Raw genomic sequence first — 72,089 nt, 5'->3', positions numbered from 1 at the left:
CCACAACCAGCCGTGCAGTGAATGACCAATTTTATCTGGGAGGAGAGGGAGGAGGAGGATCGTCAGCCAGGATACCTGGAGAAACTCCTTTCTCTTTTCAAATAGAGTCACATCATCTTTAACGTCCACCTGACCGGGTACAGGTGGGAGCTTGATTTAGCATCTGAAGGACGGCACCTCCCACAAAGCAAGGAATAAGGAAAATATCAGCAGAGTGAAGCAGTAATGACACATTACTCCACTGGTGTTAAAACTCTTACCTATTTCTCTCTTCAAGGCAGCTTCCCACAGGTGCTGACATCTATACATCTCTCTGTAGGTTTCTATCCATTTTTGTTGGAGATTGGTGCTTTTATTGGCTACACAAACCCACACTGGCTACTTCCTCGCTACTAAAGGGAGGAGATACTAACACTTTATTCCAGTCTTCACTGTAGACACAGTTCAAGGATTCACAAGATAAGAATTCTAGGATGGACCAGGTGAAACAAGCAACTACAAAGGGGTTTGTGAAAGGAACTAGACAGGTTGGGATCTGGGTTTATTACACTCAGAGTCAGAGGCACGAGTCATCATGTTGGAAATTGAATGGGAGATTAATGGTCTACTCTGGCCTGAGCTTATGACCATATTACACTGAAGGCTGTGCCCTAAAAAACATCCCAAACCTCTACTCCTGCCCACTGCCCACTCCCATTCACTAACTGCTCAACGCAAACACGTTTTCTAATCCGTTAACAGATAATGAGTGTCAGCGGCTTGCACAATAATAATAATAATAATCCTTGCATTTGACACAACGCCTCATCACATCTTCGAGACGTCCCAACGCACTTCACAAAACATACTGTAAAGTGAATTGACTGTATATTTTGTGGGAGATACATTGCCACCATGTGGAGGTTAGTGCTGAGACAGCTGCAGCAATACTGAAGCTGACGGGAGGCAGCTGGAGTGTATTGTGATGTTTTTGGTGAGGATGGGTTATGACAGTCCCCCCAAGGACAAGATTCTCGGCAGAGCGGATTCACGAGAGGCTCTGACTATCACAAACTGACCCAAACTGTGTGCGATGTAATGGCAGAGAACAGCTCAATGTGTCCACTGCCATCACTGATGCTCCTCACACCACCACCTGCTCAGCACCAGCAGCCCTGACCTCAGCGATTGCAAAGAGCAATTCTTGGTTTGCCAGCCAGCAATAATCTACATCGTCAGACACATAGCCTTTTGCAAGAACAACAGCAGCAGCAACCGAACTGATTGAATAGGAGACTGGTCTCTATGGAAACACGAGATTGGTCTCTATGGTAACACAGGAAGATGGTCGCTGGGATCACAGGCTTCCGGTCTCTATGTTATAGCGCTATATTCTGGCTTTGAAACAGGAAAGACATCTCAGGACAGGGCTGTACAGAACATGGACCTTCCACCATTCAGCGCCCACTTTCCTGGGTGTCCCATTACCTACTGAGGCTGAGAAGCTCAGTGGACCTCACGTCAAAGCTCTCAGCCTCAGCCCGTGGCTGTGAGAGAGGACACAGGTCTTCAGCCACAGGCAGAAAAACGGGTTAGTTCCCACTCGCTGTTTCTGAGCCGAATGTTACCCATATCTATAAAGCACCCAAAGAGCAAGACTGTTGAGAGGCAGCCCTCTGCTGGGAAGGCACTTGATGAGCTGAATGATTTTGTTTTAATTCTGCATTTAATCAGGGGAAAGGCTGACGGTGCAGGCTATCTCACTGCTGCATTGTCAGAGACGTCCTTCAGCTGACATTAAACATCCTATTTGGGGAAAAGAAGGGAGTTTTTCCCGGAGTCCGAGCTAACAACCCTCCGCATAAATTGGGCTGCTCTGCGAAACCCTATCCCCCGTGAAGGGCACTACATCACTGCAAGTTGTCAGTCACCTCCCGACTGTGAATGGGACTTTGCTGTGTGGAAAGTTCCTGCTGTGTTTGTGTGTGACTGTGGTCAGCGGGAAGCCGTGTGAAGCTTCTGACATTGTGGTCAGTCCAGGCTCCCACAAAGACTCGCGTGGTTAGCTCCTGGGGCTCAGACACAAGCCAGTGACCAGAGCTCACACGTGTCAGTGATTCACAACAAGATTCAGACTCAATGTCAGAACAGCTGTATCTCATCAGCCATTGGTTCTGTCCAATAATTGCCACTTGCAAATGTTTTTCAGGGTGTGGGAGGGGGAGAAAGAGGGGACTTAAACCTCTCTCATTGTTGGTGAGGGCTATCCTCACTCACCACAACCCCCCACCCCACACAAACTCTGTATTTATAGACAAATGTAGCAGCCATTTTGCTGCAAACATATCCCACAAACAGCCATGAAGTAAGCTGCCAGTTTCTCTGGATGATTGTCAACTAGCAACCAAGTTCCAACTTACTGGTAGGTAAACAGAGGTGTGTGTGGAGTAAGGAAACTTGCCTAATGTTTCACTTTACTTGGATATCGACCCAGGTCCTCTCGCTTGTGAGGCGAGTGCTCTAACCACTGCATTGCAGGACACCACAATCCTCATGGGGAATGGGGGGCAGGAAGCAGCTTGGTGCTGGATCAGCAGAGTACAGCTGTTCTCTCCCAGCCCAGTGAGGCACGCAGCCACTCTCTGCTTAAAGTCTGCAATTACTGCTAATTGTTGCTGCTCATGTGTGACACTCGTCAGCTGGTAGAATTACTGGTGTTCCCAAAGGTCAGGGAGAGAACGCAACTTTCTTCTCTCCACGTATGAGCGGGTTTTGTGAGTTAAACCTTGCCGTGCCACTTGTCGGCAGCTCAAGGTCACGGGAGTGAATGTGTCTACACTACTATATAGAATCATAGAGTTATACAGCACAGAAGGAGGCCATTCGGCCCATCGTGTCTGTGCTGGCTCTTTGAAAAGTGCTACCCAAATGAACCCCACTCCCCCGCACTCTCCCCATAGCCCTGCAAACTTGTCTTCCCCAAATAATTATCTACTTCGCTCTTAAAAGTTGTTATCAAATCGGCTTCCACCAGCCTTTCAGGCGATGCATTCCAGATCCCAACAACTCGCTGTGTGAAAAAATTTCTCCTCATCTCCCCTCTGTTTTTTTATCAACTATTTCAAATATATGTAACATATTGATAGAAATACATAAAATGTCTATTTCCTTACAGGCAAAACCAGGTCAAACGAGACAGACTGGCTAGATTAGAGCTAAACCTTATGTGTTCTCCTAATGCTAGATTTGCTATAGCCTCGATAATATCAGAACATTTCAAAGTGCTTCCCTTTCACACGTTCCCAAAAGAGAATTTAGGAGGAACTACTTCTAACAGAGGGTAGTGAGGCTGTGTAACGTGAAGTGATGGTTGAATCAGACAGTGTGGATACATTCAAGAGGAAGCAAGACTTTCACATGAGGGAGAGGGGAAGGGAGTAGAGTGTGGGAGGGAGTAAGGAGTGGGTGGGGGGAGACTTGTGTGGAGTATAAACAGCAGCACGGACTGGCTGGGCTGAATGGCCTGTTTCTGTGCTGTTGAGTGTGTGTGAATGGTTGTAAACCCACTCTTTACACTCACAATCGCTGTTTACAGAGTCCCACTCTGCTGTCTTGTCTCTTCACTGGCTCTCTCCAGTCATTGATGTTCAGCACTCTGACAGCCATTCATTCTGTGTAGCTATTTACTTAGTTATTAAGTTTGAAAAATTCTCGAAGTGGGGTCTCTGACCTTCAATAATTTATCTGAATGGCGTTTATTTCTGTCCAGAAACTCGCTGCTCACACTCCCCCGCCTGAGAGTGATGCTGTTTGTGAAAGCAATCGCAGCTCGGAATCTTTAAATCTTTCCTGCGCATTGTATATAAATATCTTTTACTGTCTTTATCCTACACATTTTTACAGCACCTTCAGAGGGGTGTCATGTCCGTGCCCTTCCTCCCCATCTTCAGATCGCGCCTGAAAACCTTCTTCTTCGACTGTGCCTTTGGTCACCTCCCCCCGGCTCAGCGTGAGGCTCTGCCACTGTCGAGTGCCCTGGGACCCTATCCTGTGTGAGGAGTGCTATATAAATGGTTGTTGTTGCTGCTGGTGCTCACCTCTCTCCCCCTGGAGTTCTCTAATCCCATTCCCGTACACTTTATTATATTATTAGTAATAATAACAATAATTAATTAATCCTTGCACTTGACATAGCGCCTTTCACATCGCCGTCTCAAAGTGCTTCACAGGATATATTGTAAAGTGTAGTGACTACGTCCTTTGTAGGTGAAATCAGCAGCCAATTTGCACACAGCATGAAAGTGAATGGCCAGTTTTATTTGAAGAATTAAAATGCTTATATCTTGTGGCTCCTTTCAATATTATTTCCCTGCAAGAATTTTTCTAATTCCTTTTTAAATGCTGTTCTTGCCACAGTTTTCACAGCTATTGATAGTGAACTGTACATGTTTTTAACAGCCCCCTCGCAAACCAAACCCTGTCTCCTCAGCTCTCTGTGTTTGCGGTGTGCTGAGAACATTCCCTTTGATGTCTTATGGATCCAAAGCTCAGGGATTTGAAGGTCTCTCCATGTACTGTCTGCAGGACTGTCCCCTGGGCCTGATTCAATCTTATTTAATAGATCCTCTCAGTTAGAGCCTGCGTGCTGACAAAGGTCTTCAGCAAATTTATCTTCCATTAAAAGAGGATAATGAAGAAGCCAGAATGAGCAGAGCTGGGCGCTGGGAGATCTCACTGCATTTTTCCCCAGTAGTGGGGGGAGGAGGGGTAGAAGTTCTGGATAGCTCAGTGGTTAGAGCGTTCACCTCGCAAGCGAGAGGTTCCGGGTTTGATTCCTGGGCAGGGTGAAACCTTAGGCAAGTTTCCTTACTCCGAACGCCTTGGTTTACCCAGCAATAAGCAGGTACCCAGTTGTTAGTCGATTGGCAAATTGCTTTCCGGGGGTAATAATCTTTCAAAAAAAAATTGATCACTCAATCCATGACTGCTTGTGAGACACTGCTGTGCGCAATTGGCTGCTGTGTTTTGCCCACAAAATATACAGTCAATTTGCTTTTTAAAAAAAACCCAAGCACTTCACATGACAGCAATCGCTAGGGCCAGGGTTTGAGATGGTTGACCTGCTGAGTGAGTGCTGTCTCTCTGTGGATGTCAAGGCTAGGTCAAGGGTATAATAAATAATATTAAATATTTCAAATCGCTCAGTTATTCATATGAACATGGAGCACAGAGACAACGCAGCCCTTCTCATTAACAGATCTGCTGCATAATTCAAAGAAAAACAAACTCCAGAGGGCAGCTCTAATCCTCTTCTCGTTATTGCTTGAAATCCTTAAATCCCTCTGATCTTTCCCAGGAAGGACTATTTCCAGCCATTTCCCCCAGAGCTAGAAGCTACGACTTTCAACACTTTATATCTCTGATTCAGAAGATTGTAGATTCAAGCCCCACATTGGGGCCTTTGAGCTCACAGTCCAAACTGACACTCCAACACGTAAAACTGAGGCCCTGTTCAGGTGGACGTTAAAAATCTCGTGGCACCATTCAAAAAAAGAGAAGGGTATTTCTCTCTCTCCCTCCTGGTGTCCAGGCCAACAAAAATGCCTCAGATATAGTCAGTCACTCACTTAATTGCTGCTCACTTGTGAGTCTTTGCTGTACAGTATTTTGGAACATCCAGGATTTGGCTGATGATTGAATTCGACTTAACTTCTTAAAAAGAGTTTATGGCAAATCGGCTTCAGAATTAAGGCTATATTTAAGAGTTTGCAAAATTCTGTGTGCTCTGAAATCCTGTTAATGGAGTAATCTAGAGCCAGGTGGAATCCCTACCTCAACAACAACTTGCATTTATATAGCGCCCCTAACGGAGGGTAGCGTCCCAGAGCGCTTTACACTTTGCTAGTGGCGAGTGGAAGGTAGCCTTCACAATGTATAAGTGCAAAAGGAAGGGAGAGTGCGAGTGCAGGTGTGAGATGTGGAATGAATGAGTTAATTGGGAACAAAGGACAGGAGTGTGAGTATGAGTCCCAGATCACCAAACACAAGCTGGCAGTCGGGGAGAGGCACTCCTCATTATTTGCGATTAGCCGGTGAGCCCTTCAGCAAACTTAATGATGGGACCTCAGTTTGGCCTCATTACCTGACAACATGACCGTGGTTAGAGAGGAAGTTAATGCCCCTTCTTGTCAGCCTGGTTCGGGCTGAGCTTCTGAGTCTCATATACTGCCTGATAAGCTGCCGTGTTAATGAAGCCACGGTCTCTCTCTCTCTCTCTCTCCATCCATCTATCTGTGGCCCCTCTGCTGCTGTCCGCCCTGAGCGTTCAGCTCACCCACCCTCCCCGGCTCAGTCACTGTGCAAATCTGGTGGCAACTCTAAAACTTTGGCGAAAAGGCAATCATCAACCGGAAGCTAATTAGTGCTATTTCTTAACAGGATTCCCATTGGGCAAATACATTCTACCTCTGGTGACCAGGATCCAGTCTGGTTCAGAAGCTGTTTCTTTATCCCAGCTGTAGGAAGGCGGCTGCCAGATCAAAACATTTTCCTCAATTTTAAGCGATTTTCACTTCGAAGACAAAATGGTCTTAGAGGCTAAGGCTAGGTGGAATTTCGAATCTCAGGGTCAGACTAATTAATGGTGGAGGAGGAATAGGGGTTTGAGAGGAGATCAAAGAGCTGTTAGGACATGATATTTGAGGCAGAATCCATGTTAGATTTTACAAGGGAAATAGACAGATAGGTGACAACAACAATAACAAACTAATTGACACAGCGCCTTTCACATTGAGTGAACGACACAAGATCCTGGACAGTGAAGAGTTTGCACCCAAGTCGCTGGTTGGGATCAGAGAGGGCAGGGAGGGTAGGAGGGTGACCGAAGGTGTGGTCGAAGAGGATGGTTTTGAGATCTGCCTTGAAGGAGATAAAGTAGGCGGAGAGAGCGAACAGGTCTGTATGGAGATGACAAACCTCAGCCCCTCGCCCAAGGCTGGAGCCAGGGCTCAGAGATAAAAGATTAGTGATTACTGCACTCGTTCGTTCTTGTGCCTTTCTGTGATCTTAAAAAAACGCCAGAAACCAGTTTGATTAGGTTTGCCTTATTTTACATTGACAAATGCAGCGCAGACAGAAACAATCACATTACCATATTCTCTGAATGTTTTAATTTCCATGTCACTGCAGGGTAATGTGTCACCTTTGTGCAAACAATCACCTGGAATTCCATTACCTCACTAACTAGCAATTCCCAGAGGTCAGCTGATTATTCGGTTGGTTAATCACCGATTAATCAGAACAAATCTTGTTATTAATTGTGATTTATTGCATTTATTTTGCCAGTTTAATCAGATGAAGATTAAAAATAGTGAGACTGAGTCACAGATCACACACCCGGACAGGATGGGACAGGGTTTTTAATAGTAGTAATAAATAATAATAATCTTTACATTTGATATAGCGCTTTTTCATGTCTTCGAGATGTCCCAATGTGCTTCACAGAATATACTGTAAAGTGAATTGACTGTATGTTTTGTGGGCAAAACGCAGCAGCCAATTGCGCACAGCAATATTCTATGAAGTAAACAAGTGATTATATCTGCGGTATTGTCGTCCAGGGGGAGAGAAAGTCCGTTCTCATTTCCAATCATGCTGCGGGTTCTTTAACGTCCACCTGAAAATCAGGCAGACGTGAGGAACTTGATTTAAGTGTCTCAGCTGAAAGACATCAGTGTAATAATATCAGTGTAATAACTTGGCCGTGAGATTGACTCCCAATGTGGACCCAAACGTCTGAGCTAACCAACATGTTTATATTGTGGGTTGGGGGCTGGGGGTGGGGATAGGTTCCAGATTCCTGCTTGGCGCAGGAGGCTGAAGGTATGGAATAATGTATTTTTCTCTGCGAGAGGGCGCTGTGTATACAGTACATGGAATTGATTCCCACGGGGATCAGAGAGGCTTGTGATTGATGAGAACGTCTCAGTTCATTGTAATGGAAGAGGCTGCCTTTCACAGAAATGATTCCAGTTAATGTGCTCAGGCCTGGGCTGTTTATTTAAATGATGAATGCGAGGGGGACAATTTAATTAACGGCAGCTAGGCAAAAGACAACACTTCTCATTCTTCAAATCAGAAGAACAGTTCAATCGGTTTCTCAGTTAAGAGATAACGACAAGATCGATGTGTCCCACATCAGCAGCTTTTACTGTTCAATATCTTGGGAGCGGAGATTCTGGGAGTGAGCGCTGTAATAAGATTCCGGACTGTATTCAAGGTAGATTTTGTGCTGTGAAGCTTTTGCCCACAAACACCAGGGATTAGATGAGGAAACACATCCCACAGGAGTCGTTGAGTGAGCAGAAAGAGAGAGAGAGATCCCATCAAATACTGAACTGTACACATCTCCTCAGCATTTGAAATGCAAGGATTATTATTATTATTTCCACGTGTGTAAAGAATCCATTAACTGTGATGTGCATGGCTCAGTCATTGCTTACACAGCAATCCTCCATCTTGGTATAATACCAAAGGGTTTTCACCTCACCCCCTCCCTTGTTCATTCAAGCCCGTCTCGAGACCTTCCTCTTTGGCTGTCCCTTCAGTCACCCTCCAACCCCTATTCTCCCTATCCTCCACCCCTCCTGATCCTAACCCCCATCTCGGGTCCAAATCCTTGACTGGTCAGCACCTTGGGACGTCCTCCTGACGTGAAAGGTGCTGTGTAAATGTACTTTGTTGTTGTTGCCTAAGGTTTCGCCCCACTCTGGAATCAAAGCCAGGTCGTCTTACTTGTGAGGCGAGTGCTCTAACCACTAAGCTACAGGACTCCACTTCATATCATCTTTTTATTTGTTTATCTATCTATTTAGCTATTTATTTGCCAGGACAATTGGCATTCTGCCGGAGGGCCACAATAAATTGAGACTGGCGGTTGATTGTGAGCGGCTCCTTTCAGATTGCATTGCATTTAATTACGTCCCATTGAGAGAGCATTATCCCCGCTCTGGCAACACAGTCCAGGCTCTGTGCCCAGACAGTGACCACCTGCCAGACTGTAGCTCATTCCATCAGCAACGCATCAGCAATAAGATCCTGAAGATCTCACAGGACACTGCACTAGGGTCAGTGTCAGCCTGGTCTGAGTTGGCTCGTCACTTGAGGCATCCCACTGGCTCAGAAGGTTGTGGGTTTGAGCCCCAGGTTGGGACTTCAGCCCCCTGTCCAGGCTGATATTCCAGTGCAGCGCTGTGGGGAGCAATGCTATGTCAGAGGGGTGTGTCGGTTGAGATTGTCTGTGCCTATCCATGTGGATATTATACAGGAATATAGGAGCACGAGGAGGCCATTCAACCCATCGAGCCTGTTCCGCCATTCTGTAAAATCATGGCTGACCTGTACCTCAAATCCAATTACCTGCCCTTGCCCCATATCTCTTGATATCCTTACATAGGCAAGTGATAAGAGCACTCGTCTCACAAGTGAGAGACAACCTGGGTCAATTCCCGGCCAGGGCAAAACATTGGGCATTGAGACGTATCACTCTGTTGAGACGTCTCAAAGTGCTTCACAGAATACACTGTAAAGTGAATTGACAATATATTTTGTTGGTGAAACACAGCAGCCAATTGCACACAACAGCTCGGAAAGCTGGGAATGAATCCAGTACCGGCACGATACGGTGTGTGTGTGTGATTCAGGGCAATAGCAAAGTAAAGACTGAAGCTTTTCAAAGGCTGTGTTCTTTACTGCTCCTCAGGGAATGCTACCAGATTTATATTCTTATGACACTGTGAAGATCTCGTTGCCGGTCAGTGGCTCTCTGTGATGAGCTGTCTTTAAATTGCGTTTCTGAAGCCTTGTGGAGTGGTGACTGATGAAATGGCTCTGATCTGCAGATGTGGCGGTTACATGAGTGTCCCGCTAAGCACAAGCTGGGGTAGAAGATGGGATTAATCCTAATTTGTGCTTGACCAGACAGCAGGGGAATGGATCTAGTCTGTGCTGGAATTGCTGAAGCTCAGGGATCAGTTACAATGAGTTTCTTGGCTCATCTATCAGAAGAGGGAAGGAAAGCGATGTCAAATATATTTTTGTTATTTGAGAAACAAATGGTTATTGTGATCTAAAGAGGTGAAGACCGATATTTACTGCCAGTCTAGGCCTCAGCGTGTCTGATTGAGAAACCAGTGATGGATTCCACAGTCGAGCTTGTCAACGTTCTAATCTTCTCCCCAGAAATGGCCGTGTGCTGTCCTGATAGGCTGCGTTCACACTGATCTTCGCAATCATAGACCACCCCACCACCTGCTCCCTTCCCTGTGAATTTCTCTCCCCTCCCCACAATCTTCTTCTGAAAATGCAGTGAATCACACACATGCGGGGGCACTGTTTTGTATGCATTTGTCACTCCAACAAATTACATTTACACAGCATTTTTCACATTGCTGCGACGTCCCAAGGCACTGGACAGTCAAGGATTTGCGCCTGATCTGGGGCTTGGGATCGGGAGGGTAGAGAAGGTGGGGTTGGGAGTGCGACCAAAAACACGGTCGAAGAGGAAGGTCTTGTGATGGCACAACCGTGGATGGTGTGACGGGTTGGACGGAGGGAACTTCACACTGAGAACGAGGACACGAGCTGGTGATTAATGTCCTGCTCTCAATGTTCATTGACCGTTTCCTTCGCTCTGTGATTCTGGAAGCTGAGACTGAATGGTGGCTGGTGTCAGCGAGTGATCAGAATGTCAGCCACATGTGGATACGATTCTGATTTCACTGATTTGCCAGCCGCGATGGGTGTTTGTGAAGTAAAAATAGTATTTTGAGCTTCAACAAAAGATGCCTGGGTTGTGATCTATATTTAGATGTATGGATGTAAAGTATGGAGGCTGCACAGGCACTGATAAATCCTTTTCATCATCCAAAAGTGCCATAAAGATACGGCCCAGATAAATCTCTTATCTGCTCGGATTACGCACAGCGGCTTAGTTCCGACTCTGGGGAAAAACAAACTAAACAAAGCAGACATCTTAAAGACAGAGGCTTGGGGTGTGGGTGCCTTCAGTGATACACAGTGAGGAGTGATTTGAATACGAGCCCTCGGCAGGTGAAGGGAAACTCTTCCCTCCATTGTCTGACTGGTTAGGAATGTTTTCATGTCACTCGCTGCAAAGCAGAAGCAGGCATTGATGTTACAGTGGTGCATTGGCAGACTAATGAGAAATTAACTGAGATAAGAAGTTGGATTTTATAGCATTTATTGTATTGATGCATATTAAAGAGCTTCACTGGGAATAGAGTTGGAATCAGAAGTTGAGACCTCTCAAAGCGCTTCACAGAATATATGGTAAAGTGAATTGACTGTATTTTTTGGGTGAAATGTTAACACAAGGAACCCATTATCAAACACCCCAAAGTTCACCCTGGTAAAAAGTCTGTTGTTTCTCCCAGAAGGCCTTGGTCAATGAAGAGCAGATGGGGTGTTCTTGTATCAGGAAGCCAGATACTTCGGGTGGTGGTGATGGCCCTTTAAGAGAGATGAACTATTTAGTGTAATGATGGTATTGGGGCCTGCTTCAGGGCTTTAAAGCTTAATCTTCCAGCTTACTGCCAGCCTCCAACAAATGTAAAAGTGGAGCAGTTGCTGGGGTTCAGCCAGGGATGGTGATAATAATCCTGCTTTTGATAAAGCGCCTTATCACGTCTTTGAGATGTCTCACAAGCGCTTCACAGGATCCACTGTAAAGTGAATTGATTGTGTATTTTGTGGGCATAATGAGGTTGTTGGGCTCGGTCTTTGCTCCCGGCCTATATACACACCTTCAGGTAATCTGCCTTCTGTCTGCTTTGCCCTCAGGATATGGGACAGCGCTGATCTGGCCAAATACTCGCTGTGTGTCTAAGCAGCAGCTGGTGTGGTGCAGAGCACACTCTCAGGGTTCAGTCACATGTGAGCCATGACCATGGCCACTTATCCGTCTGTCTGACCTTCACTGCAGCGCTGTGTCACTTGGACACCCCCCAGGCTCTGGCCATTCTCACCACAAAGCTTTCTGAGCAGATCCACAAAGCTCCTATAGGACAAGTCAAATTTAATGCTAAATACCCATCTCAAAGAGCCTGGCAGAATAAGATTGTTTAGAAATGAAGTCAATAACAACAACAACAATAAAATTACATGTTTATAGTGCCTTTCACGTCGGGAGGATGTCCCAAGGAGTTGGACACTCAGTATTTCGGACCCAAGCTGGGGTTTGCGATCAGAGAGGGTGGAGGGCAATTGGGGGAAGGAGGGTGACCAAAGGCACGGTCGAAGAAGAGAGTCTTGAGACGGGTCTTGAAGGAGGCAAGGGAGGAGGCAAGGTGGAGGGACTGCGGGATGAAGTTCCAGAGAGTGGGGCCAGAGTGGCTGAAGGCCCGCCCGCCAATGGTGGGGCAGGCGAGGCGGGGGACGTGATGCAGGCCGGAGCAGTGAACTTTGTAATAGAGGCATCCAGCAACTATGACCCCCATAAACAGCAATGAGACAAACAGTTGATTAATGTGGGGGTGAATTTGAAGAAGGTTAATAATAATAATAATCCTTGCATTTGATATAGCGCCTTATCACGCCTTCGAGACGTCTCAAAGCGCTTCACAGGATATACTGTAAAGTGGATTGACTCCATATTTTGTAGCTGAAACGCAGCAGCCAATTGTGCATAGCCGAGTCCCACAAACAGTCATGGATTGAGTGACACAATTATTTTTTTAAATGTTTTTTTTAAAAGGATTGTTAACCCCAGAAAACATGTGACAACCTTGACAATGAGTTGACGGTTTACTCAAATTGGGTGGGGGCTTGGGGGGTGGGGGGGGTCGGGAGAGGAAGCTACAGGAGAGGGGTGGGTGACAAGTTATTATCACATGAGCTGGTCTGTTTGATTGTAACGCTGCTCAGATTAAGATCAACAATTGTAACAGGCAAGCGAAAGGCAGAATCCCCAGAGAACTCACTCGCAATCAGAAGAGAGCATGGTGGAAGGCATATTGGGCTGATGGCAGCCTGGAAGACATTCTGTCAAGATGAAGATAGCCTTGAAGCACACAGTGTCAGAATGTAGTAAATGCTGAAGAGCCTCCATTGGGATGAAAACAGCCTTGAAGACATTCTGTCAAAATGGAAACAGCCGGGAAGCACTCACTGTCAGAGTGAAGCCATTGCTAAAGATACGCGATTGAGGTGAAGCCTGCCTGGAACCACAAAGTGTCAGAACAGTGCAGCCATGACGTGCAGGGGGTGGGAGCAGAGACAGGCACCTCCAACTAATCACATACGTTTCTGTTACAGAAGAAGAGAGGAAAATCCAAACTGATAACAGGAGCTGCGCTTGGAAATGATATTATTAACTTGGGCGCAGAGGAATACCTCTGTAAGGACAGCGGGGATCAATGTATGAATCCAATGGACTGGAGTATGCACGATTTAATGATAATTAGAAGCTGTAGATTGTGGAACTAGCTCCTCCTGTCAACCAAAGCACGACTGACAAGTCGAACTAGATTGATAAGAAGAATATAATCCTTGCATTTAATACCTTGCCTTTCACAACGACGACAACTTGCATTTATATAGCACAGGGTAGTGTATCAGAGCACTTGACAGTGGCTGAGGGGGGGGGATATGGTTCAATCGGGTTCAATTGTGAAATACTCACAAAATGTGCACCTTAATGTTTCAGAATGAATGTGTCACTGGCACAGAGCGGAAACACTGCGATAAACCCTCCTTCTGCTTTGTCTTCAAACAGTTTTCTCTCCTCAATGCACTGACAACCTGGTGTGTAGAGAGATGGACTCTGGCCTCTCGCCAGTACTTCACCCACTTGGCTCAGTCTTCATCTGGAGCCCAGACAGTGAGAGCCTGCAGAGTCCCCAACCTCACAGGCAAGATCAACCCTGTATGTGATCCCATTTGGCCGTCATGTTTGCCTACAAATACAGCCTACACAGCAATAAAAACAGAAGTCGCTGGGAACACCCAGCAGGTCAGACAGCATCTATGGAGAGAGGAAAATGAGTTAAGCGAAAGTTAATTTTCCCAGCCATTTCTGTTTTTATTTCAGATTTCCAGCTTCTGCAGTATTTTGCCTTTTGAACGCAGCAATGTTCCACTTACAATCAGTGAAGGGAATTGACCAATTTATGTGGGGGTTTCTTATCAGGTTCCTTTTCTTTTCCAATAGGAGTCATGGGATCTTTAATGTCCACCTGAACATGCAGACGGGAGCTCAGTTTTAATGTCCCACAAAATGTTAGTTTAGAGGTAAGAGTGCTACAACTCAGCTGACACATTTGACTGAAGGTCATTGGCTCCAACCAATGAAGTACTAAACTACACAGAACAAGAAGGTCCCAGGTCTGACCCTGGCCTGTATCTCAGTAGGAGGACCCTACAGTTAGCCGTTGGGACAGTACATCATCAATGTAAGGTGAGACCTGAATGGAGTTTGCTCTTGAGTGTGCTGGTGAACATACCCATTGAGTGATAGGCAGATTGAGCCCATCCTTACGGTATACCAATTGGCAAACTGTGTGCTAGCAACCTAGCGACAATGTGCTGTAGGAATGTTAACTAATGATAATATGCTCGGAGCAGAAAGATGCAAGTCTGGAACTCAGTAGATAACAGCGTCTGATCATTCCAACCATTCTGAGCCTAATCAGAGGAGCCGGCAATGTTATTAACAGTTTGAAGGGCAGACAGTTATAAATAAAGTGGTGCTCAACATCACAAGCCTCTCTCTTTGTCCAGTATAGAAAACCAGCGACTGCAAGATAGAGATTTTTTTGAGTGAATTCAAACCCAAACTTCAGATTGGGATTTTATTTTTTTGGGGTGGAGGGCGATCAGGGATAGAGGTGGGGGGAATAGGGCAGGATCAGGGGTGGGGGGGAGTAAGGGGTGGGGTGGGGGGTCCTGAATGCAAATCTGATCACTCCGTCTCGGTAATGGTAAATTCGCCAGTGATATAAGGACATATATTTCCCCTACCTTCCCATTCTGTTAAAAATGGCTCCTGCCAAACAAGCACATTTTACATTTCGCTCACAAAATGCACCATTCACTTTACAGTGTATCCTGTGAAGAGCTTTGAGACGTCGCAAAGAGATGATAAGGCGATATATAAAATACAAAGATTATTATTATTGAGGAAAAGCTCGGAAATGCTTGAAAACCACAGCATCTAGGGAGTGTCTAGCTTAGCGCTCGGTGTGTGTGTGCACATGTGTATTTTAAATGGCAATGCTAACTTTGCTCTCACTGTTTATATGAAATACTTGAGGCAATTCTGTGTGTAACAGCAGCTTGGTGCTTTCTCTGATCTACTGCCTTTGAGGTGTACCACGCACTGAGACACGCACATAAGCCGCAGTTGGAGTCACACGCTTCAGTTGAAGCACACATGTTCAGCTCAACCGAGTCCCAAGCAAAGCACAAGACAGCAGCTGAGATGGGCAGTGCCTGCTGTCAACACTGTTGGCCACATTGCCTGGCGGAGTGACCATCAGTCACAGAGACCTCTCGCAGTCTCTCGATGATCGGCTCTCAGTGACAAACCTGAATGAGAGTTATATTTCTGCTACTGTCTTCCCATATTGAGGACTTTGCTCCAATGCATTGCATTGCTGTAGGTGCCATTCTTGACGTGTTGCATTAAGCCGAGCTCCTGTCTGCCTGTTCAGGTGGATGTTGATAATCCCACATTGCTATTGATAAAGAGAAGGGAGTTTCTCCAGTGAACACTTCCCATCCTCTTTGTAAATATCGCAGAGTGGATCACTTTGTCACCATTGACAGAGAGATCTCAAGGCCAGAGAAAAGTGAGTGATGCTGAGACACGCTCTTCGTGGTGCCTATGAGAGTAATCAGTGCTGAGTGAATGTGACCTGGTAACAGTAACAATAAAAGCTTCTGTCTCAGGCCCGATGGATAACAGAGAGAAGTGGAAGCTAACGCCAGCCCAGCCTTGTGCATTTACCACGCACCAATTACCAAATTATCAACCATATCTGCTTTATTTTGTTCCATGTGGAAAAATCATCGCTAATTCCATAGACTGAGCATGAACGCTTCACTGGCTCTGGAGATTACTCAGCCTGTATCCTGTCAGCCCAATGACATAAATTTATTTCTGTTTAGCATCGAGGCTTAGCACCGCTCCAATGGTGCAGGAGAGCACACTCTGTGCCTGCACACGGGTAAATAGCCTTCGTTCAGTTGCACTGTTCGCAGTCAATATCAGGTACTTCAGCGTAATAACACACTGAGATTCAGGAAAAAAACAACTTGCTTTTTATAGCAGCCCATCACGTCAATGCCTCAAAAGCCTCAGTTATTATTGACAACTGTAGGCATTGTTTTTGCAGTTAAACATAGCAGCCATTTTGCACTCAGCAAGCTCCCACTGATGGCCACAAGGTGAATGATAATATATTCTGTGAAGCACTTTGAGACAGACACCTTCAAGAGAGAAGTAGATAATTATTTGGGGAGGACAAGTTTGGAAGGCTATGGGGAGAGAGAGGGGAGTGGGGTTGATTTGGATAACTCTTTTCAAAGAGCGGCACAGACACGATGGGCCGAATGGCCTCCTTCTGTGCTGTAAAATTCTATGATTTTATGAGACGTCTCACCAACGTGATATTGCGCTACATCAAATGCAAAGATTATTATTGTTATAAAGTGCTCCGAGATGTTATTGTATCTAAAGGGCATGATATCATTGCACATGTTGTTCTTGTTACTCCAATGGGGGTGACATAAATATTGGTTATACTAAAGCATCAGGAAGCCACTGATCAGCAAGATATAGTGTAAACACAGCTTGAAGTCGGCCAAGACCTGGATGGAAGCAGCTGGACAAACACTCAGCTCAGATACAGGATCGTGGTGTCACAGTTACGTTCCTTCACACCCCATTCCTGAGGCCTTTGTCTTCACTTGTAGCCAATAGATCATTGCTGAAATCAAGCTGAACTCCAGCTCTGTAAATACCACAGTCCCATCGCTCTGGCCATCGTACCATCCTCTGAAGGCATCAATCATCCGTGGCGAGGTATTAGCCATTTCATTTCACTTCAAATCATTCTGTTTCTATTTAAGGCTGATGTCCGCTGAGCTCAGATAGGATCCATCTCACTCCAACCAGAGTAATTCTCACGCTCAGCGTTTAGGTCGTCTCGTCCCTTTCTAAGAGATGCCACTCACTGGAGCTGTCCATCGGCCTTCAGCCTCTCTGGTCTGCCTGCACTCTTTGAAACTCCATCCCACAGTCCCTTCGCGTTGCTCCCTTCCCTCTTTCATGGCCCATCTCAAGACCCTCCACTTGGACCGTGCCTTTGGTCACCCTCCTACCCCTACCCTCTCTGTGCACCACCCCTTCTGATCCCAACCTTGGGTCCAAATCCCTGACTGTGGACGCACCTTGGGACATCCTCCCGATGTGAAAGGCGTTGTGTAAATGTCATGTGTTGTTGTTGGGAAGTGGACAAGTGTTTGAAGCGTTCAAACTGCTGAGGTGAAGAGGGGAGTTTGGGTGTTGGCTCCAGTGCAGGAGTCAACATCAGCAAAAACTCCCATCAAAACCAAGTCAATGTTCCGGTTACCAGTTTCCTCTAAGACAGTAAATCACTATCGCAGTAAACCCTGGTTTCTAAGGTAACTGCCATCTATGTACTAATCTCCACATCATCTGTCGCTCCAAGAACTAATCCCTCCGTTGCCATGGGGCCCGGTTGGCGAGGCTGGGAAGTTAGTGGACAGGTCAGTCAACTGTGTTAAACCTCATTCACATCAGATGTCAGAGTTTGGAATCAGTCTTTAATTTCCAGGCAGAGGGCGAAACCTTGGGCAAGTTTCCTTACTCCACACGCCTAATAATAATCCCTCCAAAACAATAATAAATTGTTCATTTTCAAACCACGATTGTTTGTGGGACAGACGCTGCTGTGTGCAATTGGCTGCTGCGTTTCAGCCACAAATATACAGTCAATTCATTTTACTCTATTCTGTGGACTGCCATAGGCAAAGCTGCTACAGTGCACAAGACTGTTCGTCACACACAGTGCCAGTCAGGTGCTGGTGTGAGTTCTGTGCAGTGTGATGGCATCTGTGTTCTGACAACATACAGCTGGAAAAGAGCCTGAGGGGACTCCCAGCCCCTCTGGGCATCTGTGTAACACACAGCAAAGGGCATGGAAGAAATTCAGGAAAATTACACACTGGATTGTAGACCTGAGCTAACAACCCATGGGTATCGAGTGGTTAAACAAATAAATGGCATTGCTGTACTGGTGTGTGAGTGCTGGGGTGCTCCTAGGTTCTGTGGAGACAGTGAGGAGACTTGGTGGAGTGACGGGGACTTGACAATATGCTGGGGGAAGGTTATGGAGAGAAGGTTGTGTCTGAGAGCTTGTTTCATCATCTCTAGCAGAGAGGGATTCCACAGGACTACCCCTCCCCCCCCCCCCCACACTCCGTCTCTAGCCGAAGCCTTAAGATGGAAAGATATCCAATTATGGATTGGAATAAGCCTGAGTGCCAGCGAAGCACTGATTAAAAGCTTTTTCCATGCGGTTGAATTGATGGGCAGAGTGGGTACGGCTTTCTGAGCATTACAGGAACCATTAATTCAGGACAGGGTGAGACGCAGGACACTGTGCTGATGCAGTACGAGGTGTGTGTACACAAAGCAAGCTGTGGCTCACAGTTCAGAACCAAGTGGTGTAAACCTGTCAAACCAACACACAATCAAGTCTGACCTCAACCTCCATTATCACTGCTGTAACACTGCCTAATCCAGCAAACCCTAACCCCACACTCTAACACAACACAGTCAGGCACTTACCTTGGCCTAGTGGCCTCCTGGTTAATATTGCCTTGCCTTTCAGCACCACATTACTTATCCACACTCCCTCTCAGATTAACCCTGTGACCGTTTCACCCACAAAATACACCAGAAATTCACTTTACAGTATATCCTGTGAAGCACTTTGAGACGCACTATATCAAATGCAGGTATTATTATTATTATCATCACACAATGCCTGGTATAGATCTCGCTTCGGAAAGTGTTTGACAGGATGTAGGGCAATTGGTTTATTTCCTGGAACTGGACTGACAATCCATTCACAACCTGGCTCAGTCACTCTCCTCTCACCTCAGGCGGGCAGTAAATTGTGGGCTCAGACATTGAGACTAGGCTGACACTACAGTTCAGTGCTGGCGGGGAGCACTATAATATAGAGGTGCTATTCTTTGAATGAGACGTTGAACCCAATTCCCACGTGGCCCACTCTGCTTAGCATCCCTGACAGTACAGCTTGTCCAGCAAAGACTGTTTGGCGTCAAATTTAGTCTGGAATAATACCCTGCCTACTCTTACCCCAAAACAGATCCTAGTTTCTGTTTCACATCATCATAAATGTCAATAAGTGTATAAGTGCAGTGGTACTAAAGATCAATCAGTGCAATGGGTCCAAGCTTCATCTCTCTTTAACTCTTTGGTCACTAATACACCACAATTGGTATAGAACCAGAGACATTGCAGTACTGAAAGAGGACCATTCAGCCCCGGAGCCTGTGCTGGTGTCAGCTCCGCCACTGGACCTATTCATTCCACACTCTGATTCCCCTGCTCTTTCTCCCGCTTCTGCCCCCCCACCCCCAGTAACTTCACATTATTCCTCTTCTAATGTTTATTCAATATTACGTAATGTTTAGACCACTTGCCTCGCAAGCGATTCAATTCCTGGGCGGGGGGAAACCTTAGGCAAGTTTCCTTACTCCACATGCCTCTGTTTACCTAGCAGTAAGTAGGAATCTGGTTGTAAGTTGATTGGCAGATCATTTTTCAGGGGCAATAATCCCCCATAAAAAAATATGTGGTCACTCGATCTATGACTTTGTGGGACACCGCTGTATGCAATTGGCTGCTGCATTTCACCCACAAAATACATAGTCACTCAAAGTCTTTTGAGACGTCTCAACAACGTGATAAGGCACTGTATGAAATGCAAGAATTCTTATATTATTAAAATATTTCTCCCCCCCTGTGCTGGGGCAAGAGAGGTTACAGTTCAACTTTATTCATGTGGGAATCTATCAATGGTCACTTATGGCAATGCATTTTGTGCTCAAACATCCTCCCCTCTGAGTGAAAACATAACCTTAGTCTGTTTGCTGTGTCTCTGACTTTACAAAGGGTTTGGATTGGGAAGCAGTGCTTGGTGTTGAGGGCAGGAGGGTGAGTGCAGTGTTGGATGGAAACCCTATGTGTTCTAGCTGTCCTGCATGTATCATACTGTAGGAAGTCATGGCTCATTAAACTTACATTGAAAGCAGACTCTTTGATCTCCAGGTTCACAAGCTGACCTTCTGTCTGGTGATGCTCCCAGTACAGAGAACATAGCTGTGCCCTGTCTCTGTAATTGCTGCCAACATAACTGATAGATTCCCACATGAATAAAGTTGAACTGTAACCTCTCCTGCCCCAGCACAGGGGGAAAGTGAATTTATTAACAAGCTTTCTCCTCCTGGCAGGATTCATCGCACCATCTCTGTTTGAGAAGAAAGAACTTGCATTTTCATAGAGCTTTATCACATCGAAACATCTCACAGGTAATTGCAGTCAAGTCTCATGACTACGCGAGGTGAACGATCGTTTAATCTGGCGATTGTCGACCAGTACATTGGGAGAAACGTCCCTCCCTTTCCCAATATCTTCACAGGATATTTACTGTTAATCTGATTTTTCAATGAGATATTAAAGATCCCAAGATCATTGCTCCCCCTGTATTGCACTGGAGTGTCAGCCTCGACTGTGAAGTCAAGTCGCAACATGAATCTTAACAAATAATTGTTATAGCGCCTTATCACGTCTTTGAGCCTTCTCAAAGTGCTTCACAGTATATACTGTAAACTGGATTGACTGTATATTTTTTGGGCGAAACCCACAATCTCTTTAACAAGAAGACAATACTGTATTATTGTACCATCTAAGCCAAGCTGGCACTGTAGACTTCAATTAGATTCCCCCCCAACCCATCTCCTCTACATCTCTTAACTTGAATACTATACCTGAAATTACTGTACCCTGATCTGCTCACTAGCCTCTCAATGACAATGTTTCCTGGAGCTGTTTGCTCAGTCTCTCTGTTATGTGCCTATGGCTAATAATTATTCACTTCTGGAGGGTTTGTGGCTTCAGCAATACGTCGCAGCCCTAACGGATAGTCAGCCTCACTCACACAGGAGAGCAGACGTGAGAGTGAAACAGGCAATTAAAGTGGGAGATGGTGGATTCAAACCCAATGGGGTCAGAGCATCACAGATAGAACTGATTCTTGTTCTGCACTCATTTAAAAAACAAATGTCACTAATTGTCTTTGCAATCACCAATTAACAACAGGCTATAATCACTGCAAATGTTAATCACAGTCACTCTCAGCAAAGTCCCAGGCCTGGAGCAGCCAATGTTACCCATTTAGAAACAGGCTCTGTTTTATAGCTGGAGTAGTTGATTAATGGATCTTGTAATTGTTTTTAATCAGTCAGACACCCGGGTGAAGGATCAAGACCCACAATTCAGGACAACACCAAGGTTGAAAAGAATCAGAAAGTAATATACCCTACGTATACTGATGGCTATGTTATGTGAAACCTGCATAAGTGGTATCATATATGATTTTTGTAAAGTTATGTATAAGTCTGATTTTGTATGACTTACACATAACAGATACATTTTTAAAAAGAAAATTTGGGATTATTATTATTATTATTATTATCATTCTATTAAATCATGGCTGATCTGTACCTCAACTCATTACTGAGAAAGAGGCGTTCAACAGACAAGGAGCTGAGCCAAGGAGGCTGACAATCAGCAGACATGTGTGTAAGGACCATTCCTGAGAATATTATTAGGTCTGCTATTTTGGCACAGGCTGAGAGGCAAAGGATAATAACATTAATGGAGCAGATTTCAGAAGGGTTGGTTTCCAAACCGTAAGTGAGTGAGTGTCTGAGTGAGAGAGTGAGTGTGTGAGTCAGTCAGTCGGTGAGAGAGTGAGTGACTGTGTGCGTGAGGGAGGGAGTGGGGATGATTGAGGAACAATAAATTGGGAAATCACAGCGGACTATGCAGACTCAGCAAAAGTGTAATTTTTCAAGGGCAAATTGAAGTGAGGACTGCAGATGAAATATAGGCTGTGTGCAACTGAAAGGTTAATAGCAAGGCGCAGACATAAATTGTTCAATAAACGGATTAAAGTAATCATAAAGGGAAAGCATTTTTTTCCCTCTCTCTGATTATTTAAAGAGGCACTGTCGTTTTTTGGGGAGTTTGTTAAGTGTGCTCAGTTCTCGGAGAAGTCTGCTCTGAAATCGTTCCCATTTATTATCCCCATAATAAGTAATGTAATAACCCTTAGGTTAGCTAAAAGATGACGCAAAGACACAGGTAACTGCCATCAAGTGTAGCGACTGTGTATTTGTAGGAAACGTGGCAGCCAATTTGTGCACAGCAATGTCTCGCAATGAGGGGTGAAGTGAATGACCGATTTATCTGTTAGCCAGGACACTGAGGGAATCCCCAGGACACAGGCCAGGAAAAACTCACTCCTCTTAATAATAATGATAATAATATCAATCCTTGCATTTGATATAGCGCCTTAGCACTTTGTTGCGACGTCTCAAAGCTCTTCACAGAATTTACTGTCAATAGTTTCATAGGATTTCACTCTCCAACTGGCTTTTGTTGACCTGGTTTGAGAATTACTGACCAGCTGATGATTAGAGATCCATGTTTCTCAATACCAGATAGGATTGGCGATAAATGACCAGAATCAGGGATCAAAGCTGCAGTTTTTCTTCTTTGGATAAACTGATGTTTGTTGCATTAAACAAAATTTTCTCCCACAAAATGTACAGTCAATTTACCTTGCTGTGTATTCTGTGAAGTGCTTTGAGACGTCTCAAAGATGTGTTAAGGCTCTATATCAAATTTAAGGATTATTATTATTAACAAACTATTCTTCTAACCTCCCCTGTCTCTCCCAGGAACAGACCTGAGCTTATGCCCCCTGTTATCTGTGAGTTCAGCTGGAGAACAGGCTTCAGTGATTTCAATGGAGTTGTGACGACCTTCTTTTTGGCCTGAAACTCACCTACCTTCATTCAGGACATTTTTGGCCACACAACAACTTCAATTTATTGCTGCAGTGCAGTGCATTGCACCAAGGGCCGGCTTTCAGATGAGATCAAATGGGATTGGGGTAAATTCTAATGGCAAAATCTGTGAGACCCCCCCTAACACTGGCTGGGAATGTGGCTGGGAGCAGGACACCGGACCAGGGGAAAGGAGGATGGAGCTAAACTGCTGGAATATGGCAGAGAGAGTCATATTCCTGAGATAGTTGATGGCCGGTTGGGTAGCGAGGCTCAGGAGAAACATCTGATTTTAAAAAAGCAAATGCAGATTTTTAAAAAAAAAAACAATTACTGAATGAACGCGGAGATGCAGCAATCAAACCAATAAGCACATTGCCGCATTGTTCCTTTGAACTGTTGGCCTACTTACACCGCCACCTGCTGGTGCAATGTGTGGCCAAGTCCGGGTAACAGCAGCAGCGTGACTTGAAGGAGATGAGAACACGAGCCGTTAGCATCCGCCCCGTGTCCTCTTCTACTGCAGCTGCTCATCACACAGGAACTCTGCGAAGCGTCAACATTACTGTGTACGTGTGTAGGTACAACTGGAACCTGCGTTAGTCACCGAGATACAATATTTTCGCTATTCTTGGACCAAAGGATCATGCGATGTAACTGCGCTCACGTAATCATCGCCTGACCGTACCCTCGAACGTTTTGCACATGAAATATACAGTCAACTCACTTTACAGTATATTCGGTGAAGCACTTTGAGACGTCTCAAAGATGTGATAAGACACTATATCAAATGCAAGGATTATTATTATTAATGCAAAACTACAATCAAATTTCAAGACAACAATTTCATGTCTCGAACAGAATTGAACAGCTCCCACTCAGCCTTACGCTGCAGTAAGTCTCTGTGTTTAATAAATGATTCTTTATTATAAGGGGAGCATCTGCCAAAAAAAAAACACTTGCAAAGCAATTCTTTGAATCAAATTATTTCCTCCCCAAATTAGTATATGTTGGCCAATAAACATTTTCCATATTGATTCGAGTTCTGAGGAAAGCGAAATCAGAGTTTCCTGCTTATAACATAAGGTTTGAGTCCAGCCGAAGTCTAAATCTAGTTAAAGATGAATCATTTCCTGGGGATCTTATATTATTATATATATGTCTTTCTCCCCAACTCCCTGTGCGCGCATTTCTTTACAGATATTAACCACCACCTCTCTTCCAGAACAGAAAGTTAATAAAATAGAATATCAGGTGGTATTTTTATACACAGTATAAGAATAATCAACTTCGAGAAACCAACAGACAGACAGCCCTGATCCAAACATTTCAATGCAGTTAATACGATTTTTAAAATTTTTTAATAAAATGAATGAAAGTTTGTGGAATTGGTAAACCGATATTTGGCATAAACGAAAAATACCATTTCTGGTGTTTTCATTTAAACAGTTATTTTTATGTGAAACAATTAGCTGAAGATGCAAATCGAGATCTGTGCAGACAGAGGAGATTGGGTGAGACCGAGTTTAGATGTTGGAACCTGCATTTAGCATCTTCCATGCATATTAATAATATTAATCCTTGCATTTGATATAGCGCCAGATCACATCTTCGAGGCATCTCAAAGCGCAACACAGGATATACTGTAAAGTGAATTGAATGTGTATTTTCTGGGTGAAACTCATGTCTCAGTGCTGCAATATTTAGCTATGGGTAACACACACAAACCATCTCTCACTGACCCAGCCAGCCCAGCGCATATTACAAGGAGTCCTGCAGCTCAGTGGTTAGAGTGCTCGCCTCACAAGCGAGAGACCTGGGTTTGATTCCCGGCCAGGCAAAACCTTGGGCAAGTTTCCTTACTCCGCATGCCTGATAATGATCCCTCAAGATAAAAAACAATAATAAATTGGTGTCTTCAATCCACGACTGTTTGTGGGACCCTGCTGTGCGCAATTGGCTGCTGTGTTTTGCCCACAAATATATACAGTCAATTAATTCACTTTACAGTATATTCTGTGAAGCGCTTTGAGACGTTGAGAAGACATGAAAAAGTGCTATCTCAAATGCAAGGATTATAAGGCATTTTCCTAACCTTCAGTGTACGTAACCAGCTATTCTCTCTCTCTCTCTGCTCTGATAGGGAATTACTTACTGAGATAGGAGAGCAAATCTCCTCTGGACATAGGGGAATAATAATAATATTTTTAACATAAAAAAGATAGGCTGCATAGCTGGAAGCTGTGGTGAATGTATGTGTGGCTATCCCTTGCTGGGTCAGTGTGGGTTTGGAGAGCAGAGGTTAGTTAGGAGCTGCTGTAGGAGAGCTCAGTTGGTTAGAGTCAATGCAGGATTCAGACGTGGCTGAGTGGTGTGTGCTGGCAGTGCAGTGCCACAGCCTCGCATTGCCAGACAGGGCAGCAATAGGGGAAGACAGAATGCATCAGAAAATGTGCAAACAACCAGGAAAAAAACATCACCGCAGTTCTGGGCAACGCTGAGTGCAAAATGTCTGCTATTTCTTTCCTCTTGAAAGCAATGGTCTGTGCCGGCTCTCAACGATGCCTGTTATAATAGGTCTGGGTGTGGGTGTGGGTGTTAGTGGGGTAAGTGAGCAGGAGATGGGAGGACCTGGGGCTGACAATAGGAGCTGGAAGGACAGACAGCACTAGGACGATGCTGTGTGTGTGAAAAGGGAGAGATTGAGAACCAGTTGGATCCTACTCCACACTCTCTCCATCCCTCCACCACCCCCATCTCTCTCTCCCTCCCTCTCCTCTCTCCCTCCCTCCCTCCCTCCTTCCCCTCTCTCTGCCTCTCTGACCGGACTAAAGCAATAGGATGAAGAGTGGAGAGTCGCGGGGGGCGAGCGGTGGGAGCAATGTGCAGAAACCCGAAAAACAATCCTGTTTTTCCAACATCAAGATTTTCATGTTGTCTGAATGTGCTCTGATGCTGGCGCAGGGCACAGTAGGAGCTTACCTGGTAAGTGCTGTCCTCTCTCTCTCTCTCTCTCTCACACACACAATCCCTCACATAACTGACACCCCACCTCTGCCCTTTACACACAACCCCTCACATACCCGACACCCCACCTCTGCCCCTTTTATCCTTCCCATTATTTTTGACATTAAAAAGTTGATGTCAGGGAGACTTCTCTGCTTTACTGTGTAGGTTAAACAGCGACTGAACTGATATCTGCAATATTATTTGTATGAGTTAACTAGCATTAAGTGGGATTTAAATGGTGATGGCGATGTGATGACATTGTAAATGTTAATAATGGCATGCATATTTTTACACATTAAGCATGTTTTTTTTTCTCTGTGAGTGTGATTTGCATGTGGCTGCAGCATTAATTGATTACCCCCCTTGTAATATCCTAGAGGCCAGCATAATGTAATCGATTATGTAGTGAGATGATACTCTGTGTCAATAGTGTGTTTAATAATGTCATTTGTCGTCAAATTCTATTATTTACCTGTGTGGGTTATTATAGTTCAGGAATTAGTTCAGCTACGCAATCAGAAGCTTTGCACCTTATTACATTTACATTTGTATAATTGATGATGTATTGCAAGTCTAGTTTTATTGCCTTTACGTTAGTGCAATGTTGGGAGGTAAGAGAGGTCCAACTACTATATTGGTTTGTTTCCCATTTCACCCTGTCCAGATAGTGTCAGATTGACAGCATATAATATACATACATACATACATACATACATACATACATACATACATACATACATACATATACACACACAAACAAACAATATACATACATCAGCACTCATACATACGCACTCATACATACACATATGTACTACACATTTATTGTACCACAAAAGAACCAGAATTATAATAGTCAAAAATCTAATGGGCTACTGTTTCTATGGAAACCTACACTGTCTGCCTGGTACCCTCAGCTTACATAAGTGTCATCCCTCAGTTACCAAGTGGCTTCTCAGCTCCTGTGTGTGAGCACACCTCTCCTGCACTCACTCACGCAGTCCTTCACACTGGGGTCTATTGAGAGAACAAACACCTAAACCTTTTAATAGCTTTGACTGGAGCTGTTTTTTTTTATTTATTCACTTATTATTGTCTGCATTCGCTATCAATTTTCCTATTTCTTTCTCCCCCATCTGTCTCCTGTGTGTGTGTGTGTCTCTCATATATACATCTCCATCTCTCCTGCCCCTAACAGACTATCACTGGAGGCCCAGAGGTACATGGAGCAGCAGGTCAGGGGGAGGTGGGAGAGAAGTGGCTCCAAGGCTGTGTAATATGTCCTATGGTTCATGTTCTTCCTGCTCTGTGTAGGTACTGTATATCAAAGTGTATTTACATCTATCTGTATCTCTGTGACATAGTTCCATCTCCATCTGTGCACCTGGTTTAACTTCCTATTTCTGTTTCACACTTTGCTTTACTCTACACAATACTGTTCATTCTAAAATATTTGCTGAGTTTAGAGATTTTTGGGATATGTTGATAATGATCAATATCATTATGGCATAAATATAGTTTAAACCCCAACAATAAAATGACTGTCCAGGGCACTGGATGCCTTCAAGCAGAGGTTGGATGATGTAATAATGGGAAGATGCAAGGTTGTTGTGGTGGAGAGATAAGAGAAAATTGATTTTTTAAATTAAATAATCTTAAATAATAAATAATATTCAATAATAAATCTTAACAGTTGTCCATTTTGTCCATTCCATCCCAAAAATATATCTCTGGGAATTCCATGTGTTGGTGGGATGCAAGGAATTCTCCGTTGGGTTTAGATACTCTTAAGCATGGGGAAGGGTTGCCGCTCGTGTCAGACCAAAAAAAAAGAAGAGAAAATGGGCAAAACATTCATCTCTCTTGTGAACTTGCGATGCTTTGTACACTTCCAAATCATGCACTGTGATGCTGAATACAGTAATAAAGCCGCTTAGACATCAGGAATAATGTTAATACCACTACACTGATTCCCAATCCACTAAATTACTTTATCCAGTGCCTTAACATCTCAAAGCATTTTGCATGATGGCTTACTTTGAAGTGTAGTGCCTGATGTTATGCAGGCAAATGCACCAACTAATCTGTACCAGCAATGTCTCTCACACAGCAATGAGATGAATGACTAATTAACATGCTTTTTGCTAGTTTGGGTGAAGGAGGACTATTGGCAAGGACAGCTGTTAGGTTGTTGGTGTAGCCAAGGCCCAGGGCTGCATCATAGGAGCATTCTCTCTCTCTTCTCTCTCTCGGGTTGTCTCTCAGATAGAGATCCTGGCATTTGAACAGAATGTTACAGCCAAGATCCTAATGCACTGAGTATGATGAGAGGAATGGCGGCAGTGGGAGTGGTACTTCTCTATGTTAAGAGTTACAGAAATGGCCCCAGTTTGGTTACCAGAAAGGAATTTGGAAGCATTTAAGAAATGGCTCAACGCTGCAATGCAAATAGGTAGGAATATAGGAACAGGAGTAGGCCATTCAGCCCCTCCAGCCTGATCTGCCACTCTATAAGATCATGGCTGATCTGTACCTCAACTCCAATTACCTGCCCTTACCCCATATCCCTTGATGCCCTTATCCCCATATCCCTTGATACCCTTACATTTTGCTGCAAAGACTAGGCTGATAGAGGTTGCAGAAAAAAAAACTTAATTGAAGACAATCTGTGCAATTAGTACAGATGATTCATAATAAGGAATGAAAAAAGTAATCACCAGGACTGGCAAGGACTTTTATCTCTTAATTATGAGAGACTGTTTGAACTACTTACTGCTATTGCATAAGATGTTTCATGGTTTAACAAGCTCACTGTAGCTGGTGTACTGATCTGCTGGAATCCTTCTATGTCGTCTCTCCTTCGTTTATACATTAAAGAGGTAGGACATTCTATCAATCACCAAAGCGTAGGTCAGTACTGTCCTGTCCTGTTCAGGAGTTTTTATCTCTGTAGAAGTTTGAATGTTGAACATATAATTTGTTATGGGGTTATATATTATAAATTTAAGAAATTCTTAGATGTGTGTCAGTAATGGTGTTAGCTTCTTCAGGTCTGTGCTGGGGCTCGCTCCCCCACTGGAGCTCTCTACTCTAACCCCATTCCCTGCTCTCTCCCCATCGTGTCTGTGTTGGTGCTCGATCCCCATCGTGTGTGTGCTGGTGCTCGATCCTGCACTAAAATTCTTCACTCGTTGCTCAACTCTTTCTCAGCACAATATGAGTTCTGGAAATGTCCAGAAGTAGCGCTATTTGGGGAACAAATTTAATCACTTTTCTGCAATCTTTGTCAAAATGCTTTCTTGAAATATCTGTCCACATGGCTTCCTACTGAACCAGGTCAATAGGTCACATAGTGCTAGTAGACATAAACCACAGGGTGTCTTTGTAAACTTCGACACAGACCTCTCAGTGCACGTTTAGGATCAATTTACTAATTACACAGACTTTACACCTCATTTAACCTCTCCAAGTCCAAGGAAAAGTGATTACCGAAACAGATGGAAACTGTACTGGTGCTTCTGTGTGAATGTTTATTGCTTAGACAACCAGTCAAGCCATGGGAATCGTTACAGGGGAGAAGAGAGCCCAGTCTAGGCTGACACTCCCTTGCAGGACTGGAAGAGCATTGCATTGTCAGCGGTGCCATCCACTGGGTTGCGTTGAAACAAGGTCCTGTCTGCCTGTTCAGGTGGACGTCTAAAAATCCCACAAAATAACTTGAATAATTGAATAACTTACTGCTAGGTAAACAGAGCCGTATGGAGTAAGGAATCTTGCCCAATGTATTGCCCCGCCCAGGAATCAAACCCAGCTCCTCTCATTTGTGAGGTGAGTGCTCTAACCACAATGTGGGTATAGCTGTGCAGTTATGTGTGAGTGGCTTTCCAAGCTATTCACAAAGGGAATTGGGTTACTAACTTCGCGATTCACTGTTTAAGAGCAACATAGCCAAGTGCGACATGTGGGAGGGAGAGCAGTGATGTTAATAGTGAAGTTCTATCTCGCTGAAGTGTTTTCGAGACAAGCACTAGGCAATGTTACTATGGAGACGAGGACACACCACTGATTTTATTTGAAAACCTCAAACATATCAACACCCTCCAGGCTAACTGGCTGCTGAATGAATTTCTGTCACTACCTCCACAATATTTGCTCATCTTACTGTTATTTGCTAATTCTGTGCTCACTGTGGGTTCTGCACCAACAAGAAGCCATCTTTATTCCTATTTAAGAATATAGTCAGAAAAGATTATTTTTTTCTTGCCTCTTAAAGTCAATTGACTCTGTTTACCTTCTCCAACACACAGTTCTTAAAGCCCAATCATATTTGCCCAAGTGGTCATGGTTCAAGTATGTGTTTTGCCAATCAGTGTTGGTGGACTGTTCAACCTGAGCAGAACATCACATCCAAGCATTATGTCTTCACACTAGGCGTGAAATCACATGTCATTTTAGACTGTATGGACCGTTTGGTCTTAAAATTTAACAAGGTATACAATTTGGGGAAAATTCTTAAAATTCTTAAGTTCAACAACAACAAAAANTTATTTACGCTGAGCCTTTCAAGACAGGAAGATATCCCAAGGCGCTGGACAGTCAGGGATTTGGACCCGAGCTGGGGGTTGAGATCAGGAGGGTAGGGGTAGGAGTGTGACCGAAGGCAAGCTCAAAGAGGAGGGTCTTGAGACGTGCCTTGAAGGAGGTAGGGGAGGGAAGAAGTTGAAGGAACCATGGAATGGAGTTCCAAAGGGTGGGGGCAGAGAGGCTGAAGTCCCACTGCTGATGGTGGGGACTAAATTCAGGCTTCACCTGGAGAAAACTGGCTTCCACATTAAGTGTGAATTGAAGAATTTTCCACAAATCTGCGGGATATTAGATTTTAGCACAAAACAGTCTTTCAGGCAGAATTTCAGGGCTCAGGAATCTGATCCATCAATCAAAGCTGAATTGAAAAAAAACACTTGCGGAAATAAGAGGCTCGTGTGCCTCTGGGTCACCAAATCTCTATTCGTTTGTTTCCCTACCTCTGCTGATGTGATCTGAATTGCTTCAGGGGTGGTAATACAGGAATAACAGTACCACTGGCCTTAATGTGACAGAGTCTCCAAAAAAAATCATTAGTGAATGTTATATACAGAATAATGGACAAGTTAGAGAGTGTTTCATCAGCTGGAACTATCTCCCAACTTTTCCATTTATATTATTATTATCAGATGTCTCATTTTAATTCATGGATTTGAGGTGCACGGTCAATGATGCATCAGTATTCAGTGCAGCAGGTCAAAGACTGTGCATTTCATTAGTCTCACCAGGTTCCCAGCTACTAGATCATGTGACTATTAGTATGAAGAAAGCCAACATGTTAATTAGTGTAATTACTGTTATTCCAAATTAGATACACGTAGAACTAAAGTGACAACCCTAAATTAAAGTCATAATGAAATTTACGTTGTGATAAAGTTCTAGTATGTATCTAGTGTACAAAATGTGATGTCAATTACAATGCCTCATTTGCAAGAGATCACAAGAGGAGTTTGGATGCAGAAGGTTCTTTGGCCAGTTTGGTTCCGTCCTTCAACAGTACCTGCCCCTCAGTCATCCCATCACAGCATCTAGCTATTTCTTAAATAAGTCTAGTGATCCGATCTCAACTACCGTCACTGTTACCCATTCCAGCTGTTAATTACCCTCTGGGTGAAGAAATACTTCCTGGTGGATGTTTCAAACTTATCCTTCACACCCTTGATCCTCAGACCTCTTGTCCTGTCTTGACGTATCTTAAATATAATTCTGGGCTTGCTTTCTCTTTCCAGTTCAGTCTTAAAACATTAAGATTCCAAAAAATTCCACAATATTCTTTAACTCAGCATTAATTTGTAAGTTTTTTTTAAACCATGTTTTAAAATCCGTGTCGGTAGGTTAAGCTTCACCTCAGAGTGTTCGATATAATTAGATATAAGATCATCATGACCAATACAGAGAGCCCTCACTTCTTTGTTAATGATCCTTAAAACTGCTTGAGAGGCTGGAGAGAGTTCTAAGTCAGCAAAACCACAGCGTAAATTGAGGATCATCACCCGAAGCAAGTCTTTATTACACCACAAGTTATTTGACTGTGTCATTATATCTTGCCACTTATATCTGTGAAAGATCCTGTAGCTTAGTAGTTAGAGCACTTGTCTCGCAAGCGAGAGGACCTGGGTTTGATCCCCGGGCAGGGCGAAACTTTGGGCAAGTCTCCTTATTCCACACACCTGTGTTTACCTATCAGTAAGTAGGAATCAGGTTGTTAGTTGATTGGTGGATTACTTTTCTGGGGTAATAATCCCTTTTAAAAAAAGTAATAACGTGGTCCTTCAGTCCATGACTGTTTGTGGGACAGGTTTTGCCCACAAAGTATACGGTCACTTCACTTTACAGCATATTTTGTAAAGAGCTTTGAGACATCTCGAAGACATGATAAGGCGCTATATCAAATGCAAGGATTATTATTATTATCATTATTTGTAAGAGAATTAGATGAATATTTGAGGAAAATATTTAATAAATGTTATGCAGGAAAGAGCAGAGGGTTTGGGATTACAGGAGATAAGTACAGTGCAGGGAGTTGGGGTGGGAGGGGGCAGACAGCACTATCATCAAAAAGATGAGGAAAGAGTAGGGGAATGAGATTAGAACAGACAGGCGTCAATGCAGTAATTAGCAGATATGATGGGCCAGATGGCCTTTGTGCTGTAAATATTCTAATTCTGTAACCTCTAATTATGTTGAGAACAGAATGAACAGAAGTGCGTCAATTTATTTTTCTTTTATTATTTTTCCTTCTTCAAGTCTAAGGTCTTGAAGAAGGTCTTCTTCCAGTGCCTTGGGAAGTGCTCCTGACCTGAAAGTCTCGATATAATGAAATTTTCTTCTTGTAAGGTCAGGGTATCAAGGGAAGTGGGGCAAGGGCGGGTAATTGGATTTGAGATACAGATCAGCAGTGATCTTATAGAATGGCGGAACAGGCTAAAGGCCTACTCCTGTTCCTATGTTCCAATTTACATTCCCAAGCGGTGTACGCAAATCCCAGAAAGATGGTCAGAGTCTCTTCCCAGGGGCTTCTTCCCCTCTTTCAGGAGTACTTGTAATTGTCCTCTATTCTGCTAGAGTAATGACTGTTGTAATAGCTGATGTGTAACTGGAATCCCTCTCCTTCTCCAGGTCAGTGTGTTGACAACCCTGGAGAGAAGATTTAACCTGCAGAGTGCCGATGTGGGTGTCATAGCCAGCAGCTTCGAGATTGGAAACTTGGCTTTGATTTTGTTTGTCAGTTACTTTGGTGCCAAAGGGCACCGGCCACGCCTGATAGGATGCGGAGGCATTGTCATGGCTCTGGGGGCCTTGCTGTCGGCTCTGCCTGAGTTCCTCACCCACCAGTATGAGTATGAGCCTGGTGACTCCCCCTGGGGACTGGATGGCCAAGGGCTGTGTGCCACCAACATCTCTGGAGTCAGTGAGGATGAAGATGGGGAGATCATCTGCAGGAGAACTTCCACCAACATGATGTACCTGCTGCTGATTGGAGCCCAGGTGCTACTGGGCATCGGAGCCACCCCTGTCCAGCCTCTCGGGGTGGCCTACATAGATGATCATGTGCGCAGGAAAGACTCCTCACTGTACATAGGTAAGTTTCAAATACCAGCAGCACAGCTCTCATACCCAGCAGTCCATTGGCGCAGTGGCCCGTGAAGCCTGTGATCAATGCAAGTCGATCTCTTGATATTGCTAACTGAATATTGCAGTTGACACCTTTCAATGAGGACACAACAGGACACAGGTCCCCAATCTGTTTACTTGGTTCTTTCCACCCAAATCCCTCAGCAATGAATGAAATCTATTTGGAATCCATACACTTATGAATGAACCTCTCTTGCTGTATAGGAATGTTCCTATTTGCAACAACTTCCATTTGACCAGTGAGTACAGATGAGGTAAAGTCCTTATTGAATCCCTAATGATCCAATCTGTATGTGTTAAGCTTTTTTTATGCTTCACAATGTCCTTGCTCCAGGTAAGTGAACCTGCGACAAGTAACAAATTACTTATTTGACAATAGTTTCATCACCTCCCTCTTATCATTATAAAGTGCTAAGATGGTATCCTACTTGAAAGGTGCTATATAACTTTATGTGATTTGTCATCATAAAATAGCACAGTGCTGGAAAAGTACAGGGGAATGGGTTATTCCCATTGTTCTTTCATCTTTATGTGCTGTGGTGCTGACAGTAGTTTTGGCATTGACTACAATCACGTTGAAGCTTGGCACAATTGAAGTGCATTCTTCAACTGCACAGCTCTAGAGGCTGAGCAAGGAACAGCACAGAGGCCTCCTTCTGTGCTGTAGAATGTAGTATGGAGCTGTTGTGGTGCTACAGTGCATTGGAGCATTGTTATGTGGGGCTGGGGAGCAGGAGTCACGCTCATACCTGGGAGGCTTGGGATGATAAGTTCCCGAACTGAGCCAGTGTAGGGGTGGCCAGGTGTTTAGCCAGAGGCAGCCAGAGAAAACAAGGCCAACACATGCCCTGGGCTCTCTGTTGAGGGGGGAGGGGAGCTGGCAGCTGCTCATGAAGGCTATGCCTCCGAGCTCTAATGTGCACCTAGTCTTCCGAAGAATTGGGCTTTCAGAACACACTTCAATTGGAGCCTAGGTATCCAATGACTTACTAGATTACTTAATGTCATTGGAGTGCTTTTGTGATCTTTTAAGTCACTATCTATGGAAAAGTAGTGATGCATTTGACCTAGAATTTACAAGTCCTGATGTTTACCGCTGTCTTGCTAACCCATGTCATGTCTTGCCAGGTCGCAGGTATTTTACTGGAGGAATAAGGAGCATCTAATAGCAATCTAGTAAAGACAAGGGGATTGGTTTATGACTGTATGGTACATAATCTAACTTTACATCCTCTGAACATGTTTCTCTCCTTGTGTGTGATTTAACAACACTGTCTTTGTGGTCCTGAGTGAGCTCCAACTTGATTGTAGTCACTGCCAAAGCTCCTGTCAGCACCACAGCACGTAAAGATAAAAGAACAAAAGAAAATCTATTGCTTGCTCAGAATTCTTTCTGAGAATCTGTATCAAACACATTTTTTTTCCAAGTGAACTCATAAGAAATTTAAGTCTGTGGGATTGTTGTACCATCCTGCTTCCTGATCAAAAGAAATGACACACAATACAATTTACCTTTATAATGTAAATGCCTTTCACTTTGGGAGGACTTCACAAAGTACTTAACACTGCTGTCTGTCTGTGCACCCGAGTTGGGTGTGGGAACTGAAGAGGGTGGGTGGGGGGTGGGAGGGGAAAGACCTAAAGCCTGGTCGAAGAGGCACTTCTTCAGACAGACCCTGAACAAGGTGAGTGAGGGGACAAGGTGAAGGGACTTTGGATGGAGCACAATATCCTAAAGCCATTTTATACAGTATATATATTTCATCTGATTTAAGGAACTGCTCCGATCAGGGGCTATTTTGACTTTCTACTTTTCTAAGAAAAAAAATCAATATTTTAAAATACAACCAAGTGAACAAAAAATTACTGTTTCTCGACGTGGCTGATGGACGTTTCAAATCTCCTGTTTTGTGTTTGATCTCGTTTGCAGAGAGCTGCCAGTTTGTTTTAATAATTTGGTCACTCAATCCCCAGCTGCTTGTGGGACACTGCTGTGAGCAATTGGCTGCTGCTTTTTGCCCACAAAATATCCAGTCAATTCACTGTACAGTATATTCTGTGAAGCGCTTTGAGGCGTCTCAAAGATGTGAGAAGGTGCTAATCAAATGCAAGGATTATTAATATTATTACTATGTGTAAGAAACTTGTGAATTCTCCAACCCACAGACTGATGTTTGAAAGCGAACTTAAAAATATAAATCCTTCATTGAAGTCCAATCTTGAGTGGGTTGCTGAACTCTTGACCTCATGTCTACTCGTCAGCCATTGTAATCTGATATCGTAGGATTATATAGCACAGAAGGAGGCCATTCGGCCCATCGTGTCTGTGTTGGCTCTTTGAAAAGAGCTTCCCAAATCAATCCCACTCCCCCGCGCTCTCCCCATAGCCCTGCAAACTTGTCCTCCCCAAATAATTATCTACTTCCTTCTTAAAAGTTGTTATTGAATCGGCTTCTACCACCCTTTCAGGCGATGCATTCCAGTATACAGGCAAGTTGTCCAAATCAATTCACATAGTAATTGCTCCCTTCTGAGCCGGATGTTTTACAGTCTAATCCTTTCTCTGTGATATGGTGACTCTTGCTGGTCACCAGTCACTTCCTACTTCCACCAACTTACCCACTGCTTCATCTTTCATCAGTCACTCGAGGCAGTTTCCAACTGAAGCCATTACATGAGCTGTATGTGTGGCAGTGGCAGCTGGTGACCTGTTTGACAGGTGATGTCCTGCTCCCACAGTGATCTCAACCAATTCACTGGTCAGGCAATGCTCGCTGTGAGAGATGGAATCTCTAGATGAGGCCCTGCCTAGTATCTCTGTCCAGAACACCTCTGCTGGAGTCTGTTTCCCGGTGTAAAAGGAGTCATCAATGCAGAAAACATGACAAGTCGCTCACTTTCTGCTGCAGCGAAGTTTTAATGGCTGTGTCCCACTTCACAAATAAGAATTTTATGCTGTTGTCTTTTCCCCTCGCTATAAATCATGCTAATGTAGCTGCTGGAAAGAAGTGATTGATTGTATGTCAGAGATCCTCTGGAGATCGTGCAGAGGTTTCTAAATTGATTTAACCTTTGGACTCATGACTCCTTGTTCCAACACATTTCCAGTATCATTCATCTGCAGAAAATTAAATTGGGGGAATTTTAATTTTATTTTCCATATACAGTAATATGAATTGAGGAACACAATATATAGATTCATAGAAATTATAGTACAGAAGGGGACAAATTAGCCCATCATATCTGAAATAGATACCATTTGATATTGGTTCTGGTGGATTAATTTTGAAGGTGAGGCTCTTTCCTTAAGATTTATATTTTCTTTCTATCCCTTTGTAATGGTCTCCCAAGCACCACCCATGCAATAGCTAATGATCAACTTCCCCCGGGCTATGAATGTGGTCGGGGGGAGGAGAAGGGGCTGTGACATGGCCTATACAGTTCATCTGCGATTAGACAGGCAACATTGTGGGGACGTAAGTGAAGATTCAAATCCGACTGTCAGGTGAGGCAGCATGTTGCTATTTCATGCGATCTCCATTGGAAGTCATCTAGTGCAGTATTTCTGGGAATGTGAAGTAATGAATGCTTTTCAAATGGCGTGTTTTAATAGAAGTACTTGAGAGAAAGTGTGGGTTTTAACACCAGTGATACATAAAGTCTACTTTGTACAAGTCAATGGCACATAAACAACACTGCTAACTGAACAAAGAATCCAGTCTGAGAATAAACCACTTACAACACAACAGTTTATACATAAGAGTAGAATAAATAAGGAACGTCCAGTAAAGCATCTGTGACCCAGGCAAACTGAGTATGGTTAGTGGTGTAAGGCTAAAATGTGTAAGGTAAAATAGGATTGAAATTGGATATTCTCAGTGATTCTGTCTCTTGCATTTATCACAGTCAAGAAGTACATAAAATTTATAATAATAATTATCATTACATTTGATATAGCGCCTCATCACCTTGCTGAGACGTCTCAAAGCACTTCACAGGATATACTGTAAAGAGTGATTGAACCACAATGAAGAGGTATTGAGAATGCTTTCTCTCAATGGAAAAGTGGAGTCCTGTAGCTCAGTGGTTAGAGTGCTTGCTTTGCAAGCGAGAGACCTGGGTTCGATTCCCGGCAGTGGGTGAAACCTTGGGCAAGTTTCCTTACTCCACACGCCTGATAATAATCCATCAAGAAAAAAAATAATAAATTGGTCATTTCAATCCACGACTGTTTGTGGGACATTGCTGTGTGCAATTGGCTGCCGCATTTTGCTCACAAATATACAGTCAATTCACTGTACAGTATATTCTGTGAAGTGCTTTGAGACGTCGAGAAGACATGAAAAGCGCTATATCAAATGCAAGGATTATTATTATTATTAAATAGGAGTCACAGGCTTTGAGTAAGAAAATCCTACATTTCAGGGTTGGCCCAAAATAACCAACCACACATCTTGTTGCACAACTCGTTCCTGATATCACCAGCACATACACCTTCAAAAGATTAATGAGCAACTTTGATTAGTCTCTGACCTTCAGTGATTTGAAGTACTATATTGACATTATATCCCCATGAATGACATACACTCTATATCTCTCTATCTCTCTCTCTTTCTAAAGTTTCTCTATTGGAAAGTGCATGTCCAGAAATACTGGGCTCTAGAAAAGTGCATGAATAAGCAAACTGCAGTTGTTTTATTAAGTTCGGTTCATTTTGTGTTTAGATTTTGGCAGAATTCCCATAAAAATGTTCACCAGAGGGGTTATGAATATGCAACAGGCAGTTTGGACCAATGACTCTTGTAAGAGGTAAGTGAGACCCTTGGGCCTCACTGTCACTAACCCAGGCTGCATGTAAATGATGGGAGAGCTGCAACAATTACAAATAATTCTCAAAAACCCACTGGAGTCATTTCAAAAACTATATAACCTTCAGCCCTCTGAACTTCCAGAGTCTATTTTCTGAATAAATTGTATTAACAGGCAGCATTTTTAGAGCCATAATATATTTTTAAAAATTCATTACTTCAGCCTCTATGCCCCCACCCTCTTGAACTCCATCCCACAGTCCCTTCGCCTCACTCTCCCTCCCTTGCCTCCTTCAAGCCATCTCAAGACCCTCCTTTTCAACCACCCTCCTACCCCGATCCTTCCTGTCCTCAACCCCTCCTGATCACAACCCCCTGCCCGGATCCAAATCCATGGCTGTCCAGAGCCTCAAGACATCCGTTAAATAAAACTATTCTTCCTTCAAAGGTTTAGTAGAGGGATTCAGATTAAGTATTCACAACACACAGCACAGTTGGTGCTAAAGGATTGACTCAGTGGTGTGGATCCATACATTTGATTAAATGTAACCCCTTAAATCTAAAAAAAAAATTTTTCGACAATGCATCACCCCCATCACTGAATTGGAGCGTCATCTTAGACGATGTGATCCCAAGTCACAATATGCGGCGTGAACCCACAACCTTCTGACTCAGAGGTGAGAGCGCTACCACTCCGCCAGGTTGACACACATTGTGTGGATAGTGAAATGGATATTGCAGTGATTTGGAATAGAAATCTCTCTTTGTTGACTAACGGGGTTTAGTTTGATTTATGAGCCAGGCAAGTTGGTCAACAGAGCCATAGTTTGCAGCATATCTGCCTGACTTCAACAGCTTGGCGGTCTCTTTGGAGCCAGTCGAACCGCAGGAAGACTTTGCTTACTCGCCCGGCAGAGTAGTTTAGATATCGTAGTCATTTTACCAACAAAAAATTGACTGACCTTTTGTATCCTCGCTGCTTCACCAACGAGAAACCACAGTGCAGTGTATAACCTTACCCACTTTGGGACATCCTCCCGACAGGAAAGGTGCACTATAAATGTAATTTTGTTGTTGTTGTTGTTACACTGATGACTTTTATATAGCCTCTCTCTCCCTTCCTTGCCTCCTTCAAGCCCATCTCAAGACCCTCCTAACCTGTTTTGAAGCTGTTTGACTCCTGCTTGTCTCCTACTGGGGTGGTGATTAATATCTCTATTCAGCCATGAATATCTAGTTACTGGAGATGACTGGCGCTGTATCCCAACATTATTCAGAAATTCGCAACAGTTTAGAGAGAAAAAATAAAAGACATGAGATCTGTGTTTTGTTAGATGTCTGTTTGATATAGTTATTTTAGTGTTTGTTGTATGATACACTTCTGTGCCTTCTTAAGAGATCTGTAGGTCAACATAGATCTAAGTGGAGGCTATTTTTCAGTGCTTTGGGACATCCTCCTGACGTGAAAAGCGCTATGCAAATGTAATTTCGTATTGTATTTTGACTTAAACGTTTGTCAAAGATTGATTGATTGAGTTTGGCTTTGAAGAGAATTCTATGTTAAAGCTACTGGAACGGTGTTGTAGTTCTTACTCTGAATTATTTTTTGGTCGTGTTGCATTCTCCAAAGGCCTTGCAGGTCTTAAGGGAAATGATGGTGTTTGTTTATAGCACAGGCTTTTCACACTCACATTACCAACCCATAGATATAAAAGAAACTATTGATCCCCTTTGCGGCCTTTCTTAGTACACACCAGTGGCCAGAGAGAAAGCCAGGTCACTGAGGATAATCCCTGCCTAATCCAATGCTTTTCTCATCAGAAGAAAAGTTCTCGCTATTGACACAGTCATCCTATAGACCCGGCAAATACTCGAGAGTAAAGTTTGATTCTATTCATGTCTGGCCATCATCTCCAATATACTTTCCTTTTGTTAAATGTAATAGGTCAAACATACAGTGACATAATTATTGTTAATGTCTTTAACCTTTCAATTATCTGAGCAGAAATTGGTTTGGTAATGTTGTGACGGATAACAACAATCTGGATGGGGAGTTGAGCCAGAAATAAGGATGCAGGTCTCCTGAATATGTATCTAACTGCAGAAAATATACTCCCTGTAGGAACCCCATGTGAATTTTATCAGATTCAGTCTCAGTTCACTTTGCAGTGGGCTGTTACAGATATAGATGTTGGCATTATTACACCCGCAGATGGCCTATTACTCAGGTGGAAGGTGGTGAATTTATTGGGTTTCAACTAGGTCAACGCTCTTCAGGAGATCAATAACACTAGCAGCTGACGATGCACAGGTAGTAAGTCATACATGATCACTTCAGAATTAACTTTCAGTAAAGCACCAAGATTTATATTGTGATATAAAACCCTCTGAAATTCCTTGGCTTGTCTGCCACATGGTGTGAGTTATTAATCAGGAATATTTATCTAACTTTTTTATTTATCCTTTTTTTTTCTGGATTTTAACATAAGAAGATTGAAGGTAGCTCCTACATTGACTGAATTGATAAAGACAATGGGCAACATGGAATTGTGAGCAACACTGACTTAGGTCCACATTTGATCCAGAAGTCTGTACTAAGTTATCAACACTGGGGGAAGAGGACTAGAACAGCAGTAAGGGGAAAACAAGTAGGATTACTATTCTGCTGTTGAAAAGTGTACGTATGTTTATATTGGGTGAGGACAGGAAAGGTTCAGCTAGGATGCTCCTCTCCTCCTACAGTCAAGTGTCATGTTGACCCTCACTGTGAAAGGTCCAATTAAAGACTGGGTATTTGGAGTGAGATACCAATAGAAAGTCAGTAAATGTGGAGCTATAATAACTCAATAACCCAGCACAACTCAATGGCTTTTGGAGGGTAGAAATAACTTTTTTTTTGAATGTTACCGTCCTATTTTCAAGATACCATAACTCAAATGTTTTCATGGTTTAGTTTTGATAGTTATACAATGCCTAGTAACCACACAACATTCATTGATGTTCTTCATGGGTGAAGCTAGTGTTTTGGGTTCAAAGTGGTGGTAGGCTATTGATTCAAGGGCAGAACCTACTGCTGTCCTTACTGAACTTCTATTCTGTTCACATATCATCTAACTACAGTATCTCTGGGAAATGGAGAAAAAGTGGTGAAATGGATTAAAAGAGAAAGAGCTGTAATAAAATAATAGAACAGGCTTGTTGGGCTGAATGGCCTCCTCCTGTCTCTATGTAAGTGTAGCACACCTACCACAACATTTTCCTTAATAACAGTTGGTATATTGGATGTGAAACATATGGCTGCTCTACATGTCGGTAATCCTGGCCTGTATTCTAGGTCAATTACATACACACATATTCAAAGGAGATAGTGATTGTCTTCGAGATTACAGAGTTGATAATAAGATCTTAAAACCAAACCATAGCCAACAAACACCCAAACAGACCTGTCAACAGGCGTTATCATTGAAAATACATGTGAATACATTTGGCTGATCATATTATTATGATTGCATTTGATAACGTCACGTCAAAACATCTCAAAATACTTATTTTTGTAAAGTATTTTTGTAAAATGTAGTGACTGTGTAATTTTAGGCAAACACAGCAGCCAATAGGCACACAGCAATGTCATGCAAACAGCCATGAATTGAATAACCAATTTTCGTTTAATCTGGGAGAATTTTGGTCGATGGGAAAAACTCCATATTATTTTACTCAGCGTCATGAGATCATTGATGTCCACCTGAACAAGCAGACAGGAACTCATCTTAACATCTCATCTGACACCTCCGACAACGCACCATTCCCCCAGGACTGTACTGGACTCATTGTAATAGCGGTTAAAAATACATGGTCAGGGGCCAAGCCTGGTTATGATTCTGTAGGATTTAATTCCACAGTTGCCATTGTTTTGTCGTTCATTGGGTTTATCTGAATAAAGATGATGATATAGACAGTGGATGTGAGTGTGATGATACACTCCCTGAGGGAAGCTCTAATCTTCCCTGCTCTTTGTAGTGCAGTTAGCATAATTTCTTCTTTCATTGGACAAAGAAAGGCAACATTTTAAGTCTTGTGCAATAAGTTGAAAACCAAGGTCATTCACGTGTTTAAATAGCCTTCCAGAGAGGTAGACAATATATTTCTCCTATGGGATTATAGGTTCAATTCTAGACTCCTGAAATGTAGGTTTCCTTTTCTTTGGCTGCAAGGGTCTGTCTGAGATGGGTTTGGGCAGTTAAGGATGAGTTTGGGACCCATTCCCCAAGCCCTCTGTAATAACACATTGCAATATGGTCCCTTCCCTAACAATAAGACAATCTCAGACAGCCTTACCACAGCCTGAACAAGAGATTATAAATGTGGAAGAAAGTACTTATTTCTCGTGTGAGAGTTTGGCTACGGTAACATGTAATGGTGCAGTCTGAAACGTTCAGAGAAAGGGAGGTACTTTATGCAGGGGATTCAAAACCCAGCAATGTGTAGAATGGCGGAACAGGCTCAAGGGGCTGAATGGCCTAATCCTATTCCTATGTTACTAGTAGCTGTCCATTTAGACCCAGACTGTCTCCTGTATGCTAACCTGGGTCACTCCCTCTGACGCAGATATGCAACATGAAAACATCTTATTAAAAACATACCAAAACATTGAACAGGAATATAGGAACAGGAGTAGGCCATTCTGCCCCTCGGGCCTGTTCCGCCATTCTATAAGATCATGTCTGATCTGTACCTCAACTCCAATTACCCACCCATGCCCCTTATCCTTGATACCCGGACCTAACAAATACTGCATCCATTTGGAATAGTGTAAACAAGACAAAGAAATTAAAACCTATTTAGCTCTCTAAAGTTTTTTTAAATATAATTAAATGTTCAGGAGCCATTCCCCAGTAACTACAAGTGAGATTTTAAGTAATATTTGCATTATTGGTCCAGCTCAGTGCTGCAGCTAAATGGGCTGAAGTTTACACAGTACGTAGAGTGTAGCAAGAATTGCTGCTGCATTCCTTATATAAGATTATTGTGTGAAATTGGGCTGAAATTGATGCCTGGGAATGATATTTCGGAAGGGCTTTTTTAATACGGAGCATTTTTAAACCTGAACTTACATCTGTTATTTTTACATCTGTTATTTTAACAGATGTGGACTTTGTAAATGTGGACTTTATACAGTAGTTTTCTCTCATTGTCCTATGTGCAGTCGGCCTCTCCCACTGCCAACTGTGATGACTGGCTGAATGGTTTCATTTCCATTTTTCACTATATTCTCTCTCCTTTTAACTCCCAAGATTCTTCCAGCTGAATAATTTACTATTCCACCTGCATCACATACAAACAGCACATCAGGGCTGCCTGATGCAAAATGGCTGAATATTTTATTTTATGAAGGAATTGAAGCCTAGAGTGCAGTCAGCATAAAGATGAGAGAGCGGGAGAGATGAAAGTGAGAAATTGTAGTTAGGTAATGCCAAGCTTGGATTTTATCAGATTAATAATAATCCTTGCATTTGATATAACGTCTTATCACATTGTTGCAATGTCTCAAAGTGCTTCACAGAATATATTGTAAAGTGGATTGACTGTATATTTTGTGGCGAAACACGGCAGCCAATTCCACACAGCAGCGTCCCTACAAACAGTGGTTCTATAGTCATGTTCTGAGACTTTGGGGAAAAATTCCAGGGTCTGGATTTACTCTGTTTATGTAACATTTTAGAGCAGCCAGAATTTGTAAAATTGAATTCAGGCTTTTGCCTTTGAACTTGGTTTTCTGTAGTTTCTTCAAAGAACTTACAGAAAACTGGCTTCAAAGTTAAATTTTCTGAAATATTGGATTCCGAAATCAGATGCAGATGGAATGTGCCGTTTCATCTCAACAATGTGAAGATGTGGAGGAGAGCAGGAGTGTATTGGGAAGTGCGTTTGGAGTTGGGGGAAACAAGTGGAACGTCCAGAACAGCGAGGATTATAGTATTATTATTCTACATTATTATGCTATTTTGCTATAATAAAATATGACAGAACTTTTCTTTTGAAATTGTATTTCTGTGGGAATTATTTTTTGAGTATGAGAATGTTGATCTAAAGAGAGAAATTTGGGATTTGGGTTATGATATGTTGATGCCCACCTGACGGCGACGAGAATCGATTCTGAAGCCCAGCCCAGACTTCCACCTCTCAGGGATCTGCTTATTTTAACTATTCTGAAATCTGTTATCTGGAAGAGACAGACAGTGAGGTTGATTGCTCACCTTGGGACTGTGCTCAGTGCTTTAAAGCTGACAGACTTGGCAGCCACAAGCAATGAAGTATTCCTGTTTGGTACCATATGACACAGTTTAAATTGTGGTGAAGATCTTCTCAAGGTTCCTGAAGTTCAAATTCTATATAACATGACATACAATTTTATTATTTATTTCCTAGTGATCATCCCAATCCCTGAGTGTGTTATTAATTTCAGATTTTGTCTTCGTTTGATTCCTGTGGACTTGAAAGTGCCAAACATATCGTAATCACTATCATTATCACTATCACAAAGAATTGCGGAATCTTTCTCCTGATTAATATTCCCTTGGAAACAGGTAAAGACTCAGCTGAATGACAGTGTGTACTACATCCCTGTGTCTCACACAATATACATTAATAATGTGAGGGCAGGATCATAGAATATAATACAAATATAATAATATAATAATAAAGCCGGTTTCTACTTTTCTAAGAAAAGAAATCAATGTCTTAAAATATAATCGAGTGAACAAAAAATGATTCTTTCTCGACATGGCTGCTGGACGTTTTAAATCTCCTGTTTCATGTTTGAGTTTGTTTGTAGAGAGCTACCAATTTGTGCTCATAATTTGGTCACTCAATCCCCGACTGTTTGTGGGACGCTCCCGTGCGCAATTGGCTGCCAAGTGTCGCCCACAAAATATACAGTCAATTCACTTTACAGTATATTCTGTGAAGAGCTTTAGCTGAAAGTTGGTTAAGGCACACGGAATGTGCTGAGCTTAGAGACAAACCTCTGGTGCTGTAATGGATGTTAATCTATATGATGCTTCAGCTGGTTTCTTTTAAAAAGGTTGATATTATTGACTTTATGTCGCAATTTAAACTTGAACCAGTTTACTGACTAGCTAGTGAGGCAGCAGGTTCAGCTGTACTCTCATTTAGCATTAGACCCTCCCTAAATCTTCTCTAGTCCACTGTCGTCCTTTCATTGGTAAGCTGCTCAGAATTAGATGCAATATATCAAATGATGCTGCAGGAATGTCATGTTTTTCTGGGCCAAAATTTGCGGCCGCAGTTTGTTATAGCTCTGGTTTTGGTGGTCAATAGAAATATTCACTGAGGTATGTGTCAAAAGTAGGGTTCCCACAAAACAACAACAAACGACAGTTGCACAGTGCCTTTCATGTCAGGAGGACAACTCAAGGCACTGGACAGTCAGGGATTTGGACCCGAGCAGGGGATTGGGATCAGGAGGGGTGGAGGGCAGGGAAGGTGGGGGGTAGGAGGATGGTCACAATTGTGGCCTGTGATTTGTTTATAGCCTTAGGTATTACCAATGTGTTGCACGAAAGAGTGAATATAAGCTGATGTTTTCTCTCATCTCTCCAGTTATTTCAGCTGGGACGCTGGTGTTGACGATAATATTTGCAATTATCATTATCAATCATTGATAATTCTTTGTACTTGCTAAATTTGTCTGTTCATCTTCTACCTCTTGCAATGACATGACAGTGTCAAGTCGTGTGGAGAAGAAGTTATTACAGTATTTCAAATAGCTTTATCTGACAATTAGAAACAAAGAGTTTCGTATCAAATGAGCCGTGGATTTGGAGCAGGCTACTTTATGGGGTTGGAAGTAAATCCCAGATCCTTAAGACAAGTACATTTAGCGGTAGATAATACCCATATTGTCAAGCTTCCAGCCAGATTGTTTACGAGGTCTCCTGAGTATTCCGTTGCTGCTCCTGGATGTGTTATAGACTCGCACCATATTCTGTACCATGTTTGACAACAGACCTGTAACTTTGCTGTCAGCTTGGTTCAGTTAGGCACAGAATGGATTGATTTCAAGATCCTCACACTCGTCTATAAATCCTGTGACACCCTGGCACCTCACTACCTTACCGACCTGCTTTCTCCCCACTCCACTACCTGCTACTTCTGCTTGACTGGCTCTGGCCTCCTGCTTATCTCTTGTCCCCTCCGCTCCACCATCGACAGCCGTGCTTTCAGCCACTACACCTTGAAGCTTTGGAACGCTCTCCTTCAATCCCTCCACCTCAACCCCTCCTTTCTCTCTTTTAGGTCACAAATGAAGACCTTCCTCTTTGACCGTGCTTATGGTCACCTCCTCCTTCGCCTGGCTCAGTGTCAGGCTCCGCCACTGTTAGGCTCTGCGTGAAGAGCGTTGTGTAAATGCAACTTTGTTGTTGTTATTGGGCTCTTTCCTTCAGGTCAGAAAGTTGTCGATGGGGTGTGAATTGAGGCTCCAGTGCAGGACTTGGGCTTTGTTGAGTTGCTGTCCTTCAAGTGAGACGTTAAACCCAGGTGCCATCTGCCTGTCCTGAAATGGTTCAAAAATCACATTATACTATTAGAAAAGGGAAGGGATCACTGGACTCTCTCTTTTCTCTCTCTCCTCTCTCTCTCTCTCTCTCCCTCTCTCTCTCTCACTGCCAGTGCGCGGATGAGTTTAGATAGGAGATTTAAATGCACGGGATTATCCCCCCCTCCGAACCTAAAATAAGGACTATATTTAGCTACACATGAAGGAGGGCTGATTGCCAGCAGCAATGTGCAATGGGGGTGCGGAGAGCTGAATGTGTACTCTCTCCCTGGAGGGACACATCCCGCTAATTCCGGAAAGTATTAGGCCCAGGTTGGCAGACTGTATGTTGGGGTAACTGCTGGAGTGCATGCAGCTAAAACCATGTAACTTGTTATTGATATTGCTATCCCACTGCCTGTCCAGCTAGGACCACCCTACCCATTAGGGCTTTGGCTTGTAGGGTTAATAGGAACTGAGAGAGAGGAATCCCTGGCCCCAGTGACTGATCTGCCCTTCCAGGTCAGGTGACATAGACTTGAACCATCTATTGCAGGTTTGTATGCCTGTGTTCCACTGGTTTGCACCTTGGCTCTATAACTCTAAGGATGGACGTTTGCAGATTAGAGTAATTTTATGGCTGATGGGAGGGATGTTTACTCGGGCTTTGGGATTGTTAAAATGTAATATGTTTCTTGAAATGGCCTTAATTAATTAAACTTTTAGCACGACATTCAACTTTCAAATAAAGGCAATAGACTTTGGATGGAAAACAGTACAGCGCCATAATTGGATCCTGTTGCAGTAAATTGCAAATTCTAAAGGGATATCTCTATGGTTTATTGGTTTAGTGAGGCACGCTCGACTTTCTGCAAAGCACATTGAGGAGTGTTTATTGGTGTCTACCAACTGTTATCCATCTGCTGTAAATATTTTAATAATGTGTCGTCTCTTCACTGTGCTTTTAGTGGAAATTATCCTTGTGACACTGAGAGCTCAAACCACAAGGGCATCCGAGACTTTAAAAGGGACCGATTCTTCAGTTGCTAATGCAAATCTGCATTTCTTTTATTGCTACTTAAGGTACAATATGATACAATATAAGAAGTTTATGATAATAAGCTTCATTTGATATAGCATCTTATAACACTGTCAAGACGTCCCAAAGCGCTTTACAGGATGCACTGTAAAGTGGAATGACTGTGTATTTTGTGAGTTAGATCTTTGGAGTGAATAGTAGGCCTTCCTTGAGATACTCTTAAGTCTTGTCCTGAGTCAAAATACTCTGATTTAAAACCCAAACTGATTGTTTTCGGATCAGAGAGCGAGCGAGAGAGAGACCAGTGCATGTGACCGGTGATGTGAAAAGATTCCATATCACTGATGTAAAAGAGCAGGTTAAAAAAACCTCCAGATTAATTAGTCATTCATCTCATGGTTGTTTGTGGGACCTTGCCGTCAGAATAAACGACACTTGACATTAATGTCTGTGGAAGCCTTTGCAACATTTCAACATCAAATGCTCAAAAAATGCTGTCTTTCTTCCCATGTACGGGAGATTGTATGCACGTCTAAACACATCAGATATTCCGTGTTGTCTGTTGTCACAGAATAATCTGCTATCCAATACTAAATCAGATCTGATAGGGCTAAAAACATATGTACTTTACCTCAATCACTCCATCTGTCAAAGAACCTTTTCAGCGTTGAATTAAATTGAACATCTTAAAAATAACTCAAGGTGCTCAAGTTCAAGTCTCATTAATCTTGCTCTGAATATGTTATTAGCACTCAGCATTACAGAGGAATATTGAGGCAGATTGCTAGCCACATTGCACAGGCAGAATATGGACAATAATAATAATCCTTGCATTTGATATAGTGCCTTATCACATCTTTGAGAACTATCAAAGCATACTCTACAAAATATACTGTAAAGTGAATTAACTATATTTTGTGGGCAAGACGCGGCAGCCAATTGTGCACAGCAGCGTCCCACAAACAGTCGTGGATTGAGTGACCCAAATTATTATTATAATTTTTTTTGAAGGGATTATTTTTAGATGGGTGGTAGTAAAGCCTTTCATTTACAACTCGCTTCTTTTTATGATGCTAAGAAATTATCTCAGTTTTATCTTCCCTTAAAATGGGACTTTAATGAGATGGACTGGAATAGTGGCCTTCCCCAAATCAAAGATGGATTTGAATTTGATAGATTGCTGATTCCTTTGGAGCAATTTAAAACAGCCACTCTGAATACCATTTTCTTCAAAGGAAATAAAACCGTTCCCTTACAGTGAGCGAGCAGTTAAATCGTTTGGTTCTGTCCCATTAAGAGGCAAGTTGGTCGAAGTCTGTTCGCTTGAGCTGATGTATTAAGCCTGTGAATATTGCAGTTAAAATAGTACTGTGAGCTTTAAGGATTCGGATCAGAGAGTGAGCGAGAGAGAGACCAGTGCATCAAAGGAAATACTTACATTGAAGAAGACTTTTTAAGAAGATTGATTTACTCATCTCAAACCTGTCTGACATGGCAACAGAACTGCTGAACCTCTCTACCGGAGTCAAAGTGGGATGTTTTCAAAATAGTTTGATTAGAAATGTAAATATTGGAAAACTTGATTTTTCTTGTAGACCAGGGGAATATGGAGGATGTTTCAGAGATCAGAAAGTGTCTTTGTGACACCTTCCCTCCCCATCCCTCACCCCTCAGATATATAATGTGGAGGGGCGGTGGAGGGTGACAAGACCGCATCACATCAGGGAGACCACCGTAATCTCGAGACATGATAGCACAATAGATTGGGTATCTTGATGAACTTTTGGGGGAAAGCTACATTGAACACAGGAGACTAAGATAGAGTAGGCAGGTACAATTTAAGTGCTCTGTCTCAACTCTCTCTGACAAGCAGCCATTCTGTGCTGAGTGTGGAAAGTCTCGCTAACACACAGCAAAGCTCCTTTCTCATTTTAATGCCCAACTTAAGAAGAAGCCAAGTGTGCGGTGCAGAACCCAAATAACACACGCTGCTGCTAATAAAAATGTTCCTGATAACTGGTCACACAGATTGGATCAGTTGGTAGTATTCTGCCTCTGGTCATTCGGTTTTTGGTGTTCTTTGTTGGGATGAGAATTTCTACTTTAATCATGATTACAGCCTGTAGGACCACAGAAGCAGTGCCTCGCCCATCTGTGCTGTATTGCCTTCAGGCCTTGCCCCTTATCCTTGTGTATGTGAGAAAAAGCTATGTGTATTTGGTGCCTGTATCTGTGTGTCATGGTGACACCATTGCAAAGATCTAATGTCAGGCCAAGCAGTTGGATCCCACTGATAACAAATATTTGAGGCTGATACAATACTTGATGTTGCGAGGGAAACAAGGTCACACTGAAGGGGTGACAGCTCATTTCTTTTCTTCCTACCCCCCACCCTCCTCTCCCCACCTCTTAAATCCAGATTTAGGAAAGAATTCAGCTTCTCTCTTACTTTTTCATTAACTAACAGCACAAGTGACGTTTGGGACAGGTGCTTATGTCGGCCGTGGTACCAATCACAATGATTTGTGCCTTTGAAAGCTTTGCTTGTTCAGTGGTTAGCAAATCTCGCTCTGCACCTCCTGCATTTCATTCCCAGACTATGATGCGAAGTAATTGCATTGATTACACCCTGTGATGGACGGGACCAGCGCAGCACTGAGCCCTGTGCTCCTGTTGTGTCATCAGTTTTCCACTCGGAGCAGGGGAAATATATGGAATCGTGATTCCTTTGCTGTGTGTGAAACGCCCTCCTGATTGGCCAGAGCGCCCTTACCAATCCAGTCTCCAACTTGTATATTGAATTGTAATCTTTCCCAAATGATTCAGAAAGATTTGACGTCTTCAGGAATTGCTGAAGTAGCTGAGCTATAATTAGCCTCAGTGCCCCTGCATTGGGTGGGGGGCGGGGGGGAGATTGGGACATAGCTCAGTTTCCTAATTACTAGAACCAATCTCCTCCCTTCCGGATCCCGGAGTGTGTGCATGAGCGCGTGTGAGCGCATGTGCCATGCGTGCGTGTGTGTGTGTGTGTGTGTGCGCGTACATGCATGTGCGTGAGTATCTGTGAGTGTGTCAGTGAGTGTGTGTGCATGTGTGTGTGCGCGTGTGTGAGTGTCTGTGTGTGGATGTCAGTTGAGAACAGGATGGAGTTTGGATGATAATAATAATAATCCTTGTACTTGATATAGTGCCTTATTACGACATTGAGACATCTCAAAGCTTCAGAGAATATACTGTGAAGTGATTTGACTGTAAGCAGCTCTTTCTTTCCGCCTCCCAGATACCTTGCTAACTCACTCTCACTGGGATTTCATGTGGAAAATGGCCTCCTGGTGAGGTACTGTCCAGGAGCCAGTGCAGCCAGAAGTATTATTTCACGAGGGGTAAAATCCATTAAAAACTGCTTTGATCTGTGTTCACTGCACCAAGATTCCTAATCGCACACGGCTGCTCTGCCCAGGTTCGAGCCTCAGTCTGTGCTGCTCTGTGTGCGCTGCACCAAACATAATATATTTTTATTAAAAACCCTAACTATAGATTTACTAGAGTACTTTCCGAGAGTACATCAGCCTTTCCTTCTGTCCAGTAATAAATCTACCAGTGCCTCCCTGAATTCTGCTAATAGGAATAACTTTATAGCGCTTCCACCTCCCCCCCCCCCCCCCCACCTCCCCTCGTTGCCCAGAGTGTGAAACTGAGCATTGCAGCTATTCAGGTAACTCAGGGGCTGATCTCAGCCATATGTTTTTTGCACTAAAGCTATTTACTGTGTAGCGACAGCTGTCAAGGTTTACAAATGGCTTCTGAGCCCAAACAGGGGGAGAATGACTAGCCCAGAGTATCCTGGAGGGAATGGGAGAACATTAGAGGGAAAGAACAAACAAATAAATATTCTGTACCAGTATTCCTGGCATCCAACCAACCAGCGAGTCTATGTGTAAAATCAATGGCAAAACAAAATTATGTTCTGTTTAGATTTCTATAATTAATTAAATCCGATACATTTTGAAGAAGTCTATTAAATGCTAGTGCAGTAATCCATCTCATCAGCCGGGGAGGGGGGGTGGCAAGAGATCAATGGGTGGCTGGTCTTGTAGGTGAAACCAGGTAATAAAAATACAGTTCACTATAAGAGGAGCATTATCATGATTTTTTTGCCTTGCAAACCAGAAATTCCTGTAGCTAAACTGAGGCGGATAGATCTTTGTGAGGTCAACATAGCAAGGGATTTGGGGCAAAGGCGGGTAATTGGATTTGAGGTACAGATCAGCCATGATCATATAGAATGGTAGAACAGGCTCAAGGGGCTGAATGGCCTCCTCCTGTTGCTATGTGCCTAAACAGTATTGTACATATAATGGGGTAAGAGTGTTTGTGCTGTTTTAGGTGGAAGCACTTTTAAAAGTCCGTTGGCAGCAGCACTGATGAGGTGGGTGTTCAGTGAGTAGCTGATGACAAGCCAGCGTGTGCGTGTGCGTGTGTGTGTGTGTGGGGCTGAGTCACCCGTGGCCCAGGTTTGAGCCTCAGTCTGTGCTGCTGAATTAGCTGAATTTGAATGAAGTGGTTTCTTATGTATCACCCAGTTTTTGATCCATTTATCAACGTCTATTTTCAGCTGGCAAAGAGGTGGATGAGTCAGCCGTGTGCTAATGTGCAGGCGATCAAACCCTGAATAGATATTAATAATAATAATCCTTACATTTGATGTAGCGCCTTCCCACACCCCTCCCGCACCCCTCCACCATGTTCGGGCCCCGACACCTGATTGTTCAGCGCTTTGGGACGTCCTCCAGATGTGAAAGGCACTCTATAAATGTCATTTTTTTGTTGTTGTTGTTGTTGTAGCGCCTTATCGCGTGGTTGAGAAGTCTCAAAACGCTTTACAGAATATATCGTAAAGTATTGTGGGCGAAACACAGCAGCCAAATGCGCACAGGGGCGTCCCACAAACAATCGTGGATTGAGTGACCAAATATTTTTTTGAAGGGATTATTACCCGCGGAAAAGTGATCCGCCAATCGACTAACAACCAGATTCCTACTGACTGCTGGCAAACAGAGGCGTTTGGAGTAAGGAAACTTGCCTAAGGTTTCGCCCTGTCCACGAATCGAGCCCGTGTCCTCTCACTTGCGAGGCGAGCGCTGTAACCACTACACCACAGGACTCATTAAACTCCAGGAGATTAATGAGTCAGAGTTCCCTCACACTGGGTTCCATTCCTGTGTGTTGCTCCACTCACACCCTCCAGCTTCACTGCTCACAATAACCATTCATTTGCAGTGACATCCGGGAGCAACAGCATTCTCACATTTTTATTAAGAAGCTGCAATGGAAGAAATTTAGCAAAGATATCTCTATGTACCTGGTATTATCAGTGAGAACCGATTTTATAGAGCTGGATATTAACAGTGAGCATTAGTGTGTATTCTGTGAACATCTGTGTATAGCTTGATAGTCATGTGACCCTCTATATAATCATTTTAAAAAAATTGGGTTACTCAATCCACGACTGTTTGTCGACGCTGCTGTGCACAATTGGCTGCCCACACAATATACAGTTATTTCACTTTATAGTATATTCTGTGAAGCGCTTTGGGACACCTTGAAGACGTGATAAGATGCTGTATCAAATGCAAGAATTATTATTGTTATTTATTACGAAAATCTCAGCCGTGAAGATGGGAATTTCATCCCACAATCAGCTAGTGAGAGACCCTTTGATCTCTGCCAGAATAATCTCCAAACATTAAAATGTGGCATTTTTAGTTCACTCCTTATTAATTGTAAGCTCGGGGCCTTTCTAAACGTCTGTCAGCCTTCAATGTATTAAATATACAGAATAATGAACTCAGATCACTGCCGCCAGAGGATGGAGGGAAGCAAAGGACTGGATACAGCACTCTGTGGTGGGAATGGAGAAGATTCTGACTTGTGGGGTATTAATGATTTCCTCTGGAAACCTTGAGATGTAATTGAAGCTTCCTCAACACAGCTGGTTTTGCTGAGCTCCATGAGGGTATGTTTAACCCACGGGACTGTTTGCTGGGTAAACCAGGAGGCTCTGAACCATTGCTGGTGCATCTGCAAGCTAACATCAAGCTGAGTTAAATATTTGGATGTGAATATTAAATGTCCTGGGGTTTATTCACTTCCATAAACTGCACAGTACACGCATGCCAAGGCTGTAATAATAATAATAATAATAATAATAATATCCTTGCATTTGATATAGTGCCTTGTCAAGACGTTGAGACGTCTCAAAGTGCTTCACAGAATATATTGTAAAGTGGAGCGACTGTATTTTGTGGACGAAAGGCAGCAGCCAATTGTGCACAATTGCGCCCAATAATGCAACCGAGGCAAGCAGATCCTCCGCAGCGCTGTGAAATTACATTGTGAGAAAATTAAAATACCATTAACTAGCCATGGTTAAAACTTTTTAAATGATGGAAGTTTTTTTTTACTGTCTGATGTGAAATTTGTCAGAGGTTAAAAATAAAGTCCAGATTTTTCCTGAGGATTGAATCCTGGTCCTATATCTGTGGAGAAGAATAGAACTCCTCACCTCCCCAAGCTTTCCCTTCCCTCTGCAATCTACAACCTTGGTCATCCCAACCACCTGCGTCATTTATCTTCTCGTGCTTACTCCGTGCCTTCAGGAGAGAGAAAGTTGGAGACAGAGCAAAAAGAAACACTTTCTAACCTGGCAAATGTCATTCGATCGAACAGTTCTGCTGAAGGTTGTTCTAAAGATTGCAGCAGCAGCCAGTCAGGAGTGTGATGGAGCCTCTGCTGCCTGTGAATTGACAGCATTAAAGCTGCAGTGTTGAGATGTCACGTTGTGCAGACAAGCCCTCAGAGGGAGAGGACTGAGGCACAAGGCAAATGTTGCCAGTCTCTCCCTCTGTTACTGTGTGAACCCAGTACTGATTGCTATATTGAGTGTGCGCTGCATTGTCAGAGGTGCTGTCCATTGGATGAGATGTTAAACCAAGATTCTATCTGCCTATTCGGGTGAACGTTAAAGATGCCACTGCATCGTAAAAGGAAAGGAAGTTTTTCCCAATGGTCTTGGCCAACACTCTTCCAACACAAAGCCATTGACAAACCAGCCAGCTTGTTCCTCGGCAGAGTGTAGAGGGATAGATTGGGAGAAGGGATTCTTCTCTCTTGGCTCCTGTTAACCCTGAAAGCCGTAGCCCTCATGGGGAGAGTGTTCCCAAGCAGCGGGAAGCTTGTCAGATAGTGCTCACAATGGCAAGCTAAGTGGTTTAGCTGGTTAAACTCCAGCAATACCCCACCAGAGAGTAACTGGCTGTGAAGTGCTTTGAGATGTTTTGATGTTATAGATCCTATATCAAATGCAAGGCTTATTGTTATATTGTAAAAGATGTAGACTGGCTTACTACTGTACATCTAACAGGATCAGACCCTCTCCCTGTAAATAACGCAGTAGTTGGTGTGACACTAAAGGTGAAGGCTATGTTTCAGGGGAGTTCTCCTCTCTGAACAGCAGGTGCAAGTAATGTACTGTGTAACACATACCGTCTGTGGCTTCAGCTTTCCTGTACTTGACTTTCAGTGAGTTTAGTTTGTCTTTTTATCCCCATGATTTGATCAATAGTGAGATTGGAATTTATTTCACTGCCTATTAAATTGCCAGCAATTGTAATTAATAAGCTTTAATTACTACATATGTGATTGTTAAGCTCAGAAGCACTAGTCAGGTTAAAAAAAAACAAATGACCTTGTCTTTGAGATGATTTAATATTGCCCATATGGAACTGCAAATTGCAAAAAAAAACACTCCATCCACCCCTAACCGTGGTCACCGCTGTGCACAATTGGCTGCTGCGTTTTGCCCACAAAATATACATTCTGTGAAGCGCTTCGAGCTGTCTCAAGGACGTGATAAGGCGCTGTATCAAATGCAATGATTATTACTCCATTATTATTAAACTCTTACGTTAAAACCGTTGTGCAACCATCGCTGGGTGCAATACTGTGTGTCACCACAAGGCGGCAGCACCTACACTGCATTCCAGCCTTTATGGCCAAGTGACAATGTGACAATCCACAAACCTTTGTAATCAGAACAATGTGGAGATGAGACATTAAACCGAGTCCTGACAGTCTGAAGCCAATTCATATCATATCATAAAATCTCAGAAATTCACAATCAGCGGATGCCCGAGGTTCCTGTTTCTGGTTGTGATTCTTCATGGACTGAGACTGGACCTTATCATTGGCAGCCACTCGGTCAGGTCCTAACCCAAAATACTGCAGACGTGGGAAATCTGAAAGAAAATCAGAAGTGGCTGGGAACCAACCCTGAGCAGGGCAGGTCAGGCAGCATCTATGGAGAGAGGAAAGCGAGTCAACGTTTCGGGTCCACGAAATGTTCTGACGAAGGATCGTGGACCCGAAACTCACTTTCCTTTCTCCCTAGATGCTGCCTGACCTGCTGAGCGTTCCCAGCGACTTCTGCTTTCCCTCAGTCAGGTGCCTGGTTTGACTGTACTGTTCTGTCTACACCCAAAGGCCGAGGGATTGCCTTGGGGTGAGGGAGGTCTGGTGATGATTAAAGATGCTTCAATAGACAAATGACTGTTGCACACAAACAAAGAGAAAATTCAATGGGAGTTAAGCCGCAGAGATGCTAAAGAAGTTTCCTCCTAATAGCAGGGCTACGCCCCCAAATTCCTCCTCTTCCAACCTCCCCCCTCCTCCCCCCCATCATCCCGCACATATAACTGAGGTTGAAGGCATGTTATCCAGGGTATTGTAATAAGGTTTCTGTTATTCTCACAAGATGTGGTTTACATTGTGAGATATCACTTATTGCATGGTTTGTCAATGCATTGTGTATGGTTGATGATGTAGCAGTGAAAACAAATAAAACCCCGCACTGCAGCTGTTTATTCTAATTCCACACAGTATTATATTGTTCCTCAGTGAATAGTTACCCAATCCTCTTGGTTGAGTTTTTTTNAATCAAATTCCAGGTAATACCGATATTGAACGCAGAGAAGTTCTAAAATGAACCTGGTTCCAATCACTGCATTTTGTCCTTTTTCAGGAATTCTCTTCACCACGCTGGTGTTTGGGCCCACATGTGGCTTCATTCTGGGCTCTCTCTGCACCAAGATCTATGTGGACGCTGTTTTCATTGATACAAGTAAGAGGGAGCATCACTGAAACACTATTCTGCTAACATTTCTGTTTACGTAAAACCCTCTGTGTATCTGAAGGCATTAAATGGTTATTATGTGGTTTTACATTTCTTGGTGGCTTGGCATCAATTCGCCCATCCATCCTGTCCTGTTTGAGAGGAGAGGAGAGGTGGCCTGGGCCTGTTGTGAAGCAGTGTTGCAGAAAAGTACCTGCTTCTGCTTCCCCCAATATCTCCCGCTCCTGTCCTCTCCTGGAGGTTCTGACTCGTGCTGAGTGCAGTTCCACAGGGAGGCCTCACATACAAAGCTTGACATGGAAACACTCCAGGTTTGTTTGTATGTTGTTTGTTTAGCGAGGTTAGCCCCCCTCACCCCTATTAAACGAATTAGACCGAATCGTGTTCCACTAGGAAATGAGGATTGTCCCCACAGTGTGATTCACCTCTGACACTGATTCACTGGGTTCACACATGAAGGAACAATTGGGGAGGAAGTTAGGGAGCTAGTTGAGTGCTTCTTATCATGTCTTTCTCTGCTTCAGGTAAGCTGGACATCACGCCAGAGGACCCTCGGTGGATCGGGGCCTGGTGGGGGGGCTTCCTACTCTGTGGTGCCTTACTCTTCTTCTCAGCTCTCTTCATGTTCGGATTCCCTCAGTCCCTGGCCATTAAGAACGAGCTTGTGCCGGAGAGTGAGCAGATCATGTTACCGCGGGAGTTCGAGGGGCAGAAGCCGAGTAACGGAGTGGCCCAGCTGGAGGATGGCACCTCCACATCCTGCTTCCAGCAGCTCCGAGGTCAGTGACAACCACAACATCCTCTTTGTTCTCGTTGCTTAATCTGCTGCGCGTACAGGCCTCAAGTTCTAAAGGCTGTGAGTCTCCCCCCGGACCCCCTCCCCACACTGAGACTTTCCCCAGTCTGGGCTGTCACTGCAGTGCAGTAAGAGGGAGAGTGAGTACCATGTCAGAAGTGCCGTCTTTTGGATGACATGTTAAACTGAGATGTCGTTTGCTTGTTCAGAAGGACATCAGATATCCTGTGACCCTTTTGGAAAAGTTTTTACTGTAAAGTAATTATTATTTTTTTTGGATGGATTATTAGCCCCGGAAAACGATCCACCAATCGCCTAACAGCCAGGTTCCTACTTACTGTTGGGTAAACAGAGGCGTGTGGAGTAAGGAAACTTGCCAAAGGTTTCACTCTGCCCGGGAATCAAACCCGGGACCTCTCGCTTGCGAGGCGAGCGCTCTAACCGATACACTGCGGAACTCCACGTGTGTCTGTCTGTTGGTTGTTTGCAGTGATTCCGAAGGTCACCAAGCACCTGCTGGCAAACCCGGTGTTTACCTGCATCGTGCTGGCTGCCTGTATGGAGATCGCGGTGGTGGCTGGCTTTGCCGCATTCCTCGGCAAATATCTTGAGCAGCAATTCAACTTGTCGGCCTCTTCGGCCAATCAGCTTCTAGGTAAGTCACACTCCGCACTAATAATATAATAATAATCCTTGTTATAGCAACTTATCAAGTCATTGAGTTGTCCCAGAGCAAAACTTCAAAGGGTATATAAAAAAAATGGCTTCGGAAAAAGAAGTTATAAGAATTGCAGTGTAAAAAGTGGCCATTCAGCTCATCATTGTGGTGAACAAGCTCTCTCTCCTCTCTAATACCAACCCCCACCACACATCTGCTCCCTTTTATATTCCTTCCAAAGGCTCCTGCTTTAAATGCAGATACATTGGCAACAAGTTTGTAAGTCGGTATGACTGAAATCCCCTTTGCACAGAAAATTGGCGCCAGTGACATTAGTTATGCGAGAGAGGGGGAGAAATTAGTTTAATGTCATTTATTGGATGGGTTTAGCCTGAGACACTTGGTGCAGTGTCTCAGGAAGCTGGGAGCTCATAACTAATGCAGTATTAATGAAAGTTGAATTAATTTTAATTAATTTAATTAATTCTTTAAAAAGTCTGAATGCTCATCTGCTGTGTAAAGTGCCTCCTGTGTTTGATCAGCAGTTTGAGGTGAGATGCTCATTGTGTCAGAGAACTACACAGTGTCCAGGTTAGCTTCTTGACCAGACACTCTTCATTCCTGAGATTGAAATCTTCCTCTGCCCAGATTCCTGCCCTTATCCATGTATTCTCTGCCGGAGCTAAAGTCTACCATTTCTTCTTAGAATGCGGGATTGGGAAATTATGATTAGGATCAGGAATGCTGTGGAGCGCTGCTGGTGGTCAGTCAACTCACAGTGGAAAATGAATAGGGTCATGTGAATCTGACAGAACCTCAGCGACTTACCAAATATGATTTAGTAAATGATTATATTCACTAAGGGCGCCATCTGTCTGTATCTGTACCTGGAGATCTCCCTGAGTCACCCCAGTCACCGCAAAATAACACTGGAAAACAAGGTTATCAGAAAGAGCCGTCTGGAGATCACAGATTCTCTCAGGACAGAGACAGCCCTCGACAAATGTGCCCTGTTTATTTATAAATTCTTTGAAGAAAGCGGCTAAACTAATCCGTCCCATTTCAGCAGCAGTGGTTTCGATTAGAACATCCAAATCATTTGGCTGCCACTCGCCCCAGATAGCACACAGTAACCCTATGGATTCCATAGAAACTGCCTCAGCATCTGCGGGTTGCTGAGCAACAGGACATAGATGGCTTGGCTTCTGAAAGGGATCTGTCTGCAGCTCGTGCCTTATTTTTTATTTCTGAAATGGAATTGCATCTCGGGTTGAGGAAGCGTGATGTGTATTTGGCTCAGACTTTCTTTCTCCTGCCCCAAAACAAGTGCTTCAGGTGCAAATTCATAACAACCCCAGCACTGCATGTTAACACGTTTGTTATGGTGTGAGCCCATGACCATTGGGCTGAGAGTTTCCCCCAACCCCGGTTCACACTGACTTACAGACCATCAGCTGAGCAAAGAGTAAGTAGCAATGAACCCACCGGGGTTTGTCTCTGGCACGTGAGCAGAGGGGCCGCTAGGGGGTCCAAGGCTGGAAGTTGTTGTTGTTGTTGTGGTCGGAATGCTCTATAATGAGAGCCCTCTGGCTGGTCAGTATTAATGTCCTGAGAAACCCTTGATGTGAAATCTGAGGCAGCTTCTGTGATCATTTTGATAAGCGTCAGCAGTCACTTTGGGATTGTTTAATGCCTGTGTGTCTGCTCCCACAGGGATGACAGCCATTCCCTGTGCATGTCTGGGGATATTCCTCGGAGGCCTTCTGGTGAAAAAGCTCAACCTGTCCGCTCTGGGGGCCGTTAGGATGGCTATGCTCGTCAACCTCATCTCCACCGCATGCTACATCTCCTTCCTCTTCCTGGGGTGTGATAACGGGCCCATTGCAGGCGTCACCGTTCCTTATGGAAATGAGTAAGTCACAGCTTCAGCTTGTGTTTATATAAGCAGCCCTCACATAGGATAATGTCTCACACAGAGCACTGTACGTAGAACAATGTCAGGGCGCTGATGGGGGAAGGGCAGAGTAGACGCATTATGTGGTAAGAAGGAGGAAATACTAATCATAATAATCCTCATATTTGATATAGCACCTTATCACGTCTTCGAGATGTCTCAAAGTGCTTCATGGAATATACTGTAATGTGAATTGACTGTATATTTTGTGGGCAAATAAAGAGTTAGAGGGCGGGGTGGGGGGGGGTGTGGGGGAGAGATGGAGGGGTCAGTCCTGTTTAGGATCATGTCAGAATTATTGTATCAACCAAAGAGATTTTACATCAGTGCGTATTTGTTCTCCTCACGCTGTACTTCCCTCCCCATTAACATTGCAGCACAGGGTCGGGGGAGGATTTGGATCCCTTCGCTCCCTGTAACAGCGAATGTGACTGCACCATGGCCATTTACAGCCCAGTGTGTGGGTCTGACGGCATCACCTACTTATCTGCATGTTTTGCTGGCTGCTCTAGCACGGTAAGTGTTAATGTGCGTAGGTCACACCACCTCCCACTCGCCCCCCAAAAGGCTTTACGTTACAGGGAATTGGAATGAAAAGATTGCCACATTATAACAAAATGGCAGCGCTGGTTCAACGGGTCGAAAGATCGCTTCTCTTCATTTATTCCTAACTAGTTCTTTTCTGGGATCTCAGTGCTGGGAATCTACTCTCCTCTCTGTTTATAGCCCAACACTTGTGGTGACTTACTCAGGAATTTGTGATTTTTCTTGCCTCTCACCTGGTTTTTCCCACTGGGGGTGTCCAGCACCTGGGCTTTGGCTCTCGCCACGTTCTACGTTATAAAGATTTAGGGCTAGTGTATAGGAACCTCTTACTCCTATTGAGAATCATAGAGTTTACAGCACAGAAAGAGGCCATTTAGCCCAGTATAAATACTGTTATAGATGTGGCTTCACCAACTATCTGTGGTAAGGTACTTTACATTCTAAAAGCTGTCTGAGGAATAACCTCCACCATTTTTCTTCTGGTGATAATTCCTCTTATTCCTGATTCACTGGTCAGTGGGAATAGTCTCTGACTCTCTATTTACCTCATATTATACCCATACATGTTTGTGCACAGACAAGATAATAATCATTAGCTATGAGTGTCTGGGTGCAGTGCTGGCTGTCACTTTATCTCACTCTGGTTCACTGTTCATGTGTGACTATCAAATGATTTTGCATTATAATTAGCAAATTAATGAGACATTTTACATTAATTGGAATGGTATGAACTCATGACAAATGAATGGATTTTTTTTCCGTATCATTAACTGGAATACCTTCAGATATTTTTGTATTCGCCTCAGTACATTTAAATTAGATGAGGGTTTTGCATTATTGATAATCCAGAACATTAATATTCTGTGACGCGAGTATTTACAGACTAATGAAGGGCTGTGAATTCTTACCAAATAATATCAGGTCTGGTGTCTAAATGCAATAAACAGCTCAGGATTATGCTAAGTGGTGAATTTTCCAGCGACTTGGCACGTCCTCCCAACATGAAAGCACTATACAAATATAATGTTGTTGTTGTAAAAAGCCAATCTCTCTCTTCTGTGACATAGGTTATACAGCAATCGGGACTCTATCCCAGATCAACAGTGATAGCTGTTCATTTTCCTCTGTCAGTGTGTTTGGGAGGGGCGGGGATTGGTGGGGTGGGGGGAGGAAAACCTCAAGCTGCAGTATTAGAGATAATTGAGAAGAAAATGCTTCTGTCTGTCATTACTGCTGCATTACTGGATCACCAGGTTTTCAGGGGAGGTGAGTAGGACAGGAAACGTGGATACCGTATAGTCAGCCAGCTCACGAACCATGGTACAGGCGAAAACATGGATCACTGTTGGGTAGTCAGCACGTCAGCGGCACTTCCCACCCGGATGTGCTTTTGCAGAGTTGTCCTCTCTCCATATAATGCATAACAAATGTGCATCGCTAAACTAGGCCAAATGGATTTTGTTTCTTCTATTTGTTTCACTCCATAACAAAGCTGTTTCAATCACTGTAGAGATTTGTGTGTGTTACCGACTGTGATTGTGCCTTTACAGAACCTGAGCGATTGTATTTGCCTGAACATCGGCTCAGATGAGAACGCTACAGCCATCCCTGGCAAGTGTCCGAACCCGGGCTGTCAGGAGGCTTTCCTGACCTTCATGTGTGTGATGTGCGCTTGCAGTCTGATTGGGGCCATGGCTCAGACCCCAGCCATCATGATCCTCATCAGGTAAGGGAAACCGGGAGAAACTCTTTCCACCAGTCGGTCAGTTTCACTGGAATCTACTTTAAGATAATATCAAAAGACAAAGGGAAAGTTTAGTTTTTTCATATATACACACTGAGAGTTTGCTTACAAAATACCCATTAATTACACTAAATCCTGTGGAAGCACTTGAACATCCTCCCTCTCTGCTGGGAACCCCAGACAATCACAGTCCATCGAATTAATTACTTTCTCATTCACCATGTTGAAATTCCTGATGTTATATAATTAAACCTAACCTCCTTTCCTGAAATCCATATAAACTCCAGAGGAGATAGGGCAATACAAGAGAGATATGTGCAACATTGAAAGCTAATGGCATGAATTACCAAACTCAGAATTACAGTATTGTGAGTGTCACCAGCTCCGATCTCACAAAAGAACAATTCTCTTTGCAAAAAGTTTCAGTCAAGCAATTACCAAGATACAAAGATTTCAGAGTGGGAAATGCATAGCCCAGAGATGAACTACATCTGTCTACAGTGTCTATTTCCAGTGTGATTTTCTGGCTGGGATTGAAGTGTTGTGTGATGTACAAAAGAACTGTCTTGCTGTGGATGTAATTGGTCAAGTTTCAATCAGGGATCAATTGATTTTCAGTGCGTTTTAATCAGTGCTTTCAATCCTCAAGCTTGTGTTTTTTGTTGTGCTTCAGGGCTGTCAACCCTGAGCTCAAATCCTACGCACTGGGAGTTCTCTTCTTGCTGCTGCGTCTTCTGGGTGAGTGCTCTTACCTCTTTAACTCTTTTAGACGCGAGGAGGGACGCACAAGAGGTGGGGAAAGAATAGGCTCCTGGGTGAGCTGGTAAAGAGTCAAAGTGAGCTGGTAATTAATCAGCATTGGATGTTATGAATGAGTGTATGAGGGTTTCTGTCAGACATCAAGTCCTGGATGAAAGCTAACTTTCTTCACTTGAATGTCAACAAGACCGAGGCTCTCCTGATTGGCTGCAGTCAACGCCTTCACACCTCAGGCGCTGACAACATTACCATCCATGGTTGCACACTCTACCTTGCTAAGCAGTCCGGAAACTTAGCATCTTGTTTGACCCTCAACTATTCTTTCTACCCCTCATCTGTGCCATGACCCACTCTTCCTTCCCCCACCTCCGCAACATCATCCATTCTGTCTCACACCACAGGCCGCTGAAACTCTCATACACGCATTCATAAATCAAGGCTTGACTATGCAAACTCCCTGCTTGTCGACCTCCCCAACTTCTCCCTCCATAGGCTACAGATCATCCAGAACTCTGCAGCTCGTGTCCTCTCTTGCACAAGGCTCTGTGACCCTGTCTCCATCATCCTCGCCCGACTCCACTGGCTTCCCATCACACAGAGGATACAATTCAAGATCTTGGTCCTCAACTTCAAAACCCTCCGTGGCTTCGCTCCCCCCTACCTCTGTGACCTCCTAAACCCTACCAACCTGCTCTCCGCTCAGCGGGCTCCAGCCTGCCTCACCCGCCCCACCATTGGCAGACGGGCCTTAAGCCACTCAGCTCCCACTCTCTGGAACTCCATCCCGCAGTCCCTCCGCCTATCCCCCTCTCTTGTCTCCTTCAAGACCCTCCTCATTGACCGTGCCTCCCTCCTTCCCCCCCTGCTCTCCACTGTCCCTGATCCTGACCCCCAGCTCTGGTCCAAAACGCTGATTGTCCAGCACCTTGGGACGTCCTCCTAATGCGAAAGGCACTATAAAAACGTAATTTTGTTGTTGTAGCATTGACTAGTCAGAGCCCGATTTGATTTGCTGTTGTTTCACTCCTGACCTTTAATGACCAGGAAACTACCTTTCTTCTGATCCAGTCAAGATTGCAGTCCCGTAGTATGTTGGTTAGAGTCCTGTAGTGTCTTGGATAGAGCGCTCACCTCGCAAGTGAGAGGACCCGGGTTCGATTCCTGGCGGGGAGAAACCTTAGACAAGTTTCCTTACTCCACAAACACGCCTCTGTTTACCTAGCAGTAAGTAGGAAACGGGTTGATTGGTAGATCACTTTCTGGGGGTAATAATCTCTTAAAAATATTTTTAATAATAATTTGATCACTCAATCCACAACATTGCTGCTACCATGTTTCACCCACAAAATACAGTCAATTCACTTTACAGTACATTCTGTGAAGCACTTTGAGACGTCTCAATGACATGATAAGGTGCTATAACAAATGCAAGGATTATTATTATTAGACTAAGGAAATGAGCCAACCTTTTTCTGATTGATGAAAAGGTTGAAAAGCTGCCGAAGAGGTAGAGCTCAGGGTGGGGATCAGTGCAGTCACTCACTCCCTGGCCAGGGCACACAGGAGGCAGGGGAATCTCCCATTGCATTACCCATGCTGCAGACTGCTACCTGTGTGGGTTGAGGCCGAGGGATTTTAAGTACTCTGTCATAAATGCTTTGTCAAAATGCCTTTAAAGAAAAGAATAAGGAAGGGACTGTATGCTTGGCTAGCACAGAAGTACTTCAGTATTTATCGATCACCTTTTAAATCTCTGCTTTGTCAGCCAGTATTTGTGAATCACCAAAAATATCCCTCTTAGTTCTTGGCAACTTCTGCTGTTTCTGCGCTGCCTGACTGATCACAGTCAATTTTTCTTACATACTTGCTATGTGTCTTGTACAGAAGAACAAGTATATTGTGTTCAAATGAATTGGAGAGTAAGCCCTCACTTTGTCATACTGTGCAGCTGTCTTCACTGTCCCGTCAGTCGTGGGGCTTGTTTAACAGACATTAAATTCAGTGCACAATGATGTCAAGGTTGCATTGTTGCAGAGGTTCTTGGCTGCCTGCTCACTGCAAGACTAATGGCTTTAAAGTGAATTATCTGGTGTGACCTGGGTCCTGGCCAACAATCCTCCAGATAAATTGACTTTCTGGCTGTTTGAGTGGGACCATGCTGTGTGCCATGTTTGCCTACAAATACACAGTGACAACGCGTGATGATAGTTCCCTGTGAAGCGCTTTGAGAGGTGCTGATGTTATAAATCTTGTGTCAAAGGCAAGGATTATTATACCCTGTGATTTGGTTTCAGGGTTCATTCCTCCACCTCTGATCTTCGGTGCCGGGATCGACTCCACCTGCCTGTTCTGGACCACCATCTGTGGGGAGCAAGGAGCTTGCATGATCTACGACAATGTGGTTTACCGCTACCTGTACGTCAGCATTGCCATTGCTCTCAAGACGTTTGCCTTTGTCCTTTACACCACTACCTGGCAATGCTTGAGAAGGAACAGGGGCAAGTACATTGTCAATGAAGAGAGGAACCTGCAGCCAATGACTGCCAGTGAATTATTTGCATCAACCCTAACCCTCGACACTGTCGGGAGAGACTCCAGCCAGCCCCAAACGCACAAGACCAAATTTATCTACAATCTAGAAGATCATGAATGGTGCGAAAATATGGAATCTGTACTATAAGACCTTTTACTTTGATTCTTTTGTACTTTGATTTCTGAGGGTTAAAAATTAAGTGAGGACCCCACAATGGTGCATTCTTAACCAAAAAAAAACTATTTCATGTCAGTTTTTTTTGAAGACCAAGGTAAGGTATAAGGATTGCAGAATGACTGCTTGAAACCGTTTGTGAAAGCAAATGTCGTCGCAAAAGCAAAGAACTTGAGTAAAGAAATGGTGCCTGTCTGTGTGAACACTGCGTTGTGTTGTAAATATATTGGTGACCTCCCCGGTTTTGTAGTAGTGGTGGGGGGGTGGAGGGAACGCTTTGTCTCTGACAGTCAGAAACAGCACAAGTCAGTGTGCAGAACTAAACCAGGCACGTCACGATATTGGACGTTTTTAAATAAATTGCTTTCTCCCACTCTCTGCCAGCAGAAAAAAATAAACTTTCCGTCTCAGCAGCCGGGCCAACAGGTCGAGGCTTAGTATTAAAGAGCCACTTCAGTGATTTCCCCCCAGACTCTGGGAATCAATGCCCTGCTCAGCGGAGGGCAGGTTCACCCTGTGATAGCTGATCTCAGCAGGTGTCTGGTGGTTTGATCCTCCAGACAAATTGGTCTTTCCCCTCCTGCGTGTTTGTGGGATCGTGCTGTGTGTAAACTGGCTGCTGTGTTTTCCTACAGATACAACACAAGACAGTAATGACTAGAAGCTTTGAGATGTTTTGATGTTACAGGTGCCATAAAATGCATGTACTTTCTTAACACAAGTAGCTCATGGGTATGTCCAGCAGGAAGTCGAATGGGTGGGGCTGCCGTGACCTGATCTTAAACAGCAGGGAACCTATGGGGGAGAAACACCTTGTAGATTCCTGCAAAAACTCACCCCGAGCTTCAAGTGGGGGTTTACCTGATAGCAGGAATGTGGAGAAGGAGAAAGGCAATCCCCCATCTCAGATAATTCTGTGATAAGACTGGAGGAGCTTAACGAAATGAGAGGACAGCAGTGATCCACAGCCTCTGTGTACCCGCTGCACCCGACATCAGGGGTCTCAGCGCAGGAGAATTCAGAGCCTGATACAGGACTAAGGGAGAGAAAATAGAAGGAAAGATGGTGCAGTAATGCATCCTGTAAATGTCTTTAGCATGCCTAGTAAAAGAATGATGTAGTGTTTATTCAGTGTCTAACAGACCTCAGCCTGTACTACAACACATTCCTTTATTCCCACTCGACATCCTTTGCACTGCCTGAGTAGAACGAACACCCTCACTGGGCACACAAGATGGACTGTATCTAAACCACTTCACAAAGACCAGTGGCTATTGTAATGGTCAACAGATAACCTCTCTACAAGGGTAAGGCCCTTATTTTATTGTTGAAGGAAACAAGAGTTCATCTAACACACTGCAGGTACACGACATGGCTCCTATGCTGGTCTGTTCTCAAACTACAGGAGCCAATCCATTTATGCGACCACTTTCAGCGTTTTATCAACCTCTCTAATATTGTGTGCAGTTGGTTGCCATATTTCATCCATAATATAGTCAATCCACTTTACGATCTATTTTGAAACACTTTCAGATATCTCAACATCCTGATAAGGCGTTATATCAAATGCAAGTATTATTCTTACCATTATGTGGAAATTGGGGGCCCCCTTTCCCTACATGATACAGTCACTGGAGCATAAATACACAATACACTGAAGCAGTGGACACTATTGTTCTGTCCTTTTGCAGTGATATACACCAGGCAGCCCACGTACAACCCAGCAATAGCAGCTGGTATCAGGAGAGCTGGTCATGGAGCTGTATCAGGGAGGTGAATGAAAGATGACTTCAGATAGCTAGAAACATTCACATTTTCTGCACAGATTGCCTTTTTACTTTATGCAGTTTCCAACTCTTTCTGCATTTTCCATAATGATTTTGTTCAGCTCAGGTCCACATCCCTTTTGAATGATTCTATTGGTCCAACATCAATAGTCACTTGTGGCAATGAGTCTCACACCTGAACAAACCTGACCAGTGACAAGATTCCTTTCAACCCCTCCCTCCCTATTCTCCTGCTAACAACCATGAGAATATCCACACTCATCAGCTGCTCCCCAACCAAAGGGAATGTTTTTCTTTCTTTACGTTCCATTGTCTGTTCAGAAAGCATTGCACGGAGACAGCTCTTGCCATTACAGAATTCAAGGATTTCTGAATCTGGTCCTGAAGTGTAGGACTGATAGCTCATTGTTCAACCCGGGATCAGCCTCGTCATTCCCCTCTACGCTACCTCTGGGGCCTGAGTGGTACCCTTGCGTCAGGGCCTCAGATAGAGCCTGGCTTTACTGGGAACAGCACTGAATTGCTGGCTCGCCAAGCTGTGCTCACGTCATTCTCGATTCAATGTAAGTAACTTTGTACAAACATTCTCACGGGAAACAATCGGGTATATTTCTGCAGCAAAACCTTCCTGACCTTCTCTCTGACCTGGTTAGTGTAAAGTCGGGCTGAGATAAAAGGTTTTGATGTCAAAATGGTTGATATTTGAAATGTGAGATTTGCTTTAACTTTGGGATCAAAGTCAATGTTCTGCAGGTCTTTTTATAAACAGTGAGCGGAGCCAGTGACGATGAAGATGATTTGGATAAATATAAAGATAGAGCAAGGGTTCCCAAAGATATAGTGGATTGTGCACCACTGCGCGATGAGTTGGGTGAGAGAACGCTATTTGTGAAGGGAATCTAGGGTTGAATTGGGGGAGGAGAGGGGAGATCACTGGAAAGTGAGAATGTGTCAAGAGAGATGTAAACTTTAAACCATCACCCGAGAGATGCCTCCCAAAGCCATTGAAGAACTGGTGAATATACTGATGAAAAAAAGCTATTCAAAACAATAGAAAAGAGAGTAACAGGACACTGCTTATCATCACTCTGCTCTCGCCGTCCTCTTGTTAAGATGATAGCTGGTGCTGGTCTCTGTAGGCACTGACCTGGGAGGGAGTGGGGGAGGGCAGTCCCAGCTGGACATTCTGGAGAAAAGGAGATTTCCATTTGGAGATGCATACAGATGTGGAGCTCTCAGTCTACACATGCCAATGTAACAGATCCCCCCCCTCTCCCCACTGTGCGTAAGAGTATCCAAGCAAAATTGAGAGCTTCATACATCTCACCTACCTGTGGAATTTTTTGTATATTGGAATGGACACTCTTTCCCAGGTGGAACACACACTGAGCATATTGGTGAAACAGGTGGTGTAGATACATTTAAGAGGAAGCTAAATATACACATGAAAGGAGGAAGGGAATAGAAGGTTATGCTCTGAATATCCCAGTTTTTGCATAACGGCTACTTGTACATTCCATATTTTATTAGCCAGGACTTATTCTGGAAAGTAATGAGATTGTTCATAGGGTTTACATTCTGTCAAACTCTGCTGCAACATCTCTTTTGGGAAATTATAAAAGCATCCAATAATATATATTTCCTATCGTCAATGGACTTAGACAAACCAGTGAGATCTAGTGTAAATAATGCAAGACTTTGTGAGAGAAGGTAAAGATAGAAATGATTTATTGGTAAATACGATGGAATAATTACAACAGAAAGCAATCAAGGACAATACAGTTTTCCACTTACTTTTGTGATCTTTTTAAAAAAGACACATTTTTTCTTTTCAAATCTACCCAAAACATCCAGTGTAGCTACAGAATAAGGAAATCACAAACACAAGGCAAAGATCCAGTTTTTAAAAATAAGAGCTTATATTAACATGAGGCTATTACAGTGCAACCTAACCCGAAGTGGAGCTGTGTTTGCTGTTTTTATTTACAATCCCTGTACGTTTCTGATCGTGCCATAAAAATGACAAAAATATTATGTGGGTGTATGGGTAATTTAATAACATTTCTGCCCATAGCACTGACGTTTCACATAGAGTTGAAAATCAAATTCAGTTTCTAAATTTAACACTTAAGAAAGGGAATAAATCTCACAGAATCTAGAAGAAATCACAGAATGCTACAGTACACAAACATGCCATTTGGTCCAGTCAAGACACTTTTATTGTTAAATGAACAACACATAACATGATTCAATGGTATCGCACAAGTGGGATTAGCCAACAAACAGAATTTGAGTTACAGATGTATTCCACGTACTCAGATGGCATTTTGCTTATTCTCAAGAGTGGGCAAATTTAAAATTAAAATGACAATTTTCTATTTGAATTGAGAACTAACTTAAGTGTGTTTCATATTGATATGCCGGTGATCCCGTGTGATATGTCAATAGAATATCAAAAACAAACAGATGGTGGGATTTAATTTGTAGGACTCCAGATTTTTTGCAGCCCATGGCAGAATCCCCAATGTACGACTCTGATTTCTTATTAAGTAATCAAGTTACAAAGCACTGCGGATATCCAGCTCTCCATTTAGTAATTTTTTTTAACCAGAAAAAGATAAAACAACAACAAATCCCAATGTCGGATGTTCTTTCAATGCAGTGAAGGATCAGCAAAACTTTCTTGTGGTATTAGATATCGAATAGGTCATGTCATTCGCAGATGCTACTGTCCTGTCAGTGACTGGTGACCAAACCATGATTTCTTTGATGTTTTAAACCAAGAATGAAAGACAGAATCCATTCTTTGTTCAGAGTGAAGCACTTCTTTAAAACAAATAACCTTTCTTTTCATTTTTACATTGACACAAAAAAAACACAGATAATGGGTTTGGAATTAAACCTTTGAGTAATAAGCAGACAGCAACATTGTTCACTTAATTTCTGAAACTAGTTTGATAACAAATTGGAAATTTTTCATATTGTAATATTTGTGGACCAACTAGTGAGTGATTATACAGAATGTGCAGCATGGAAACAGGCCACTCGGCCCAACCGGTCCATGCCAATATTTATACTCCTCAGGAGTCTTAACCCATTCCTTATTCCCTACCATACTCTTCAATATCCCTCTCCCTCATGAATGCATCTATACTGTCTGATTCAACCACAACTTCAGACACCGAGTTCTACAGTTCATAACCTTCTGCGTGAAGCAATTTCTCCTAAATTCCCTTTTAGATCCCCTGTTTGCTATCTTATGTTTTTGTCTTCTGGTTACGGACTGCCCAATCAGTGGAACAGCCTTTTGATATTAACCTTATTCAACCCTTTTATAATTCTAATTAATCCAATGAACAGTGTCTCAACTGATTGAGTCCTTAGTTTGTCCTGTTGGCTGGCAAAGCAAGCTGCAGTTTAGAACAAACTAGTTTTACACTACATTGTTTTCTGGATTAACTCAAGTATCAGCAAGTGACAGTTAAATGTACTGAATTACTCAAAGTATTAACACCGTATGAGCCAAAGTCAAAGGAAGGGTAAGAGATGTGATTAAAATGAACAAAAATTGATTGTCAATTGCGGCCCCTATGGTGATATTAACCATTTATAACCAATGGCACTTCTAT

General features: G+C 43.4%; 1 protein-coding gene across 2 annotated transcripts; it reads left to right on the top strand.

Moving 5' to 3' along the window:
• Nucleotides 1–25,971: 25,971 nt before the first annotated feature.
• LOC103188369 (solute carrier organic anion transporter family member 3A1) lies at nt 25,972–66,876 on the top strand. 2 transcript variants are annotated; one of them, XM_007908342.2, is made up of 11 exons: nt 26,141–26,172; nt 27,395–27,506; nt 33,400–33,862; nt 57,399–57,497; nt 58,034–58,288; nt 58,796–58,960; nt 60,677–60,875; nt 61,295–61,433; nt 63,014–63,189; nt 63,881–63,945; nt 66,261–66,876. In XM_007908342.2, the coding sequence occupies exons 2-11, from the start codon at nt 27,489–27,491 to the stop codon at nt 66,644–66,646; spliced, it is 1,965 nt and encodes a 654-aa protein (XP_007906533.1). In that variant the 5' UTR covers nt 26,141–26,172; nt 27,395–27,488; the 3' UTR covers nt 66,647–66,876. The 2 variants fall into 2 exon arrangements, with proteins under 2 accessions (XP_007906532.1, XP_007906533.1); XM_007908341.2 differs by lacking the exon at nt 27,395–27,506 and having other exon boundaries at nt 25,972–26,172.
• Nucleotides 66,877–72,089: the final 5,213 nt, after the last annotated feature.

This window comes from Callorhinchus milii, unplaced genomic scaffold (genome assembly GCF_018977255.1).
Source record: "Callorhinchus milii isolate IMCB2004 unplaced genomic scaffold, IMCB_Cmil_1.0 Scaffold22, whole genome shotgun sequence".
NCBI classification, from domain to species: domain Eukaryota; kingdom Metazoa; phylum Chordata; class Chondrichthyes; order Chimaeriformes; family Callorhinchidae; genus Callorhinchus; species Callorhinchus milii.
Note: the sequence above shows the minus strand (reverse complement) of the source record. Positions and strands in the feature narration are given on the sequence as shown.

Excerpts from the sequence above, each read along its gene's own strand:
- LOC103188369 (XM_007908341.2), top strand. The coding sequence starts at position 26,029 with ATGAAGAGTGGAGAGTCGCGGGGGGCGAGCGGTGGGAGCAATGTGCAG. Across the intron at positions 58,961-60,676 it reads TTCGGCCAATCAGCTTCTAG|GGATGACAGCCATTCCCTGT; the intron begins GTAAGTCACACT and ends CTGCTCCCACAG. Across the intron at positions 63,190-63,880 it reads GCCATCATGATCCTCATCAG|GGCTGTCAACCCTGAGCTCA; the intron begins GTAAGGGAAACC and ends GTTGTGCTTCAG.